Source organism: Arvicanthis niloticus, chromosome 12, assembly GCF_011762505.2.
Source record: "Arvicanthis niloticus isolate mArvNil1 chromosome 12, mArvNil1.pat.X, whole genome shotgun sequence".
Taxonomy (NCBI): domain Eukaryota; kingdom Metazoa; phylum Chordata; class Mammalia; order Rodentia; family Muridae; genus Arvicanthis; species Arvicanthis niloticus.
This window is the reverse complement of record NC_047669.1, coordinates 10,190,155-10,260,914: the sequence shown is the minus strand read 5'-3', so window position 1 is coordinate 10,260,914 and position 70,760 is coordinate 10,190,155. Positions and strand designations below refer to the sequence as shown.

Genomic DNA, 70,760 nt, shown 5'->3' with positions numbered 1-70,760 from the left:
TTTATTTTTTAGTAATTTGAACTTGCATGGGAGTGTGCAACTATGTACAGGCACCGACGGAGAGCAGAAGGCATTGAAACTAAGTTACAGACAGTTGCAAACCAGGCCCTTTGCAAAATTTCCTCTTCACATGCTGTTAACTGCTGAGCTACATTTCCAGCCCCTAAGCACTTGGGTGCTAAGGACAGATCCTGACTGAAGGCTTCACTTTCACCTAGTTCTGGATGTAACGTCAGCTATGGATAACCACTGAAGGACAACACAGAATGCCTCATTATTTTTGAATTCAACATTATTTCTGTTTTTTTTTTTTTTTTTTAATGTAGACAAAGCAATTGCTGCACTTGATTTTGAAAGACTTCTGTTTCTACAGGGGAAACACTACTGAATGGAACCGAGTGCTGAACAAAAATCTACAGCTAGAGCGTGCTACAAACGTTTTGGATGGGCGTTGAAGGTAGAAGACAAGAATCCAGTAAAATGCTTTACATTTGGAAAGTCTTTGCCCCACTGTCTCACTGAATGATCACAGCCATTTTGGAGACAATGTGGGAGTACCCAGGGAGACGCGTGCTCAGGTATAAATAACCAGTTCTCACCCTTTATGTGTTTGTTGGAAGACTAAAGGACAGAACCCACGAACCATGCTTAGTGGCATGTCTGGAGTAAGCTAGTGAGCAATGGCTGTCACTTATGACTGCACTGATGTAGGGCAAGGAGCTGGGGCTGCTGAGAGCTTGAGTGATAATCCAGATCCAACAGGAAATGGAGCCCTGGCCTGATAGCAGACTCTGACACAGACCAGGAAGAGAAAAGTACGCACATACCCTGCCTTTTAGTACCCCTCCCCATGGGGAGGTCGTGAGAGACCAGAAGACTGTCAATCAAATTACCTGGCTTCCCAACCCTCTCCTCCTCATTCTGCCCCCATCTGCCTCCCTGGCCTTATGATCTTTGCCTAGAAATGTGATGTCACCATATTATCATATCTTATAAACTTACAAAATACTGTATGTGTTCGTGAGAGAAGGGAAGCCAACAAATATTAATGCATCATCCACTGTGGAGAGCTGTTGAGTTTCACTTCACCCACATGGCCTTTAATCCCAGCATGAGGGATGCAGAGGCAAGCCAATTGCTGTGAGTTTGAGGCTAGCCTGGTCTACTGAGTTCAGCACAGCCAGGGCACTTTTATCTGTCACACAGAGAAACCCTGTCTCAAAATTTAAAAATAAATAAATAAACAAAGACATAAATAAATGTTGTCTGATGACCCACACTGGCCTTCCTAGCAAGTGGCACAGGAGTTATGCAGAGGGAAGGCTGCAGTGTTCCAGGAACACAGCATAGTGAAGTAGATGTGAAACTCCACTTTGACCCGTTGGCATCTCAATAGCAACATCAGAATCTTGTGAAATTTGAGACTGGGGTTTCCTCTGGGACTGGCAGAAATTAGTTTACAAGGAGAGAAGAGGTCAGTGAAATATGGTCTCAATATGCCTGGCTAGTAAAGACCACAAAGCACAGAGAAATGCCACAGCCAAAAGCAACTCCAGGACCCTCCTATCCTTGCTTGTAGAAGCAGAAAGGCTGAGTGCATTTCCTACACCCTCATGGAAGCGCTCTGTGTGCTGGAAGCCTGGATTGTCAGTTGTTTTCACCTTCATGAGACTCCAAGGAGAGAACAAGAAGGGAGGAAGCTGAGATACAGAAAGATGAACCTCAAGAAATTTCCAGCTTACAAACCAGTGTGGCCTGCAGCTGCCTCTAAGATTACCCTCAGAGCTTGGGCCCAGCATCCTAACCTGCTCAGTGGGGTCGTGTGAGATGAGGAACTGGAGAACATTTCTGATGTATAACAATTCTGTGGAGTAGCATTTGCATAAGATACTTCTTTTTTTTTTTTTTTTGTTTTATGAGATGGAAACACACACACACACAGAGAGAGAGAGAGAGAGAGAGAGAGAGAGAGAGAGAGAGAGAGAACCTCCTGACTGCCCTGGAACTCTTTGTAGGCCACGCTGGCCTTGAACTCATAGAGACCCACCTGCCTCTGCCTCCTGAGTGCTGAGGTTAATAAAGGTGTGCCCCAGCACAAAGCACGTTTAGGTTTTATCTCATTTAGCGTGTCTTTAGCCTTGTTTCTTGCTGCAATATACAGGAGAAGCTGAGACCTGAGGAGGCCAAGATGCTATTCTTTTTTTAAGATTTATTTATTTTAAATGCGTGAGTATACTGTCACCATCTTCAGAACACATCAGAAAAAGACATCAGATCCCCTTGGTGATTGTGAGCCACTGGGTGGTTGCTGGGAATTGAACTCAGGACCTTTGGAAGAGCAGTCAGTGCTATTAACCACTGAGTCATCTCTCCAGCCTCTGAAGTAGCCCAAGGGTAGAGCTCAGTGGTGGAGTGTTGTCTAGTGTGTATGAAACCCTAAGTTCAATCCTCAGTGACACACAAAAAGCAAACAAATAAAAAGTAAGTTGATATTCACAATTTCACAATGGCACAACTCAATCATAAATGGCAGTTCCAGGAGCTCAGGCACCTCTATCTAACTCCTAAGATTATCCAGAGGGTGTCAATCAGCCTTTGGAGAGCTGTTAGCAGTCTCATGTCCATTATATATGTATACACACACTTGTATACTCTCAAGAAACTGGCAAAGCAGTGCATCCCTCCATGGAGTTTGTAGGATGAATTCATGATCAAAACCTTTGCTTTCCAAAAGATACCGACTCCTGACTTCGGCCGAGTGCATTAGGGCTACTGGCCCTCTGGGTTGATGTGTAGCTAGAATGTTTGTCTCTGTAACCTCCTTGGAAAATGAGGGCTACGGGAGATGCGTTTCCCAGGCAAGGATGACAGCCTGAATCAATCCCTGGATCCCACATAAAAAGCAAGATTCGGTGGTGGTCACAGCACCCCTGAGACTGACGGTGGGTGAAGACGGGAGAATCGTCCCAAAGCTTCAGGACCAGGCAGTGCACAGAGTGGAAGAAACAAGAGAGAACCCCTCAAATAAGGAAAGAAGGGAGGAATGACTCCCAAAAGTTACCCTCTCACCTCCGTGTGCCTGCTGTAGAATGAGCGTGTCTGCTCACATTAGACTCTTTCGTGTAAATGCACACACACACACACACACACCATTTGCAAGTGCTCTGCTGATGAGTGCTTTCTTGTGAAAGCATGAGGACCTGAATTAGATCCCCTCCAGAACTCATGTAAAAAGCAGTCACCTTTAGCCCTGACACTGGGGTAGGGGATGCCAGAGACAAGAATGTCTCCAGAGGCCGGGCAGTGGTGGCGCACGCCTTTAATCCCAGCACTTGGGAGGCAGAGGCAGGCGGATTTCTGAGTTCGAGGCCAGCCTAGTCTACACAGAGAAACCCTGTCTCGAAAAACCAAAAAAAAAAAAAAAAAAAAAAAAAAAAAAAAACCAAAAAAAAAAAAGAATGTCTCCAGAGATCAATGACCTCAGTCTGGCCTCCTTTGTCAAGCTCCAGGTCCTGTGGGAGATCTTGTCTCAAAAAAATAAAGCAAAGATTAAGAAAGACACCTCATATGGAAAGATACCTCTGGCTTCCACATACACATGCATACAAATTCACACACACAAGACTAGAAGCAAGCCTGGTGTCTCTTAAGTTTCCTCAGGACACAGGGAGAGGGGCATCAAGGATTTCTCATTAAGCCTTGGGAACCAAACTGCTCGAAGAACCAAGCTGCACTCTTGTGCCCCTCTGGCCTGCTCGGTCTGCCCTCTTGCTTCCAGAATGACTCTGACCAAACTCTCTGCTCTCCTTTTTAATGAAGTCACGGGGAGTGAGTGAGATGGCTCTACTCTTGTAATGTGTGATTCAAAATCTATTCTCAGCACACATTTGGGAGCCAGCGAGGCAGGGGGATCTCTGTGAGTTCGGTAATAGTCTGATCTTTGTAAATTCCAAGCCAGTAAGGAATACGTAGTGAGACCCTGACTCAAAAACAAAATTTCTTCAGACCAAGGACTTACAAATCATGACACACAAGAGGCTGCCTTGACTTCCAAACCCCTCCCTCCCTCATCTCCTCTCCCACCAGGGTTCGGATTCTGTGTTCCGGAGCCATAGTTGGGTTTGACAAAGACCAAGCAGGTGCAGTGCCTCTGTCAGAAAATATCTTTCAGAATACAGCTTTCTGTCCAGATTGCCACTATTTTCCAGGTTCTGACCACTTTGTGTCACCCAATCTCCGCTCAAACATTCCCTAAAATGTCTCTATGCAGATAGATGTCCCCAACTCCTCAGACAACACCCATATTTTCTGTCCTGACAAAGTGTTCTACAGCGCATGCTCCGCGCATATCTGTTAAATAGAACGAAGTGATAGAGTCAGATCCTACAGTCTGAAGTCCAACCTCAACTGAGCTTCCTCAGGCTGCCTCTCTGCCTGCTTCTCCTGTCACTGTAACTCATAAAGCTGAGAAGCAATAGATCCCACTTTCTAACGGAGTCTCATCTGTGGATAGACCCTCCTACCTCACTAATTCTGGGTTCCTTTTGCAGTGGGCACCCCGCTGTCAAATGAACGGGGCAAACTTCAGGTTAGGCTCAAGCATGTGGACCGAAAGGTAATTGTTTCTTTTTTAGAGCTTTGAAGAATTAAAAAAATCCCCAAAGCTTATCTGCCCCAACCATGTATTCATGGTCTGAGATTTCTCTACATCTATCCTCGCACTACCGCAGAGAGGAAAATCTGAACACAACCCAGCTGGGATTGGGCGCCCATACCCTTCCAGCCAGGAGTGTAGTAGAATGGTTCTTACCTTTTGGTGTAGTCAGATCCACTCGCAATCACACAGACGGAGATGAGGAGAAAATGGCCAGGTCTCATGAGTCTGGTACTCATGGGGACAGGCAGACCCCACCTCACCATTAGCCAGCCAATCAGGACCAGTAGCCAATGAGTGGGCTCCTTGCCCCTGGCAACTGCCTTAAGACTCCTCCCTAGGGAACCTGGTTTAATCCAGCTTGACTCTGGGAAGCCAAGTAGAGCTTCTGTCAAGCCTTCCTGTACCCAGGCTTTAGCCATACTCTACCATAGCAACAGATGGGTCAAGGGTAAGGACAGTAATAAAAACAATATGCTTCTGAATGCAATGAAAAATATCGAGTGAAAATGAGTTGTTCAGGGGTCAGGAGACCTCCCTCTCCCATAAGTTTGTCCTGGAGAGTCAACGACACTAACTCTCACATGGTATTCTTTTTCTGTGTAACTAGATGTGAAGGTGTGTGGTTCAGACGTTAATACTTCAGAAGAATGAAGACGGGTTGCACTAGAATAAGAAATAGAGGGGCTGGAGAGATGGCTCCGTGGTTAAGAGCACTGGCTGTGCTTCCAGAGGTCCTGAGTTCAATTCCCAGCATCCACAGTAATCCCATGGGATCCGATGCCTTCTTCTGGCATGCAAATGTGCATGCAGCCAAAATACCTATGTACATAAACAAATCTTCAAGAAATAGAAGGTGTCCTCCACTTGCTAGTCTGGATCCCATACTGAGGAAAGACCATGTATATGAATTCTGAGAGCTGATGTACAGGAAGGTTCCTGGTGTGGTGTGAGGCAAGTTCAAGGCCCTTAGCAACACCAAATTCTAAAATCTATGGTCCCTACATAACTCAAGCCCAATGTCACAGAACACTTACCTTGACATTGGAGCACCATGTTTTAAGAGTTTTCTGGTTCTGAGTTTCAAACTAATGTTTTAAAAACTCATTTTCTGTGAATAGATAAACCCCGATTTCCAGACCCCTTAAGTATATACCTCTTCTGTCTTATTAGGAGCCCAGCTCTGGGCTGACAGCCAACTGCAACTAGCAGTCACCACCCCCTAAACTGCTCCTAAAAGGCTTGGAGTTGGAAAGGCCATACCTTGGGGACCTCCCAGTGAACTCACATCTTATTTTTGAAAGGTCACTGCTGATTCTTGGGAGCACAAAGCTGATGAATTAAACTGTGAATCCAGAAAGAGGTCTGGATGCCAGCTGCAGCTTCAATAAGACACTCAGAGACAGAATGCTCCCAGGCAAAGGCTGGGCAAGCGTCTGCTACCTCCAACTACCACCTTCCACTGGCCACACAGAGCCTAAGAGGCTCACTTTACTAGTGGGTAGGCCCAGCAGCGTCAAGCCCACCAAGGGAGGAGACAAAATCATATTTTGTCTTCCTATTAATGCACGGATGTTTCTAGAGAAATCACATTAGGCCATGAAGATTAAAGACGTGAGCTCATTTCCAAGAGCTGTTCGGTGTGACTATATGGCTCTGGAAGTTTCCCAGGCAAATCGTATGAAGCAGAGGAGAGAGAACTACAGTAACTCAAAGCTGTATTACCCTGTATCTTTACTTTAGCATTTTGGGTACTTACTGTATGTGTGCATGTGTTGTTGTTGTTACATTCTTACTTATTTTGTATGTGTGTTACTGTCTTTCCCTTCTTACTGAAATACAAACATGCTGGAGCAGGGGCTTTACCTATTTGAGGTTATGTTCCCAGCCCTTAGACTAAGTTAGTAACAACCAATGTTGAATCAAGGGATAAATGAATGACCATGTTCAGTCTTCCCATGGGGATAGCTATGGTTGTCTCCCAGTTAATGAAGAAGCCAGAATCCAATAAGAGTGACCCAAGGCAAGAAGCTGGATCTCTCTGACCACAAAGGGCATATGCTCTCTAATGCCTCATGGTCTTTACCTCTGCTCGTTTATAGCCTCTGGGGTAGCTCTGGATCCCTGTCCAATAGAGAACACTGCTGGTTTCAGCAGATTCTAACTATTGCACAAGGCGGAGTGACTTTCACCCCAAAACCACATCAATACTTTACTGGGTCTGGTAGACACCCAGGAACATTGTGAAAGCCTATCGTTTGGTGAGCCCTCAGGAGAATCCACCACTCACCACAGAGGGCATTGTGTGGAAAGACACACTTGCTTAGAGACCAGAAGTGAAAAACATTCAACCACACATCTTGAGGCTTGGTGTTTTGGTTTTTGCTGGGGTTTTTTTTGTTTTGTTTGTTTTATTTGTTTTTGAGTTTCTGTTTTGTTTTGTCTTTCTTTTTCTCTTTTCTCTTTCTTTTTTTTTTTTTTCTTTTTTTCTTTTTTGGTTTTTGGTTTTGGCCAAGACAGGTAGCTTGTTCAAAGTTACCTGAAACTTGCTCTGCAGACCAGGCTGTCTTCAAACTCCCACCTCTGCCTCCCAGGTGCTGGGATTAAAGGCATCTGCCTGCCACCAGCAAGACTGATTTTTACCAGGACAGATGTGTTAGTGCCCAGAATGAACCAGCCACAGAAATGTGATCATTTCCTTCAGGCACTCCTGTCCACAGCTCAACTCTGTCTACATGTAAAGTGAGATCCTTAAGCAAAAGGCCAGATTTTCCTAAGAGGCCTGAGTTCCTCTTAAGTGTGGTTAAATTTCACAGTATACTATTGCTTAGTCATGACTTTAAAAAGACAATTTACTGAAATCACTAAACATAAAATCATATTTTGAGACATAACACTAACTGTAGGAGATTAGTAAGAGAGCTAGGTTCTGTGTGGTTGATCTTTTTTTTTTTTTTTTTTTTTTTTTCATTGTTTTGAGAACCTTCCAGACTGATTTCCACTGAGACTGGACTAGTTTTCATTCCCACCAGCAGTGTATCAAGGGTTCCTATTTGTCTAAATTCTTGACAGAATTTATTTTTTATTTATTTATTTATTTATTTATTTATTTATTTATTTAAAGATTTATTTATTTTATATATGTGCGTACACTGCCACTGTCTTCAGACTCACCAGAAGAGGGCACCAGATCTCATTACAGATGGTTGTGAGCCACCGCGTGGTTGCTGGGAATTGAACTCAGGACCTCTGGAAGAACAATCAGTATTCATAATCCCTGAGCCATCTCTCCAGCCCCCTGTTTATTGTCTTATGAAAACATTGTTTTCTTATGACATTCTCACTGGGTAAAATGGGATTACAGTAAGGTTCTGATTTTCGATTCTCTGATGGCTCGTGTATCAGATAAGTCATTTGATATACTAATTGAGTAAATTGAGAAAATGCTCCCACCAGATTGCCCTGTGGGCAAGTATATGGGACATTTTCCTTGATAATTGAGGTGGGAAGGCCCAGCCCACTGTGGTGGTGTTACCACAGACAGGTACTCATGCATGGTATGAGAGAGCAGGCTAAGCAAGCCATGAGGAGCGATCCCCTGAACAGCACTCCCTCATGGTGTCCACCTTGGTTCTTGTTTCCTTCACTTCTGTCCTGGCTTCCTTCAGTGACCTGAGAGATACAGGCTGAAATAAATGTTTTCCTCTCCAAGTTGCTTTTGGTCACCGGGCTTTATCAAAACAGTAGAAACGTTAGCAAAACAAGCCACACAAAGACCACTCTAGGGATGGTGGGGAAGGCAGATAAAGAAACCAGAGAGTTCTGTGTATCTTTATGGTGTGTTTCTTCCCATATATTGCAGATGTCACGAGAGATAAAAACACACTTTTTGTTTGAGTTGTCCTATCATTGGAACTCTATTATAGCAGACTACTAATTTGCATGGCATATGACTTTGTACAAAGGAAAGAATTGTGTGTTCAAAGAGTTAGATAAACAGGGATTTTTTTAAAGGTAGAAGCGTTCTGGTAGAATTCAATGGTTGAGCTCTTGCCTTCTATCAGAGTCCATAGTTCTGGGAAAGTCCCTAGATGTACTAACCTTGCTTGTCAGCTTCTGTAGTTCTGCTTCTGGCTAACTGTTCTTGGTAACAGAAGTTTGTCAGCCCAGGATATGATTTTTCTGCTTGAAAGCTCACCCTGAAAAAGGCTCAGAACTGAAGTGGGGTCACGAACACCCAGTGATGTTGGTCACCGGAGGGCTTTCTATTGCCTTGAACCCACATCTGAGCAGTCTTCTCTGGAGGATATCACACAACAGGACAATCCTTTCAAACATTCTATTAGACTTTCATCCTATTTTCCTTTAAACAAGTGGAGAAATGGCAACACCTTTACTCACAGTCATCTTCTCATCTTACAAACTTCTTTAACAATGTACCACAACAGCAGTTCAGCAGACAACTGCTTTCTGAATAGCTATCATGCTCAAGACCCTGGAGACGAAGACACAGTGTCTAATGGACCACAATGGATGTGTCCCAGAGCACTTGGTGAAGCACCTGGGGACATCTAGCAATGGCCGGTGCTGGAAAGACTCCTCTAGTCACATACCTGTGACATGAGGCCATCAGAGACTCTGTCCACTCAGTTATATCAGGCACTGTGTCCTCTGCACGCATTATCAACCATGGACACGCTCACAGATTCAAGGAAAAGTTCGTGTCTAGAATACTCTGTATTGCATTTCTGTGTAAGCAACAGAGTGCTCGATGGTCAAAACAAATGATCCAGGCAGTAGTTCCTGAATCAAGTGCTTAGAATTCTGAAGATTATTCTCTTGGCTGAGCCTCTGACATTTTCACATAAAAATGGATAGATTGTGACCAACAGAATATGCAGATGGGCCATCTTACCTAAACCAGGCTGTTGTAACAAAACATTATAAACTGAGTAGCTTACAAAATACAAAACTGCATTACCTTCCTGAGGACTAGGAAGTCAAATGTCATGGTATCTGGTGAGGGACTGCTTTGTAAACTGCAAGTGGCAACTTCTTGCTGTGTCCTCACATAATGGAAGGTCCCAAAGGAGCCTTGGCCATCTACATGGACACGGTTCCCATCCTAAAACTTCACCTTACATGTTAGGGTCTCAGCTATGAACTCTGGAGCTATGCTAACGTTCGGAGCCTAAGAAAAGCCAAAAAAGACATTGTACCAAATAGGTCATTCCCCATGCCATCTCTCTGTCATTGTCACTGTCTCTGTCTCTGTCACTGTCTCTGTCTCTGTCTCTCTCTGTGTATGTGTGCATGTCTGCATGTCTGTCTCTGTGTCTCTCATATGCTGATACACCCACACATTGAGACAGACTGTAGAATATAGTATGAAATCTGTAACAACACACCATTATTGATTGTATGGACTACCTTCTTGACAGATATGGCCGTGTTAACATGGCAAACGACTCTGTAAGTTTGCCTGACCTGTTGAATTCTCAACCTGGGTTGGATCCTGTTAGATTGGGATTGGTGAAGGACTGACACCCAAGTTTAGCCTCTGACCTCTACACACATGCCATGGCCTGTTCATACTCCCACATATACATGTATACTCACATGCACAAAACAAATATTTAAATTGCATCTGAACATGTAGAGATGTGTCTTATTATCAAATGACGTCATCTAACAATTCCTTGCATATACATTGTTTTAGGTATTACATGTAATGTGAGGTACACAGAGAATGTATGCAGGATATACACAAATACTACTTTATACAAGGGACTTGAGTATCTGTTGTCCAGCTGAGTGGGGGTGGGGAAGGCAAGGATAAGGGTCCCATCTCAGAGCAGCAATGGTGAATGCCCCAGACAAGGCCACTGGGTGATGCTGCCCACTTGTCACTGGGATTCCCAGCAGGAGCCCCTAGTTGTGACCAGAACTCAGGACTGACCAGAAGAAGGTGCTGGACACCATGCAGAACTCAGCTTCCTGATCTGGCCAGGTGTTAATGGGGGAGAATCCTGGAGACAAGGGAAGGAGCTGAGGAGACAGGAGCAGCTGATGGATGACCATGAGGGAGGGCATGGGGGAGACAAGAGGAAGTTACACTCAGTGCTCTTCTCCTGCCCACAGTTTCTGCTTCTCCCACAGCTCCAAGAATTCCCATGGGGACACGCTCCCTGATGAAGCAGCCTTGGGGAGTCAGGTGGAGGATGAAGGTCCCTGTGCATTGGTCCCTGACAGGAGCAGGAATGGCTGTCAGTGCTCTCTCAGGACTCCTGTTCCCCAAGGCCACCTACTGTCACTTAGACTTAGAGATGGGAGGAGTCTGTGGTCTCCAGGTAACCTTTCCAGCTCTAAAATGCTATGGGTGGAGAGACTTTGAACTCAGTTTTCATAGTCCTGCCTCCCTGGTCATCAAAAAAATCCACCACTGCCCTTGGGCTTGGCCTTCATGCCTTTTCCCCACCCTCCTCCCTCTCTCTTCTCACTAATCTTCCTTGCTCACCTCTCTCCTGTCTTCTGTCAAGTGTTGCAGCTCCTACGTTGGGAAGTTGTAGGAGCAATTAAGCACATCCAGCCTTTCACGCCAATGATTTGATTAATTAATCTATCGGTGATTTTCTAGTCCACAGGAACCTATCATAGCCCTGGGACTGTGTCAGGATTAGCACCCATCAGTAGAGACTCTCTTCTGTACTGTGTGGAAGCATCACCTGTCAATAAAACGATGACAGCCAGTAAACTGAGGCAGCATTAGAAGGAGGAAGATGTGGCAAAGACATTGGAACTCTGGGAGATAGTCAGAGGCAAGAGATTTGCCTGGACTTGGAGGAACTCAGACATAAAAACCGAGGAGGCAACTAACCATGTGGAAGACGTAGAATAGTTTAAAGGATTCTGTTACATGCTAGTCAGGGAACAAGCCAAAACTTACGGCCTAGGCATTTATTATCAAATAGATAAGCCTCTGATTTGTAATTTGGGAACCGGGGAACAGGTGGAAAATCCTGTGGTTACACAACATCAAATACTGAGCAGTGGTTAAGAGAGAGCACTGTGTAAGTTCAGTGCCCACACGAGAGGCATCCAGCTGTCTCTAAGTCCAGCTTCAGGGGATCCAAGGCCCTCTTCCAGCTCTGTGCTCACATGTACTTGCCCACACACATATACACATAATCTAAAATAAAATAGATTCTTTAATGAAAAGTACTCCAGAAAGGCATCCCAGGGCTGAAGTCAGCAGAGTAAGGACCTCTAAAGGAGAAATCCAAAGGGAGGCCTCTGTTAGGAATGAGCCAGGGCTTGGGAGAGCCCTGATGAGTGGGTAAGGCTGGAAAGAGAAGCATTCTGAGCAAAGGAATGACTGGAGGGCGGGCACTGAGCAGAAAAGGCCTCATGTTGGTAGCAGAGACACAGTCACCTCACCCAGCAGACAAGAGGCTGTGGAGGATTCTCACTGCTGCCTAGAGGACCCACACACCATTCTGAGGTGAGGGCTTGCCCAGTACAGGTTGGGGGCGGGGAAGTAACTTAGGGCACAGCACACAGCACCTCCTCGAAATCCCACCAGATGTGGGAGGCTTTGAGGGCCACTGGACAGAGTCTGTAGAATTGAGCAGCATGGTTGGAGTCCTCATCCTGGAATGTAGTAAGGGTGAGAACATCTGGCTCAGGCCTCACCTCTGCCCTCCAGCTGTGGCTACTGGAAACACCAGGAAGTTTCTCATTAGATCACTCAGGCCCTGCTTTCCCTTACAGCAGCAGGTGCTGAGGATAAGGTGGGGCTGACAGTCTTTCCACTGTGAGGGAGAGGTGGAGGGGTGGAGAGGAATGGACCATATCCCCAGGGTCAGTAGCTCAGTATCCCAGATGCTGCCAGGGACCACAGAGCTACCACGTGCAACACTCCTCCATGAAAATGATTTTGTTTTACAGGAAACAAAACTGACTCACCAGAGTCCAACAGCCAATCAGGGAAATTCACCATGCAGGGATGAGCATAGTTGAGACTTTTCCCAGAAGGTCAGAAGACTGTTCTCATCCCTAAGGCGAGGACAACTGTATTTGTGACAGGCACCTCACAAGAGCTAGGAGAGGAGAGCAGCCCCTGCCGATGCTGTTAGCAGTGCTGAGAGCCTAGCATCCTTTGAGCATCACTAAGTATGCTGCTTCTACCATCTGGGGGAGATCTAACTGCCAAAGTCTTCATTCTGGGAAGCACCGTGACTCTCACAGACACTAAGGAGATGGTCTTAGAAGTCAAAACATGGTTGGTCACATGCATACAAACCTTAACAGATATTCACCTCGGGTACACAAAGATTTTAAGAGTTTTGTGGGAGGGGTGGTTTGGGTTTGGTTTGGTGTTGAGGGGTTTGGGTTTTTGAAACAGGGTTTCTCTGTGCAGCCCTGGCTGTCCTGGAACTCATTCTGTAGACCAGGCTGGCCTTGAACTCAGAGATCCACCTGCCTGTGCCTTCAGAGTGCTGGGATTAAAGGGGTGCATCACTGTCACTCTGTAAGGATTTGCAATCTGTAAGTGGAACTGTCTTCACAAACTGTTTATGATTTTGCTCAGCGTGCTGGGGAAGACATGACCCTCAAGCTCTTCAGGCTATTTCTAGTCTAGGTGCTGAGATAAATGTGAGGAGTTCGGAGAAGAGGTGCACTAGGTTGTCCCTTCTGTCCCCTTTTCCTGACTGTGGATGCAGTCTGACCAGCCGCCTCACACTCTGGCCACCATGACTCCCCACGGTGATGGACTACACCTTCAAACTTAGAAGTGAATAAACCCTTCCTGGGGGGTGAGGGGGAAAGCAGGAGGATCAAGGAGAGGATTCAGCAGGAGAGTTCAGGAGGTGAGAACTTGAGAGGCTCTCACTCTACCTTCTTTATGCTCTGTAGCTCCAATGGACAAGTCTTTTGGAAAACTTGGTTTGGGAGCCTGGGGTTTAGAATATTGAATTGATGTTTTCTTTGGAAACGTCAGCTAGTCATCTCATGCGTAGGCTTGGTAAAGGTGTAACCACCCTAATCAGAAAGCACTTGGTAAATGACAATGACAGTGAAATCATGACAAATCTAGTTGCTGTGGTCTGATTTTTCTCTTCTTGCCCACTAGGTGGCACAATGAAGCCACGATAGAAAATACTTGCCAGTCTCCCAAGTTCAAAGCGGCCAAACTATGGGTTTTTCTTTTTTTAATTCCTTCTTGTATCTAGTGGGAAAGAAAGGTAAAGGGTCATACATACTAATACAGAGCCCTTTTCTAATGTATAAATGAGACATACTGACTGAACTAGCTTTAGCTGCCTTAGAGATCCTTCTCATTGTAGCATAGACTCTGCGGCAGGAGGTGATTACAACACTAACCTGGGCTAAACAACACATTGAAGTCCAGCTTCAAAACCATGGCTAAAGAGAAGCCTGCACCCTCTCAGTCCTCGTCTGTCTGAGCCTCAGCCAGGGCGGTATCCCTGGAGGACACTGATGATTGAGCTAACCCAGGTGAAACTTCCTTTGAACACAGTACCATGCTTACATCTCCAGCGCACCTCATCTTTCCAGAGACACAAGGTACTTTCACTTTCCTGTTGTTAGGAGAAATTTAGAATTCAGGGTATGGATCAGTGAATGAGCAGGTACCTAGTGTGTATGAAGTCTTTATTAAATATCCCATACACAAAGAAAGAGGAGGGGAATAAAGAGTAGGAGTAAAGAGAAGAGAGGGAGAAAGAGAAGGAGGGAGGGAGGGAAGGATGGAGGAAGGGAAGGAGGGAGGGAGAGAAGGAGGGAGGGAGAGGAGAGAGGGAGAGAAGGAGGGAGGGAGAGAAGGAGAGAGAGAGGGAGAAAGGGAAGGAAGAGGAGGAGGACTAATTTAAAATACAATGTTTCAAAATAGCTTACCCAAAAAGACAGAGCTGAGCTTGAACCTGGAGGTATAGGGTGTCACTCACTATTTTGTTCACTGTGTATTGGTGCCACCGCCACCACTGCTGCTATCACTGTCACTGCCACAGTCACTGATTTCCTCATCTCCCACTTCTGCCTGTTAAACACACTGGGCTAGGAACCTTGGGATTGATACATTCCTAAACTGGATCTAAGTCTTTTACAGTTTTGTTCTGTGAACCAAAACTTACACCTGTACATTACACATCTTGAAGTGTGTGAGTCTGAGTTAAATAATCACTTGGAGGGAATTGGAATACTTACCATAAACATTAAAAATACTCGTAGCCAGGCATTGTCGTGTACGTCTTTAATCCCAGCACTCAAGAGACTGAAGCTGGCAGATCTCTGTGAATTTGAGGCCAGCCTAGTCTACATAGAGAGTTCCAGTACAGCCAGAGTTACATAAAACAGCCCATGTCCCAAAAACCAAGTTAATCAGTAGATAAATAAATAACTTTGTAATAAGCTAAGAAAATCAATTTTCTGCCTGCTATCTCACTAGACATGGGGGGGGGGGGGTTATCTTTTCTTTCTGCCAAGCCATCCAGACTGTGGAAGCCCCAGAGACTCTTGGACCACATGAACCATAGGCCACAGTCACAAGGCAAGCACCCATCACCACGAGAGAGCAACTTCAACAAATAGCATCCAGACAACTTTGGGAAAATTGGTATGAGGCATTACCACTTAAAGAAGAACCAGAGCGTCTGCCCAACTGTCAACCGGGATAGATTGGGGACATTGGTCAATGAGCAGACACGGGTTAATGCTGAAGACACACACACACACACACACACACACACACACACACACACACAGACTGGAGCTGCTCCCATCATTGATGCTGTGTGTTAAAGGGCCCCTCCAAAGTTCTGGGAACAGTCTCTAAACAGTCTGTCAGTGAAGGCCAAATTCTTCAGCAGAAGAGATGAAGATTACAGGTATTGGAGCTGCCTATGTTCCAGGGACTTGAAGCCACCCAGGAAGGGTCACTAAATGCTAACATTTTTCATTAAAAAAAAAAGGGGGGGTAGGAAATCAGTTACAACATGAACACCTAAAGCATTTGCTGGGGACTGGAAAGGGGGTTCAGAGGGTACAACACTGGCTGTTGTCCCAGTGAACCTGGGTTTGTTTCAGTAGACCCAGGTGACAACTCACGACTGTCTATAACTCCAGTGCCAGGGGATCCGATGCTCTCTTCTGGCCTCCACAGGCACCAGGGGGCACCCAAGTGATGCACAAGACATACATGCAGGCAAAACAATAAAATAAACATTTTAAAACAAACCTTTGAAAAATGTATTTCACTGTTTCTTTTAAACAATCATATTTACTCAAGCCAGCAATTTTACATGCTTTATACAGGTTTATTTTACTCAGAAAGGAAAAGGCATCATTCATCTTTGAGGCTAATTTTAATTTATTTTACCCATACACATCAACAGTATTAGATGAACCTGGCTGCCACATGTATAAATATACTATAGCCATGTATTTAAAGGTATGTATTTGAGTTCTCTCTCTAACCCTTTTTCTGTGTTTTTTATTCAGAAAAACACTCTGTAGTCCCTGGCTCACAATCTTTGTCCATCTACCCCTCATCCTGAATACTCCAAATTATATTAATTATTTATCTTATTACAGCTATTGAACTCAGAGGCCACTGTTGTTCATTGGCTAGTACAACATAAAGGTAATATCTAGCAATTACAGCTTTCTTAAAGTTGTTAATATTCTACTTGGAAAATAATAAAGAGTTCACAGCAGGCACCAGAACTCCGAGACTAAGGGACTATGTTCTGAACTACACACCTCAACTCCACCTCACCAATTCCACTTCAACAGAGCAGACACAACTGATTTATAAAATCTTGAGGAAAGAAATAACACTAGAGGGCTGGAGAGATGGCTCAGTGGTTAAGAGCACTGACTGCTATTCCAGAGGTCCCGAGTTCAATTCCAGCAACCACATGGTGGCTCACAACCATCTGTAACGGGATCTGATGCCCTCTCTTCTGGTATGTCTGAAGATAGTCACAGTGTACTCATATAAATAAAATAAAATAAAAAACACTAGATGTATAAGTCCCAATGCAGTAATCTAAGTAATAAAAAAAGACAAGAAAACAGAACTCCTCCAAAACTTACAGATGCTACAATAATGGCATGTAGAGAGTGAGTTAAATGACACCTCAGACAGAGAACTCAAAAGAATGATTATAAGTATATTCAAAGAATTAAAGAGGAAAAGAAGCTGATGAATGGAGAAAGAAACAAACAGCTGAATGAAATAAGGAGGACAATTCCAGAAATGGGAGAGGAATTCAAAAAGATATACAAATATCAAAGAGAAAGAAGTCTAAAAAACAAAACCCAATAAGTCAAATAAAAATCTCGGTGGGGTGTTTCACCAGTGGACTGTGTCAAGAGGAGACCGCCCAAGCTTGAAGAAAAGGTGAACGAGCTGGAGCAAACAAGCAAAGACAAGTATAGACTGACAAGAAGGTAGCAGCGGAAATACTAAGATGTCCAGGACACTCTTACAGAACCAAATCTACAGGTTACAGGCATAAAAAACAAACTTATTCTAAATGAATAGACAATGTTTTTTAAAGAATCTAAATATAGCCGGGCGGTGGTGGCGCACGCCTTTAATCCCAGCACTTGGGAGGCAGAGGCAGGCAGATTTCTGAGTTCGAGGCTAGCCTGGCCTGAGTTCCAGGACAGCCAGGGCTACACAGAGAAACCCTGTCTCAAAAAAAAAAAAAAAAAAAAAGAATCTAAATATAAAATTCCCAGAGCTAGGAAAAGAGATGTCAGTCCAGAGACAAGAGGCCTTTTGAACAGTAAACAGAAACATCATTTCCTCATCCTATGTCTTAGTCAGGGTTTCTATTCCTGCACAAACATCATGACCAAGAAGCAAGTTGGGGAGGAAAAGATTTATTCAGCTTACACTTCCACACTGCTGTTCATCACCAAAGGAAGTCAGGACTGGAACTCAAGCAGGTCAGGGAATGGGAGCTGATGCAGAGGCCATGGAGGGATGTCACTTACAGGCTTGCTTCCCCTGGCTTGCTCAGCTTGCTTTCTTATAGAACCCAGGACTACCAGCCCAGGGATGGCACCAACCGCAATGGGCCCTCCCATCCTTGATTACTAATTGAGAAAATGCCTTACAGCTGGATCTCATGGAGGTATTCCCTCAAGGGAGGCTCCTTTCTCTGTGATAACTTTGGCTTGTGTCAGGTTGACACACAAACCAGCCAGTACATTGTATCATAATCACGACACTAAATATGTAAAGCAAGAAAAGTATATTGGAAGCAGCAAGAAAAAACAGCAAGTCTCATATAAAGGAAGGTCCTGGAGGCGAGAGAGATGGCTCAGTGGTTAAGAGAACTTGTTACTTTTGCACAGGATCCTGCTTCAATCACCAGAACCCACAAATGGCTCGCAACCATCCACAACCCCAGCTCCAAGGGAGCCAACAGCCATCTCCATCATATGCATACATTCATAAACATAAGATAATAAAAGCATTCATATTTTAGCAATAAAATAAGCAATAAGATTTTATTATCTTATGTTTATGAAGGCAAAGCATTAATAAACATAATAAAAACGCTAAAAAAAAAAAAAAAAAAAAAAAAGGTTTGTAAGGCAAGTCCATCAGACTAAAGGCAAATTAATTTGAGCATTAGATTAAACTCGAATTTTAAAGGCCAGAAGGTCTTGGAATGATGTATTTCAAATTCTGACTTAAACACTTTTAAAGAAATTTAAGGGAAAATTGATGGAACTGGAAAATATTATACTAAAGGCTCTGGGCAAGAAAGATAAATGCCTCATGCTTCCTCTTATATGTGAATCTTAGCTGCAATTCTTTAGATGTGTGTGTTTAACCTAGAGTGCCTTTAAAGGTCAGGTAACAGAAAGGGCACATGAACTTGAGGAGGGGAAAACCCTTAAAGGGAGGAGGAGGAAGTATAACATGTGATCGGAAACGGGGAGGGGGGGATGCTGGGAGTTAAAGGTGTAAGCATGGATAGGACAAGAGGCGGAGAGGAGCTGAGGTGGTTAAGCAAAACTAAGAATATATCCAACGTCTTCATGAAAAGCACTAATTTTAAAATATAATTAAAAAGCTGGTCAGTGGTGGTGCACACCTTTAATCCCAGTACTCTGGAGAAAGACTCAGGTGAATTTCTGTGAGTTTGAAGCCAGCCTAGTCTACAGAACTAGTTCTAGGACAGCCAAGGCTACACAAAGAAACCCTGTCTCAAATACATATTAAAAATAAAGAGTTTAAAACAGGTTCCCTTACTGGGTAGACAACGCTTTCCTTAGAAGAAATGAGCTATTAAATGGAAAATCTCTGCATCTGCATAAGATATCCCTCTCCGAGTTATTGACCAGGAAGTCACCAGAAGTCCCCCAAACATCATAAACTATTGCCATTGCTCTTGTCTTCCCACCGTAGCCAGATGGCAAAACCTTATTGCTGAAGACAAACACACTTTGGTTGTAGATCACAGAGAAATGAAGCGGGACCTGACATGAAAACTTCCTGCCTGCTGACTGTCTTTCCTGGTGCTGGAAATAGGCCACTGGAGAGGAAAAATGGTCAATGAATTCACCCAGCAGTGGACAATGAATGAGACAGTGTCAACCTGCCAGACAAGATACATCTGCTGTGCAAATGTGGCATGACTGTCTGGGAGGTAAGGCCTGCTCAGAGAAGGAAATGATGCCAGGTATTGTAAACCTAGTCCAGAGTGCATGCTTCAGGAATTTATAAGGCCTAGATGGGATCCTACTACTGTTCTGCAGTCACTGCTATTAAATGTATGTGTTTTCAAACTGCCTTCCAAATCATTGTTTCCTTAGACTAGCGCTGACTTCAGCCGCTGTCACAGGAGCTGCTTCCTGCAGTGAGTAGCAGTCAATACAGACTTGGAATTGGTCAAAATCCTGAGAATAAGTTAACTGTTGAGTCTTCAATCCTAAATGGAACAGTATACCAACATCCCACAAAACCCGAAGTTCACAGAACCTTGCAGAAGAAGGCGGAGGGCATATAGGAGGTGGAGACAAGTGCTGAGCAGTGTTTTCTGGATGACACAGCCATTGAGGTCACTGTCACAGCAGCTGTGGTCACCCTGCACAAGGCCAGAACAAGATCGAGCTGGGCAACATTCGAGCACTGATGGGAAGCTCGTGAACCTTCAACCTTCTCTCAGGGACTCTTTGTAATTGACGGGAATTCATCTTGCTTTAGTATGGCCTGAAGGTTGTCATATGTTCATAGGTTCCCCATGTAAAGGTGAATATGTGTTAGACTCAATGACATTTAAAAAAAAGAAAAGGAAGGAAGGAAGGAAGGAAGAAAGGAAAGGAGAGAAGGTGGGAGGAGTTAAGTATTGTAAGTAAGCAAGTCTGGGGTATGAGAGAGGACTAAGTGTAAGCATGTTCAAAACTGTCAAAGAATCAATTAAAAATATTCAAAAATGAAAGCTCCATATGGAAACCTATTACTTTGTAAGCCACTTGAAAAATAAAAATTTAAATTTAAAAACTAAAATTAACATTAAAAATATCAAAATAGCAGAAACAAAGATAAAAGTTAAAATTTTTTAAAAAATAAAAATACTAGAATAACAGAAATAAGGTGAACAATAAAATGAAATAGCATGGGTTGTGCTCTCAGGCAATGCTTCCTCCTGGCTGGGGAGGTCCCATCTTCTATCTACTTTAGCTATCAGTCAGGATAATGCTGCCAGCTCCATCACACACTTCCTGTGGTCACAGTCATCACTAACTGTGCTTAATGGCAGCTCTATGGTCTTCAAAGTTTCCTGGGATCATCTGATTATCCTCGGGATTGGTACCTGATCATCTGATTATTCGTGGGATTGGTACGCTTTGAACAGCTGCTACAGTCGGGATATGCTGATCGATTTCTGCCTGCCTTGGGGCCTTGCCTTGAATCCCACCTTGGCTGCTGCCCCTACACACTTGCCCATTCTCAGGGTCTTTCCTCATAACCACTCACTACCCTCTCCTCACAGGTGGTTATGTCACAAGTGAAGATACTGTCCTATAGTGCCCACCATCTTCCTTAACTTCCTGCATAACTTCCTATATCCCAAACATCAGTTCTCCCATGCCCAAATCCCAGCAGAGTATCTCTGAATACAAAGCTTTCTTTTCCTGGGCTGTTTCTTAGAGGCCCTGCTACTTTTAAAATTTAATTAGATAGATAGATAGATAGATAGATAGATAGATAGATAGATAGATAGATAGATAGATAGATAGATGATTTTGAGAATTCCTGAGTGCACCCTCCCACCCCACACACACTGGAGCACACCCACATGCTTGACGTTGGGAGGGAGGGATATGTCCCATGGGCATCAGAGGACAACTTTGTTGAGTTAGTTTTCTCCTTCCACCTTTACATGGGTATCAGAGATTGAACTCACCTTTAATCAATGAGCCACCTCACTGACCCTTTCTACGGTCTTTCTTATCTATGGGCCTGAGGTCTTTATATAGGAATGCCCAATATAGAGTAATTATGCCAATAATCCCCACAGCTGAAAAGTAGACCGGGCCGGGGATGGTGGTGTAAAAATGAACTGAGTGATGCTCCTGTGTTAGAACTTCAAAAAGTGCTAGACAGATTTAGGTTGTTGCTATTCCTGACATTCTGGACGCTAATACATTGGGGATCGCCATCTCTCGGTTCCCTGGATGTCCTTAAGTCTACATTCTGCCCTGTGTCTCATCTCGTCCCAGGGGCCAGCCTGGCTACTGACATTCACAGTCATGTGACCATCTCAGATTCCTATCGTCCTGTTTGCTCCTGGTGACATTTCTCAACTGGCTGGAGCTGCCAAGTATGAAACCAATCCCTGCATAGACAGACAGACAGGCAGGCAGACAGACAGACAGAGATAGCTAGATCGATCAATCTGTAAAAAGGGCTGCCACATCCTTTTGGGGTCATACATCCTGCATATCAGATATGTACAACTCATAACTGTAACAAAATTACTGTTATGAAATAGCAACAAAGTGATTTTATGGTTGGGGGTCACCCTATATGAGGAACTGTATCAAGGGTCACACCATTAGGAAAGTTAACCACTGGCCTAGAGCATAATGCCAGCATCACATGGGCCTCTTATACGTGTGGCTTTTGTATTTGTTCATAAGCAGTGGGTTTTTCCTAATAACATGGTGTGGGGACATTATCTAAGAATGAAGTCGTGAGAATTCTGTGTTGCTTGTGAGAACACTCCAAGAAAAGACACATTTTCGGTCCTCAGTTTCTTCAAGACACAGAACTGTTCTTGAAATGCATGTCCATGCCCCTTCTAGGTATGCTGGAGTGAGTTTATTTCAGATTATTCATCACAACTGGTTATTGCTTTATGCCTCTATTGAAAAAACATGTTTTTGCCAGGCATGGCTTATTCTTAATGATTGTACACTTTTCTCCTGTGACCTTTTTAAAAGATTTATTTAATGTATATGAGTACACTGTTGCTGTCTTCAGACACACCAGAAGAGGGCATTGATCTCATTACAGATAGTTGTGTTCCACCACGTGGTTGCTGGGAATTGAACTCAGGACCTCTGGAAGAGCAGTCAGTGCTCTTAACTGCTGAGCCATCTCTCTAGCACCTCCTGTGATTTTTAACCCTCAGGTTACAAATTCTCTGGTGCTCTGAATAAAGTTAGTTATTGCATGAGACTAGTCCACCTCATCTTTAGACTCTATTCTCCCAGGTCCCACGACCTTTACAGTGGTAAACATGGAATTTTTTTTTTTCAGTTTGGATATTTCTGTATAGTTTGCATTCTCATCCCCATTCACAATAACTGGGCTATTTTCTGGAAGAAATTCAGTTAGATAACAAATAGTGTAGTGAAAAGCAATGCATTCTGTCTTGTGCTGGGTGATTTATAATGTGTATGCTTCGCTCAGGGCTTGTTTGCTGGTCCTGGAACTCTCTCTGTACATGAAGCTGGCCTCGAACTCAGATCATCTATCTGCCTCTACTTCATCCTTCAGGTGCTGTAATTAAAGGCACATGCCACCACTGCCCAGCTATGCTTAGTTTTTTTTTTTTTTAAAGACTTAGTTTATAAATATGGGTACACTGTAGTTCATCTTTAGACTGTAGCTGTCTTCAGACACAGCAGAAAAGGGTATCAGATTTCATTACAGATGGTTGTGATCCACCAAGTGGTTTCTGAGAATTGAACTCAGGACCTCTGGAAGAGCTGTCAATGCTCTTAACTGCTGAGCCATCTCTTCAGCCCCTATACTGGAATCCCAGTTCTTAAACCTGGGAAGTTTAAGCTTAAGTTGGCACTGTCTGGTGAGGATCTCTTGCAGAACCATCTCAAGGGGGAACGAAAACTGAAAAGAACAAATTCTTTTATTATAGCATGAATCCTGGAATTACTGACAACATTGGGAATCAGTTACATTGGGGTTTTCCGATTGAGTTTTGGAGGAAGCAAAAACATAATGTCCACTAACCAAAAACCTTATATGACAAATAGATATTCCCAGACACCACAGAGATTCTGACCTTGCAGGTCTGTTTTTGGACTGAAAGTGTGCTTCTGCCAAACCCTACACAGGCTTCTGATGAAAGCCAGCCTTTGAGAGTTTTGGTTATAGAAAATGAGCATAATTAGGGCAAATTCTATTTCTGATGGAAACAATGACATTTCTTCCACTGGAGGGCATAGGTTAGTTGATCCCCCTGAGAGATGGTATGCCCAGGAAAAGTGATGATTATTGTTCATTCCTGTGGGTGGTATGTTCAGCTCCTAGCAATTCAGTTACTAGAGCAGTTGTTGCTGTTGGTCTCCTGTGGTGACCATCTCTGCTAACATCTATGAACTTACTGTGCTAACATGAGGACATTTAAGGCCAGAGGCTGGCTAAGAACTGAAAGGCTCATTTGGACTAGTAATTCCTTCACAGAACAAGCTGTCTGCTGACAGTTAGCATATAAAAGATATCCACATTCTTTCTCTTTTGTTTGGTCCACCCAAACACTTTGGGCCAGCAAAGACCCGAAGGAGTCGTTGGATCCCCTGACCTGGAGTGACCAGTTGTGAGCCACCAGATGACTATCAAATCCCAGGTATCAAATCGTGGTCCTCCACAAATTAGTCATCTCTCAGATGCCACACTTCTGAAAGCAGTTTGCCCCGTGCCCTTGCATATCGGGGGGCGAGACAGTAGTCCGCAGGGTGTGCCCTTCCGGCGAAGAGTCGAGAGAGCGTGTCCCGCCCCGACCTTAGGGCTGACTGACGGTGGCAGCAAACCCAATAAACTGCTTAATTTTAATTAAAGCCTCTCCCAGCGTGGGCCCGCCCAAGGCCCGGTCCTTCGAGCCTTTCTCCGCAGGCCGCGCCTGTGGTCCCGTCGTCCCCACCGCACTCTGCAGTGACTGCTGAGCTGACGTCTGGCCGCTGAGACTGCACAGGATTACTTCAACGAAGCACCCCAGCCGCAGCCAGGAACAGCACTTACACACGCCGAACCAAGGAGGCGCGCGTCACCTTGACCCGCGCGCCGGAAGTGACGTTATTGCGTGGCGCGCTCCCGCCATGCCTTTCGTCGCCGTCCTGTGGCGGGAACCGCGGCACCGGGGACGGCGACAGCTGTAAGTGATGGGTCTGAGTCTTCTCAGCCTTTACAGGCTGGAGGGGACCGGGATGTATCCTCTGCCTTCGCCCAAGGCACAAGGTCAGGGGGCCTCTCAAAGGGAACTGCCCCATAACGGTTTCTTTTTTTCTTACGCCCAGGAGAAAAAACCATGCAGGCATTTCTGAAAGGCACATCTGTCAGTACAAAACCACAATTGACCAAGGACCGGGGGACACCTGCCACTGCAGGAAGCAGTGGAGAAACCAAGAAAGTCAAACCAGTTCCTTGGGTGGAAAAATAGTAAGAACTGCTTGCACTTTGGATGAAATAACTAATACGTTCTAGTCTCTTTTTTCAATGTAAGGGGGACTTTGCTGTACTTAGATCATACCTTTGGGGGCGGGGGAGGGGCGTATATCACCCAATGATAAGTCTTAGGTCCTTGGAGTGATACAGTAGTTGAATTTAATTCTCTTATTTTATAGATGACCTAAGATTTTTATAAAGTGTACAGTTTTAGAGTCCTACAGAAATGAAGGAAGCAACGTTTCTGTGACCTGGCTATAAACAGTTCTATTGAAACCTAGATTTTATCCTTTTATTATTATATGGTGAAATTTGTTGGGATTTTTTTGTTGCTTTAGTAGTGAAGTGCCACTACGTTGTCATTTGCTAGATGATACTAGAAGTATCCATAACCGCTAGCTAGATGCAGCCTCTGTGATTACCAAGGATTTTTAGGTTATTTACAAGCCAAACAAGGCCCTCATGTGTTATTTTGTTGTTTCAATTTTGAGAAGTTCAAATATGAGTACTTAATCTATATTACCCCCTTCCTACCCCCAACTCATCCCATAGTGTCCCCCCCACAAAGCAAGTGGTTACATTTATTCCATTGATCAGATTCAGATCATCAGGCTTTGAAAGCTTGCACTTACCTGTCGGGCCATCTCCCTGACCCTAATCTAGGGTTTTGATTTACTTTTTATTAGTGAACTGGCTATTCTACTTGCTGGGTAAGCACTCTACCACTGTTTTATTCTCCAGCCCATAAATCTACAGGTTTCATATTTTTAAAATGTGTTGAGGAAGGAGGGTGCATGCCATAACAAGCATGCTTTGACTCACAAGTGGAGGCTAGGGCAGCTTACAGGAGTAAGTTCTCAGCCACCCTGTGTATTCAGTGTGTCAAACTTGGGTCATCAGACTTGGCAATAAGTACCTTTGCCTACTGAGCCATCTCACCACCCCAAAACTAGTTTAAAAAAAAAAATGAATAAGGACGTGGGGAAGGGAGGATCATGGGGAATCCATAGATTTTCAGCTTCTCCAATCAGACAGCTCCGGCTATAAGCTCTCACTTGTGCTCAGACTTCTATACTCCTTCTCCTTTGGAGACGCTTTACATCACCTTGTATCTGTTGTACATCCTTGGATGTCTTCGTTGTTATTTGTCTAATCCTTGCAGACCTTTATAGCACACACAATGATTCTTGCCCAGTATCAACCTGGTTCATTATGAAATTGTGGGTCAAAGGATTTAGGGCCAGTGAAAGGGTTCAGTGGGTAAAAACACTTGCTGTGGAAACCTCACAACATGAGTTTGATCCCTGAACATCTCGGTGGAAGGAGAGAAGTGACTTCTGAAATTTGTTCCCTTTATATCATCTGCATGTGTGACACACACACACACACACAACAAATAAAAAAATTTAAATTTTTTTTAGTTCCTGTTGAGTGTTTGCATATATAATCTGTGCACCATATATGTACCTAGTGGCCATAGAGGCTAGAAAAGGGCACCAGATACCATAGGACTAGAGTTATAGATGGTTTTGAGCTACCATGTGGGCTCTGGGAATTGAGCCCAGGTCCTCTGGAAGAGCAGCAGGTGTTCTTATCCATGGAGCCATGTCTGTAGCCCCCATGAAATGTTCCCAAAATAAAAGGATGTCTTATTAATTTACTAAGTAGAAATCCCAGTCATAAATTTTGGAAAAACAACTTTGTCAGTTTTCTCTTAAAATTAGTAAATATTGGCTGATGGCTCATACCTTTAGTTGCAACACTGGAGAGGGAGAGGCAAGCATATGTCTGTGGTCCAGATAGGGAGTTCCAAGCTAGCCAGAGGTGCATAGTGAGACATTGTCTCAAAAAATAAAAATTACTAAGTGACTTAAGATCAAAATTATTAGCTGGTCATGGCGGCACATATCTTTAATCCTATCTCAGAACAGATTTCTGAGTTTAAGGCCAGCCTTGTCTACAGAGCACATTTCAGAACAACCAGGGCTACACAGAAATCCTGTCTCGAAGAGGGAAAATGGTATTGACCATTTAATGTATTAGCTGAGAAAGAGTGTGTTATTTACTCATTTTAAATTATTTACTTATTTTTAGTTGCCAGTTGTTATGTTATTAAATAGTCCTTTACAACTCAGCTTCATGAGCTTCTCAAGAGATATTTTGTAGGGAAGTGTTCATTTTATTTATTTATTTATTTTTTTTTTTTGGTTTTGTTTTGAGATAAAGTCTTACTGTATAGCCCCAACTGTCCTGGAATACACTAAGTAGACCAGGCTGGCCTCAAATTTGGAGAATTATTTACCTCTGTCTTCCCCTTGGTGGGATTAAGGAGGTAAGTCTCCACATGCAGGTCACTTTAATTCTAAGTTTGTTCTTTATGATATATGAAATTTTGCTTAATATTTTATCGTGCAGTACAAGTAGAAGGCAAAAATAATTTCCTTCCAGTAGTATGTATTTGCTCAAGGTAAATACAAATGGAGTTTCTGCCTCCTTCCATTTCATAAGTAACATGTGAGCTCTGCCTTAGCAGTGGGGACACTTGAGACCTTTCTGTGGCTCCCACCGTGTGCTCCATAACCTCCTTCCCTCCGTCCCCAGCCGTCCGAAGTGTGTGGATGAAGTTGCTTTCCAGGAAGAGGTGGTTGCAGTGCTGAAAAAGTCTCTAGAAGGAGCTGATGTAAGTAGACGGTGTTTGATGCATCTGAAAATGTAAGAGGTCATCACCTTTTTCTTTGTTAGCCTTCTGTTCATAGGAAATACATGTATGAGTCTTTGATGTTATTTTTAAAACTAAATAGTTTGCCAAATCATCTTCTACGTGGCATTATTATGTAGTATTGAAGTAAAGATCACTGACTAAGATAGGTCAGGACCCTTTCTCCATGAGCCTTTATTTTAGAGAGGACAGAGACTAAACAAGTAAACCATATAAGCATGTTACAGTTACAGATGTGTGCTGTCAAAACACGTCTGATTTTAAAGTGTGTGTGTGTGTCTGTGTGGAGTGTCATGGGGTTTTAATTCCAACATCTGGGGGCAGAGGCCAGCCTGGTCTACATAGTAAATCCCAGGCCAGCCACATTGAGACCCCGTCTGAAACATGCATATGTGTGGGCACCTGTTCTCTTTAACCTAACTTTATCTTTGAAAATGAAGCATTTAATTGTTAGAGCACTACATTTCCTGCCATACATAGGATAAGTATCCTTAGTAACTTGTGTTTTAAAGTATTAGAGACAACCTAAACCCACTTGAAGGATTAACAGTTTGGTTTGCTTTAGTACTTTGATACTGGGGTTTTTTTGTTTGTTTTTGCTTTTTTTTTTTTTTTTTTTTTAATTTATTTTATTTATATGAGTACACTGTAGCTGTCTTCAGACACACCAGAAGAGGGCATCAGATTTCATTACAGATGGTTGTGAGCCACCATGTGGTTGCTGGGAATTGAACTCAGGACCTCTGGAAGATCAGACAGTGCCCTTAACTCTCTCCAGCCCCCAAACTGGGTTTTATGTGCCCTAAGTAGCCTTGAATTCCCAGCATAGCTGAGGATAGCCTCATATTTCACATCTTCCTATCGATACTTCCCAGATGATATGATTGGCAGACAAGTGCCCCGACAGCTAGCTGAGTCAGCAGGTTTCAATTCTGTGTCAAGAAGTGTCCCTGTGCCGAGTGAGCTTAGTAAAGAAAGGGAGTATGAAGTGAGCATGGGCAGTAGGCTTTCCCTTACATCTCGTTTCCTAGCCCTGGCTGCCTTTGGGGAGTTTTGGTCTGGGCTACCATTATTTATTACTGAAGTTACCATACAGGTTGAGGAATATTGCTTTTCCATAATGATTGAAAGTAAAGGTTTTGGATTTTAGATTGTGTGTTTTCAGATTTTGGAATATTTTCTAGGTTAGGCAACTTTGTATCTTTTTGACAAAATGTCTGATACATACAGCTTAAATGGGAACATTTGTTTTGGCTTATAGTTCAGAAGTTTTCTTACCCTTAGTACCACAGGCTCATAAGCCATAATATACAGACAGGCTTTTAGGAAACATTTAAAACCCAAGCCATAACATTTACATAGATCCAAATTCAGTATATTTGAAATGAGACCCCCCCCCTCCAAATTAGCACAGAATTCATTTGTGTTTCATACCTTAGACCCATGCCCTGAATTTTATACAGTAGCATATGAACTGAAAATTTTGTATCATCAAAAACAAAGCTGGACCGGCTCGTGCAGGTAGTTGTAGGTTAGTATCAAGTTGTTGCTGGCCTCTCCCCCCAGTCCCCAACTTCTTTTTTTGTTTGTTTCTTTGTTTTTTTTTTTTGTTTGACTTTTTGTGTCAGGGTCTTTCTATGTAGGCCTGACCATCCTGGAACTCAGTATATAGACCAGCCTGGCCTCAAACTCAGAGGTCTGCCTGCCTCTTTTTAGTGTTGGGGTTAAAGGATAATATAGTGAAAAAAAAAAAATATGTTCAGGGTAAGCATAAATTTTTGGCATCACACTAGTGTTCAAAATATTTTGGATTTGGGGATTCTAGTTAGGGATGCTCAATCTGTACGATATTATGCATTGAGGAAAAAAATCAAATTAAAAAAAAATTTAAAAGCCTTTTCAGTATTCATTTTTATTGATCCAAATCACCACTTAATTTTTAATGTTACAGTAGTGTCAATTTTAATTGGCAGTAACAGATTACAAAACCTAATTAACAATTCTGGACAAATATAAGACTATCACCTAATACAATGTTTATTAACCTCTTTTTATTTAGCTTGATCTGTTGGTGTCTGTATACCCTTGGCTATTCAGGGAGTTGAGGCAGGAGGATTGTAAATTCAAGGCCAGTCTGGACAATTTAGCCAACTCTGCCTCAAAATAAAATAAAGAGAGGGATGGGGACCTTTACTGGTAGTTTGGTTTTGATTGGTTGGTTGGTTTTGTTTTGTTTTGTGTTTTGAGACAAAGTTTCTCTTTAGTCTTGGAACTCACTCTTTAGACCAGGATGGCCTCAACTCAGAGATCTGTCTTTTATGCAATACCACTACCCTGGCCTAATAGTAGATATTTAAATATCCTGTAGAAACTTTATTTAAATAGCATGTAGAGGCCTTAAGTTTACTCCCCAGTGCTGCAGAAGAAAGAAAAGGTCTTGTTTGATATTTTCTACATCATTTCTGACTAAATTTGTAAAGTGATTTTTTTTCCTAAAGAATTAAAGTCCTTCCAGATATTTTAAAGTTGAACTACAATAGTTTTTTGTTTGTTTGTTTGATTTCTGAGATCAGTTTATATCGTATAAGACTGAGTAATCTGAAGAGAGGGTAGCTGTTTAGATTGTATCCAGAGGCAGGAAAAGGAGGAGGTGCTCTAGTGCACCTCTTCCCTTGACACTCCTTACGTTTATGTCAGCACCTAGACTAGAAATAGCCTGGAGCAATTGAGGGGGTCCCTGAGACACTGAGGAAAATCATAAATAAAACTGTTACACTTAAAAAAATTACAAACCTTCCACATGGTGATGGTGCATGCCTTTAATCCTAGGAGACAAAGGCAGGTGGATTTCTGTGAGTTTTAAGAGTAGCCTGCTCTACAGAGCTAGTTCCAGGACATCCAGGGCTACACAGAGAAACCCTGACTCTTGAAAGAAAAGCTAATGAGGCTAAAAATATGATATATACACACACATATAAAAACCCATTTTCTTATGTATAACTAATAAATGTGAATTAGAAACATTTTTTAAAATGACTTTTACTCCTGCCTTAAAGAGTTGAAATGTATTATAGTTACTTGGGTTAATCATTACAAATACTGAGTCATGTACAGATCAAAATAATTATTATCTCTAAAACTATGAGACCTGGTATAGTATTTTGTACATTGCTGAGACAAAATACAACTTAGGATTTATGCTGGCTCACAGTACAAGATAGAGAAGGTATGGCAGCAGGAACTTGAGGCAGCTGGTCACACTGCAGTTATACTCAAGAAACAGATGGCCCAGTGGTTAACAGCACTGGCTGCTCTTCCTAGGTTCAATTCCCAGCACCCACATGGCAGCTCACACCATCTGTAACTCTAGTTCCAGGGCTTCTGACACCCGCACACAGACAAACATGCAGGCAAAACACCAATGAACATAAAAATGAATTTTAAAAAAAAGAAGAGGCAGAGATGTGGATGCCAGTGTTCAACCCCCTGGCTCCCTGCTCTGAAGCTTATCTCATGTCAAATATATGATTAGTGCTATCATCACAAGTGTCTCCCTTGTCTTAAAACTATGGCATTCTAATCTTTGTCCCCCTAGGCTGATGGCTGACTCATAATGCAAAAGTTATTCAAAACAATTTCAAAAATTGTCAGTCTTTAACAGTGGTAAAACTGTTTAAGTGTATAAGGGCAGAGGTTCTTCTGAGACTCAGTCTCTAAATTGTGAGTCCCTTAAAGTCAAAGCCAAGTTTCATAATAATATACGGTTGCACAGAGTGAACATCCCTATCTGCAAAGGGAAGAAAGGTCATAGTAAGGAAAGAGTAGACGAATATCTTAAACCAAATAGGATAGATATCTAGGCTTACACTGAGGCCCTAGAACAGAGGACTTAACCTTATTCCTCCAGCTCTACCGCCTGCAGCACACAGTCTTTGTCTTGGACCAGCTCCTCAGCAGACATTCCACCATCTTGGCATCTCCCAAACCTCAAGAGTCTCCTTTGCAACTTGTGCCTCACTTTTACGATAGCTTCATTCAGTGACCTCAGCTGCATTCTGAACCTTGACATAAGCACTGTGACTTTGTTCTTACAGTTTTAAAAAGATTTATTTATTCATGTATATGAGTGCTCTGTCTTTGTGCACACCAAAAGAGGGCATCAGACCCCATTACGGATAGTTGTGAGCCACCATGTAATTGCTGGGAATTGAACTCAGGACCTCTGGAAGAACACTCAGTCAAGTGCTCTTAACCTTTGAGCCATCTCTCCAGCCTTCCTGTTCTTGCATCTTTCATGTCTATAAAATTAATACCATTTAGATGATGCTAAGTTTTGCTTCCAGTTTAACATGTAGCCTCACTTGCCTGGACCACAGCTGCATGGACCTCTGTGTGTCTTCTGGGCTGACCCTGAGGAAACACTTCCCTAGAAGTTTTCCTCAACGGCATGTCCACAGGTTGGTGAACCTAGAACCTGTCAAGTTATTAGTATCACATAAGGTGTCTTGATTTTTATTTGAAAGTAGGGTCTCAGTGTTATCTTAAACTATATGTTAATGTTAAAGTAGTCACCTGTCTTCCTTCCTTCCTTCCTTCCTTTCTTTTTCAAGACAGGGTTTCTCTGTGTAGCCCTGGCTGTCCTACATCAAACTCTGCCTGTCTCTGCCTCCCGAGTGCTAATTAAAGCATGTGCCATTACTCCCAGCTGTAAAAATGTTTTTCACCTTTTTAAGTGATCTCGTGAGGTAATCATGTCTTTTGTAATGAAACTTAACTGTTAGACACTTAATAACTGCTAATTAAAACAAGTGCAGCAAAAATAGTGAATAAAAGCAGAGCCACTTTAGAGTGGATGCTACATAAGGCTCCAGCTTGCAATGTGTCATCTTGAAATGACATGAAGAATGGAGTCAGAGTCCAGACTGAGAAGTACAGACATTCAGAGGGGAAAGTTCTTTCTTATCAGAAGTCACTGTAAGTGCTTGAGGTTTGTTACTGTTTCCCAAGTGGAATATGAAGCAAATGAAAGCTTTGAAGTAGCAGCCAGAGTGGCCCTGCTTAAATGAGCCATGGATAAAGTGTGAATGAACAAGAAGGGCAACATTTGACAAAAGTCAAACCGTTGGCTACATTCTTACCTTTAGAGTTCGCTGGCCTGAATTGGAACTCAATGTGGTTTTTTTTTTTTTTTGGTTTTTGAGACAGGATTTCTCTGTGTAGTCCTGGCTGTCCTGGAACTCACTCTGTAGTCCAGGCTGGCCTCGAACTCAGAAATCCGCCTGCCTCTGCCTCCCAAGTGCTGGGATTAAAAGGAACTTAATGTGTTATCAGGGAGTAGTGGCCTGAAACTCTTTAAGTGGACATAGGAGGTCAGGAGTTTAGGGTCACTTACAATTACATAGCACGTTCAAGAGCATGTTTAGAATTTTAAATACTGTGATACCACTTATATTAAAAAACTCTTTAAACATGTGTATTTGTTAGAAAAGTTACCATATCATTTGACAGATGGTTAGATATTGTCAGTTTCATCTATTTGTGACAGTATATAATCTACAAACATTAAAATTTAATTTCTGCAGCTTCCTAATCTCTTGTTCTATGGGCCACCTGGAACTGGCAAAACATCCACCATCTTGGCAGCAGCTAGAGAGCTCTTTGGGTAAGTTGATGTTGGTAGATGTCTTAGTCATTATTCTATTTCTGAGAATATGACCGAGGCAACAATTATAAAAGAAAGCATTTACCTGGGACTGGCTTACAGTTTCAGAGGGTTATCATTCATGGTGGGGAGCATGGCAGCATGCAGGCAGAATGTGCTTTTGAAATCTCAAAGCCCATCCCAGTGACACACTTCCTCCAAGAAGGCCACACCTCCTAATTCTTTTCCAATAATGCCATTCTCTGGTGACTAATATTCAAATAAATGAGCCTGTGGGGGCCCATTTCTATTCAAACCACCACTGTTGGTCAACTTCTTTTTTAAAGAGTATATACCAGAGGCTGAGGAGATGGCTTAGGGCTTAAGAGAGCTTTCTTATTTTCCAGAGGACCAGAATTTGGGTCCCAGTACCTACATCCAGTGACTCACAAATACATGTAACTCCAACCCCAGGGTGCCAGACACCATCTTACCTCTGAGAATACACGTAGCATGCACTCACATAGAAACATACATAAGTAAAAAGAAATCTTTAGAAGAATGAAAAAGAGTTTAAGACATGATGTTAGAATCAATGGTTAAGACTATTAACCAGATGTAGTGTTAAGAGGGCTTTCTGACCTTCCAGAGGACCCAAGTTCAGTTCCCAGCACCCATGCTGAGCAACCATGCTATAACTCCAACTAATGCCGTATCTCTTCCTCCCCTTCCCCCCCCCCTTCCCTTCGTGGATACCTGCATTCAGGTATATACAAACACTCACAAAGCACAAAACATGTTGGTGCTGTTTCCTGCTACCCTCTTTCTCTCTGTGGGGTGCTTGTTGGCTTTATTGCGGTTTTTGTTTGTTGCCATGGATCTGTCGTGGGCACACACCTTTAATCCCAGCAGAAGCAGGAGGATTTAGTCCAAGGCTAGCCAGGTCTACAGAGGGTGTTCCAGGATAAGGATAGCCAAGGCTACACGGAGAAACCTTACCTTGAAAAAAAAAATTAGTTAGATCTCCACAGTCCCATTTTACTCTTCCCTGAGTGAATCCTACCTTTTATGAGCATTCTGAACCTTGTTCACATGCTGAGAGTACTATAATAGAGAAACTTGTGATTTCATTACTTTAATTACGGGACCCAGAAGACCAATTATATCCTCTGAATGATTCACATATGGCTTTGTGTAGTGCCTGCCAGCCTGCCCTGCTATGTACCTCCTCAACCCTGCCGTTAGTGGCCAGGCCACATTCCTTGTCCTCAGGCTTCCTGAGCGTGAGCACAGTTGAGTAGTAATTGAGTGTAGTTTTAGGTACATTAGAAAGCCTTCTGTGATCTTGCTTAGATTCCTCTTCCCGTGTTTACTGCCTTGACTACTGTAACTGTTGTAGATTTTGAATTGTACAATTCCTAAATGCAGTTTCTTTTAAGAATTTGTAACAATTTGAAAGGGGAAAAGCTATTTCAAGCCTGATACTTTTGTGTAAGAGAGCAATCTTTGCTTCTCAGAGCTTTTATTCCATGACTCACAGATTCAAGCTGAACTAACCTTAGTGGTATAATTTTAACAAAATTCAGTGGCATATTTATTTTGGAAAGGGTCACAGATCTACTTTATGTATCTTCTTACTGTCTCATCGCCAGTCATTATGCATACTTGTAACATTCGGGAGGCTAAGGCAGGCAGGATCATGAGTTCAAGATCAACTTGGGTCACAAGACAACATTTTCCAAAGTCTGTTATTCCTTTTGTTTGTTTGTTTGTTTGTTTTGTTTTTTTAGACAGAGGTTTTTTTTGTGTAGCCCTGGCTGTCCTGGAACTCACTGTATAGACCAGGTTGGCCTCAAACTCAAAGAGATTCGCTTGCCTTTGTCCCCCAAGTGCTGGGATTAATGGCATTGCACCACCACACGCCCAGCAGTGATATTCTTAAAGAATTTACTTTATGAATCTTTAATTGTAAATGACACACTTAGTTACACATTTGACTTAAAGTAAATAATAAAATAAACCATTGACTTAGAGAGATAGCTCGGCTTTATCAAAGGTATCAAAGGACCAGAGTTCAGATCCTAGATCCCAGCACTCACATCAGGTAGTTCATGTCAGCTCTGGGGATGTACAACAACTTCTGGCATCCTTGGGCTCAGACAGACACACACACACACACACACACACACGCGCCTATGAACCAGGCATGGTAGAACACTCCTATAATCCCATCAAAATAATTTCATGTTTGAGGCCAAGGCCAATTTGGGCTTCATAAGCAAAAGCATTTCCAAATGAAAAGGTGGATGAGCTAGAGAGAATTTTGAAACAATAGTTTTCTTGAGCATAATTTTATTTTTTTTATTTCTCAGATCTGTATTGTGCCATATTACTTTACATATTCATTTAAAAATTATTTATATGCCAAGTTTGATTGATGTCACATACCTATAAATCCTGCACAAAAAATGGAAACAAGAGAATTGTAAGTTTGAGCCACCATGCTCTACATAGAGGGTTTTAATCTAGCTTGGCTATGAGAACCCTTCTTTAAAAAAAATAGTTCCTATTTAGGGATGAGGTATAGCTCAGCAGTACGTAGAACATTCATCTAACACGTAAGGCCCTGAGTCGGAACCCTTGTCATGTACAACTGACCTATTCATGTTTGAATCTAGCAGTGTTCCTTATAGCAAGCTATTCTATGGGAATAATCAAAATATATTAAATTATAACATTTAAAACTTGATAGATGTCTAACAATTGAATAAGTAAATTATCTAAGGAATATGTTACTATTGTTTTAATAGAAAAAGCTTATTACACAAAACTGAGAAATTATATGTTTGCTAGATATAGTATTTGTTGTTGTTGTTGTTATTTGTTTGTTTTTTAGACAGGGTCTCACTATATATAGACTAGACTGGCCTTGAAGTCACAGAGATCCCAGATCTGCTTGTCTTTGCTTCCCAAGTGCTGGGGATTAAAGATGTTGGCCATGGTGCCTGGCCTCTAAGGTTTTAGCCAAAATGTTAAATGCATAGCTCCGCAAAGAAAGAACGAGTGAGTGCCTTCTGTCTTGCTCACCAGGTGGTTTCCGAACTCCTACACAGCATCAGCACCTAGGTTACATAGTGCTCTGTAATATTTCATAATACTTTTCATTTTGAAATAGGCCGGAACTCTTTCGATTAAGAGTCCTTGAGTTAAATGCATCTGATGAACGTGGAATACAAGTAGTCCGAGAGAAGGTGAAAAATTTTGCTCAGTTAACTGTGTCAGGAAGTCGTTCAGAGTAAGTAACTTGCCTTTCCCTCTCCATAATATAGTTGATTATGTTTGCTTTAAATATAGGCTGTGGTTTTAATTTGGCCTTCAGTCAAGTATTGGAAATTTAATTCCCAAATTCACATGTGAATGGTATTTAGAGGCCAGACATTCGGGTGGGATAACTTGATTAGAAGTTAGGAAGGAAAGCCCCTCTGGTGTCTTTATCAGAAGATGACAGACCCTGCTTACCACAACTGGGCATATGGTTTCTTTCAGAGTGGTTTCACTAGAAAATCCTCAACAGATAAGATTTCACAATCTTGGGATTCCTGATATCTAGAACAGAGAAATTAATTAACGTTTCTTTAAATTACCAGTCTCAGATTCCATGTTTAACACAAACCAGAGTAAGACAGATTCTGCATTGGCGGTAGAAGCCGGTATACTAGAGTGGGGAGGGTGGGAAGTGGAAGGGCAGCAATTGAGTCACTGTTGTTCATGCAGCCAGGCCCTGCCTACAAGGTCCTACTGCTACTGCAGTCTGGATCTTCCTTTTATGAGAGCCAACTCCTGCTGCATCTGCTGCTCCCTGGGATGGGTACTTAGTGGCATGGCCCCTCCCTCTCTTTGTTGTTACATTGAAGCTCCATGCAGTGATATCATACATCAGTAACAGCCTAGCAGCATGAAGACTGGGAAGCATTGAAATGCCTCTAGTAGTTTACTGAATGATCCTGGACTGACTAAATGAACAGTAGAAGCCAAAAACAAAATTCAGCTTTGTTAAAAAACATGATACAAGGAATAAAAATGAAGCATAACCTATGTTCAGAAAATAAGAACCCACAAAACCGCAATAAATGTTTGCAAATCATGTATCTGGAAAATGTCAAGAATTAAAACTCAGTAAAAATACAACTACAAAAAGGGCAAAGGTCACAGATGTTTCTCAACCATTACCATCACTAAATTAACAACAACAGAAAATAACAAGCACTTGTTAACGAAAAACACTGTAAATGTCACATTGATCACTGGGATATAAAATAGAACAATCGGGAAAGCTTGTCAGCTCCTCTAAAGATTAAGCAGAACTTAAGTAAGGTAGCCAACAGTGAAGGAGCCAGCCTCACAGACCTGCAGCCTGAGTCCATCCCATAAGGTGGGGAAAAAATGTCTTTTCACCTCACCTGAACACTGTATACACATTTCCATTCCTAGTATGCATGCCTAAAAGATGAAAATGTGGTTGCCTAAAATATACATGCAATATTCATAATTGTTCCTAGTAGTTAATACACCAAAAACATACCAAACTCGTTAGTGGGTGAATAAAATATGAAATAACCATCTTACCTGCTTAGCAGAAAAAAAAGAAAGAAAAAAAAAAGCCCTAAAACTAAAAAGCCAGCTATAGACGATGAATTTCCACAACAGGCAAAGCTTAGGAGACAGGAAGTAGCCTGGTGATTGGACCAGGGTGTCTTGAAGGGACTCCTGCTAAACAGCTGGTTTTGAGGGAGTCTACAACTAGAACTCGGTAGTGGCTTTTACAGTTCTTGCATACTGTAGACTCCTGCTCACCCTATTTTCTATACTTTCAGTTACCTATGGCTGACTGTGGTCTAAGAATTTTAAAGGCATCTGTTTTAGATTGCACACCAGTCTTTTGAGTAGCTTGGAGCTAAATAGGACATAAATCACTTGTTTGTCTGGTGTCCACTTGAACTGTTACAGTATTAAACATGCTACAGTTACTCCCCTTTCTCTTCCTAACCTTAAAGCACAAGAATAGTAATGTTATAGTTGTTAAATCTCATTGTATATTCTTACTGTATCATTTTATAAATTAAACAATATAAATTTAGAGATGATTCAGAGGGGAAATTACTTGCCATGCAAGCCTGACAACCGAGATTGTTATCCAGAACCCATGTAATGGTGGGAAGAGAGAGCCAACTGGAGTTTTACAGTTATCTCCAGGAGTGCTGTGGAATGCATGTACCCAGCCATACACATACCATAAGTAGAGTTCTAAAGTATGAATTACCACATACTGAAAGATAAACTAAGTATTATGTCTCAACAAAGATGCTTATCGAGGTTCAAATCCTTTGTTCTGATTTAGTGGGAAGCCATGTCCTCCCTTTAAGATTGTAATTCTGGATGAAGCAGATTCTATGACTTCAGCTGCTCAGGCTGCTTTAAGACGTACCATGGAAAAGGAGTCTAAGACAACCAGATTCTGCCTCATCTGTAACTATGTCAGTCGGTATGTATATACAACCTGAAGACATGCTAAAAACAGCCTTTTAAAAACTGGACATAGTATTGTTATGTAGTTATGGGACACCAGTTGACATATCTATACATAATCAAAGTAACTTCATCTTTCAGCTTGGATTTGTAGTGAGAACCACCGGAGTCCTCTATACTTTGAAATATATCATGGTTCTTTCAATCTTTTTCAGAATAATTGAACCCCTCACTTCTAGATGTTCAAAATTCCGCTTCAAGCCTCTGTCAGATAAAATTCAACAGAAGCGATTACTGGATATTGCTGAGAAAGAAAATGTCAAAATTGGCAATGAGGTAATTACTAATTATTACCTGGTTAGTTTTATACTAATCCCTTTTATGAATGTACATCTTAGAGAGGTCTTGAAAATAATGCTCAAATCTTGAAGTGAGCAACAGTTGAAACACATGCATTATGAATCCTATTTGATTTACATGACACTTTTAGTATCTTTACATGATTTTATGTAGGTTAGAGGTTTACTCCTTACACTGAATTCTGGGAATTTAACTCATTTGTGTGGCAAGCACCTTTACCCAATTTTCTTGCGAATTCTCTCCTTAGGAAATAGCATATCTTGTTAAAGTATCAGAAGGAGATTTACGGAAAGCCATTACATTTCTTCAAAGTGCTACTCGACTAACAGGTGGAAAGGAAGTTTCTGAAGATGTGATCACAGACATTGCTGGGGCAAGTACACTTATTTAACTCTTCTGGCTTCTAGAGTCCAAGCTAGAGAGACCTTGTCCTGATTTTTAATGCTCATTTCAGGTAATACCAGCTGCAACTGTTGATGGAATATTCACTGCATGTCACAGTGGTTCTTTTGACAAACTAGAAGCTGTGGTAAAGGTAATCATTTTACAATGGGAGTCCCAGCAGAGGCCAGGGGAACCTGGGGCAAAACTGTCGTGGATGAGTCATTGCGCCCATCAACTCAGCATCTTGATCCCACCCCTAGGTGGTTAACTGAAGTGTTAACTTTCTGTTGCAGAACCTAATCGATGAGGGACATGCAGCTACTCAGCTTGTCAATCAACTTCATGATGCAATCATAGAAAATGAAAATCTATCTGATAAACAGAAGTCTGTTATTACAGAGAAACTTGCTGTAAGTAATACATCAATTTGTCTTGTAAATTCCCAAGCCTTTTTTTGGCTTGCCTGCCTTGGTAATTAATCTATTTCCTCTGCAGGAAGTGGATAAATGCTTAGCAGACGGTGCAGATGAGCACCTGCAGTTGATGAGCCTCTGTGCAACTGTGATGCAGCAACTCACTCACAATTGTTAAAGATGCTATTCTTTGTATGATGCCAACAAATAAAAATGACCGAACCACCTATAAAGTGAATATACAATTTTATTTTTTTTAACATTCAAACTTCATTAAGACATGTGCAATATGGCAATTTTAATGGGGGGTTAACCCTACCTAGGATGATTGCTTGCTGAGGCTTAGCAACAGGGTCCAGTTCACACTTAGCACTAATTAAATACTTTATTGAATAAATACAATACCAACAAAATGCATTCAAATTTTTTCTAAAAAAAAAATCACTTTTAAAGGCCGGTCTAGTTAGGCTAATGACAAACACAGTAAAGGCAGATATGCTAGTTTAACATAATTGGCTGATTTTATACAGCACTTATATCTTTTAGTCCACAAGTATATTATTAAATGATAGAGAACATCTAATACAACCATTTCTACATAACTAGTAAATGAATTTCTAAGAAAAAAAGATTTTACAGACCCCATCTTTTATACCCACCCCCAACAGTCTAACTCTAAAGAGGATAAAGCCAATGCCTTTCCTCACAAGAGCTCAGGACTAAAGTCGCTTTGCTATCAGAATCTGTATTTGTGATCCGTTATGAGCATTGAGACAAGATTCAAATATTCTCAAAGAAGCACAATGCACGTTGTGATCGCCTATTCAGCAACAGCGAGCACCGCATTCAAAACTATCTCATCCCAGGAGTTAAATTAGGTCAGCCACATTCATGGGCATTTCCTCCACTGTAGTATTGTAGAAAGTCTCAATGTCACGAAGAATCCTCTTGTCTTCTTCAGTAACAAAGTTTATAGCCACACCTTTCCTCCCAAATCGACCCCCTCTGCCAATTCTGTGTAAGAGAAAGAAACCAGCAGTCAGCAAGTTGCTTAAGTGCTACTTAAAACTACTGAATATGACGATCCACTTGTTAACCATCAGCTGCTGTTTGTTTACTTATCAGGATTATAGTTCGTGCTTCTAAGTGGAGCACTAGCTGATAAAACCAATATCCAGAGGTGGAAAAACATCTTCCTTTGTAGATAGTGCCAAAAGAATTCAAGGCTTGTCTGGCTGCAAAATGAGATAGGCGCCTTGAGCATTACAATAAAGCAGATGACAGTATTGTGTTTGGGGTGAAATTAAAGCCCATACCAAAGTGGGCCAGCCAGGAGCAGTTGTCAGCCTGGGACAAATAAATGTAAGCACCAGGAATAAAAGAAAACAGTTATACAATCCATTTCGACGCACTTCTGGAACTGTAAATACAAATGCTGCAAGGTTAACTATTTTCTAAAACTTACTTTTTTCCAGTGTGAAAACATTTGGTATGGTAACCCAAACTTATCACTGCTTTTTGCTCAGCTTCTTTTCACACGTTATACTCAAATTACTCAAACGTGTTACCTCCAAAACAGCTCTCTACCTTCTACAAAGTACCAGACAATACACACCACCTAATGCTCCCTATCAGAAATACTAACATACAAAATGCCTTGGGCTGGAACAACTTAAAATATCAAATAATCATGACAAAAGAAAATCAAATATAAATACCGACTCGCTCTTTATTCAAACAGTGTGCTGTTTCGCTTATGATTCCACGTCCTAAATTACGTCAACGCCGTTTCTGAGTGCCATCTCGTCATCAACTGCCGCTATCGACTCCTGTATTTTTTAAAAAGTCTTTTTTTACATCATATAACAAAGTACAATTCAATTTATTTAGGGATAAAAGCCACTATAACTAAACCAGGGAATCACTCAAAATGCTACCAGCGACACCAAGAAAATCCCAACTGTATAGAATCACCAAGAAAAAAGCACATGGACACAAAGAAAATCACTAATAAGGCTCAAACATAAACTAAGACCAAAAAAAATCTAAAGCAACCTCATCTGCATGTGTACACAACCTTGGCCACATTACAAGTTTTCCCACTTTGTTCTGACCAATCTTCCCAAATGCAATTTTAGACCTTAGTAAATTACTATGCCTATGCCTTTACTGCAATCTATTCCCTGATTTGCCAGTACCTTGAATACAAACACCGTAGAAAAATGTTTGAATTTTTTTCTCCAATACAAATACTGGAGATGCCTTCTTCTCACCTGTGAATATAGTTTTCACGATTGGTAGGAAGATCATAGTTTATAACCAAGGACACTTGTTGCACGTCAATCCCACGAGCCTGAAATACAGAGAACAGAGAGAGATTGTTCAATATCCTAATTAAAAAACCTAGACATCCCTGCAGTCAATGTAGGCCACAATATAGTAATGAACCATACTAAGTGGTACAGCCCACTGTGGAGTGTGGTCTTAATTCATTCTGCCAATAGCCTGAATTGGTTAAGGTTATTTAATAAAACCTTCCCCACAAATCTAGCTTTGGTACTAAAAAAAAAAAAAAAAAAAAAAAAAAAAAAAAAAAAAAACCACACACACAAAAAGCACTCACCAACAAGTCAGTAGTGATCAGAACACGGCTTGACCCTGATCGGAATTCTCTCATGATGACATCTCTTTCCTTCTGGTCCATGTCACCATGCTGCAAATGCAACAACTCAATTCAAGAATCTCTATTCAGGTATACATTTAATTTCTATCAATGTATGAGACCAAGCGTCCCTGGCTGCTACAGGTGGATAGCAGACAGGTATAGTAAGAAACAAATTGTTCTGAGCAGGGGGAACGACAACAAAGCACTGAGCAGCCATATTGTAGTTAAATCCTGCTTTAATGGCTATTAGCATTATTAAATCCAACTCTTACCAGAGCAGAAACTGTGAAGTCTCTTGCATGCATTTTCTCCGTGAGCCAGTCTACCTTGCGCCTTGTATTTAGAAAAATAACTGCTTGTGTGATAGTCAAAGTTTCATACAAGTCACAAAGAGTGTCCAGCTTCCACTCCTAAAGTAAAACAAAATTCATTATTTTTAACAAAACTAAAGCAGTGGTAATCAACAATTAATGCTGCATTCCTCTAATACAGTTCCCTACCATAAATGTATCACTCATCCATAAATGAGCCATAATGTAAATCTGATGCCATCCCCCAAAAGGTCATCATCTCCAAGTGAGAATTGCTGGTCCAAAGACTTATTGCACCGAATCTCATGACAAAGGACACTGGACATTAAGAAAGAGGTCCACCCCAGTCTTTGGAACCCGGTGCTGTAAGTTGCTTTTCTTCTTGTGTGTACTCTGCTAGCATTATTACAGAAACCAAGATATAATCCTAGCTCCTGCAATTTTAGCACAGTGCTTATACAAGAAGGTGAAGAAAGTTGTATTTAATTAATAGTAAGACAAAAATAAATTACCTCTCGCTCAACATTAATATAAAACTGTTTAATTCCTTCAAGGGTCAGTTCCTCCTTCTTTACCAGAATTCGAATTGGATCTCTCATGAACTTCTTGGTTACTTCTAGCACATCAGTTGGCATTGTGGCAGAAAGCAACACAACCTTTAAAAAAGAAATGCTTGTCTTTATCTGTTTAGTTTGTTTAATCTTTCAGCAAAACAGGGAAAAATGTTTGAAACCAAGCGTCTCTGCCTTACTATGGTAGAGCTAGGCAGAGATAGTAATGTATCAAATGCTTTAAGCAGGGGGAACGACAATAGAACACTTCAGTTTTATTGTAACTGTGCCTGCATGAAACCAAACCCAAATGAGTAGAAATAAGACTTTACCTGAATGCTTGTATTTAATTTTTGGAAAATCTCATAGATCTGATCCTTAAACCCTCGGCTCAACATTTCATCTGCTTCATCCAAAACAAACATTTTGATCCATTTTGGAGCTGTTGATAAGAAAGTCATACTTCATCTCAAGTGTTCTCATAACCTTTCGATGTTAAGAAAGGACCTTTAAAAGTCACTACTTACAAAGGTATCTTCTGTTTAGCATATCAAACACTCTTCCTGGAGTACCAACAACAATATGAGGGGCTTCAGCCTGCAACTTCTGCATTTCATTTCGAACATTTGTTCCTCCAATGCAAGCATGACAAGTTGCTCCCATATAATCTCCAAGAGCCAAAATTACCTTTTGGATCTAAAAGCCAAAATTTTTAGTTATCATTCTGTAAAACCAAGGTCTAAAACTACAATTAAAGGCATAATTGCACTATCACATATGCCAACAATAGCTTTTATGCATGCATAGCACAACTTACTAATTTCAAGTTTAAAACTCACTCCTGAACTACTTAAATGCTCCCTCTTGTCTTTTTAAAGTTGGGACCCTGTTGCCTCCAACAACTAAGAACGTAAGTAAAAAATTTCTACATTCTCCACTGTGTAGTGAAATGTTCTTTCTGTAAGGGCGAATGTTGGTATTTTTCCCATAAGGCCCTGAGCCTTATACTCTTGACCTGAATAAAGCTTGCAGCTTCATCAGGAAGTGTTACTTCAAAGCCAATATAGCAGTGCTTTGAAAACATAGCATGCAACAGATGCATCACAAACTACTGAGACAGTCAAATGTTTAACATGTCACTGCAGTTTTCATGTTGCACAACTGCATTCCAAACTTTGAAATGGGTATAGATCTAATCCACCCTCTGAGAAACCTATGGGTTCACCTGCTGAGGTAACAATCAGGCCCTATAAGTCATACCTACAGTACCCATTTACTACTTAGCTTTCAACAAAAACTCCCTGCATGCATGGACAATTAAAATGGGGGCTCTCATAGGACTAGGACAATTTATACGTTTTAATTTTAAAGTCTTCACAGTTGTGAAACCTGAAATCTATGCAACACGCAAGCAGTTTTTTGAACTACACTATCAATACCTGTTGAGCCAGTTCTCTGGTGGGGGCCAATACTAGTGCTTGGGTCTCCTTGAACTCAATCTCCAACTGTTGCAGGATGGAAATAGCAAATGTGGCTGTCTTGCCAGTACCTGACTGAGCTTGAGCAATCACATCATACCCTAAAAAAAGTAGGATACATATTTACCGATCCCACATCAAATCGTTACTTCTACTATACACCATGTATTCCAGTTGGAACATAAGTTATGCCCATGTTAAGTGATCAGCAGAGAGTATTCTCTTCATTTCAGGTCAGTCCCGAAAGATGATTTGCCATCATTTCACTTTAAGGAATACAAACAGGTGCTAGTACTTCCCCAAAAGGTTACTTTCCCTTTTATGGTGCATGTATGTGCAGAACACTCATCCTAAATGTCAGTGGAACTTTACCTTTAATACAAGGGATAATAGCTCTCTGCTGAATAGCGGAAGGCTTCTCAAAACCATAAGCATAGATGCCTCGTAGAAGGGACTCCTTTAAATTCATATCATCAAAGTTATCAACAATTTCATTCCAGTTGCTCTGTAAGTTAATAATAAAACTATGAGTAAGATGGAAAAAATGTACCTTCCCAAACCTTTGTCGTCCACACCCACTTCTTACCTCGATGACACCATCGGGGTCCATTCCCTCTGGGCCGCCATGTTCTCTGCTGACAAGCACACTGCAGTTAGACATACATACTCTTTCCAAGCCCTCAGACCCTTAAAAAGCTCCTTCCACCCGTGCCTCATTACCCTCCTCGCACGTGCGCCCTACTGAAAATGCCTCAAGAACCACCGTATTGTATGTAAGCACCACTCATTCTCCAAGGGCTGAGGATCTGGTCTCCAAGTGTAGACGCCCCTCCGGTGCCCTAGGACCAGGCCCTCCCGTTTGGGAAGGGAAGCTCTCGCGAGTGCTCCGCGCGCCGAGCTCCGCCCCTAACTCTGCGCAAGCCGGCGTGATTGACGCTGAGAGGCCCAGGCAGGACCATGCCAACGGCTCGTCTCCCCGTTTACGGTCCAGGGTCCAGGGTGATCGTGCCCTGGCTGTCCAATCTACCACCTCGACAGAACCCTAAGAACCCCAGCTCGCGCCACTGGCCGCAAATAAACCTTCGGGACCCGGTTTACCCTGCCCTATGCAGACTGCGCCACGGCTCTGCTTGCCAAGTCCCCGCATGGGGAGGGGCAGCGGCCAAGATGTCACAATGTGTCCTAAGGAAAGGAATCCTTAATACTCCGTTCTCGTATCCGTTCTGTTTCCCCAACATCTGGAGTCCTACCGTCATGGAAGCGTCTCGAAGGACACAAGGAGACTATGTGTCCTAAGAAAAAGCCCGCACACCTGCAGTATGGCCGCCAAGCCACCCACCTCAACCGCGGGTCCTAGTGACCTTCACTACAGGCCACCGGCCGCCCCAGGAGCGCCATACCTGTTGTAATCCGCGGAGCCACCAGACATGATCCGAAAACCCGCTCAGCGCCCGACTGAAAAGACAGCCGGACGGCGCCGCCCGTTTTTTATAGGCTCGCGGCCGGAACCCGTTTCTCGCGGAGGAATTTTCTTATCTTCCTTCGGTAGCCACAAAATTGTGCTCCTGGAGTTTGTTACCGGAGGTGAAGCCCCAAGGAAGTCGATGATAAAATCCACATTTCACTATTACTTGTTATTACAGCGTTCCTGGAGATCCATGAATCAGGAGTGGGTCTGGGACTCTTTGCTTTCGGCGGAAGAATATTGCAGCAGCGCGACCGCGCGCCGCGCTCCTCGGCCGCCCTGCTCCTACGGGGTTTCCGCGGCCCTGCCGCAGAGGCCGGCGGAGCCGGGGGCGCCTAGGGCGGAAGCCGGTGGCGCTGTTCGCTGGCGGGCGGCGTCTCCAGGACGCAGCTCCGGGCTGCCCTGCGCGTCAGCGTGCCCTTGGGCCGAGCCGCCGCGTTCCGCGCCGGAACGGAATCGGGTTACCCCGCCCGTTTTCACTGCTGTTTAATGTGACAGTAAAGGGCTACCTGGCATTTCGCCCAGCTGTTTAATATCCATTCAGATCTGGAACGAGTGAAACCCCTGCCACGGAAAATGTCGCCCACCCAGCACTTCCTAGGAAATCCGGTTTGCAGTTATGTTTTCTAAGATGAGGAGCATAAAGTGCAGTATCATTAACAGATGCCCCTAGGGTGGGGATTCCAGTTCCTTGTCTTTCTGGTCGGTCGTCTTTAGCTCTGGTTTAAAAACGAATGCTAATAATTTCAACCTAACAGGTGTGAGAAATGATTGACGCAAACTTTTGCGAAGGACCTGTCATTCTTTGTAACACAGAAATGTAAATGGGGACTTCTGGCAGGCTCAGAACTGAATGTCTTCTGGTAAAACAAAACATAAAAACGATTTTAATCGTCTAATTGCCTTACTGAAACGGAGACCATACAGTTCATATTGCCCATAATAAACTTGCATGGCTGAGTAAGTCTAGAGGTTCCAGTCAGCCACAGCTCGAGCCCCTTGCTAAAAATATAAGAAGATATTTAATCATTGAATTTTAAAATATATTAAGAAAGCATCGTGAACACTCAAGTTTTTCCTCATTAATTCAGAAGACCAAGACCGAAGGCTGATTTACCAGAGGAGGAAAAGGCTCAGTTTGCTACTTTCCCAAAAAATATGCTCTGAAAAGATTACGTTGTATTTATTTATTTATTGAGTGTGCACCTCAGCGCCTGTGGAAGTCAGTGGAAAACTCTTAGGGTCTGATTCTTCTCCTACCACCTGGATCCCACAAGAGGGTCCTGGGGATGGAATTCAGATCAGCAGGCCCTAAAGCCAGCACTGAGTCCTCTTGCCAGCCCCAGATAAGCCATCCTTATTCAAAAATAAAACCTTTACTTATTTGGAAGTTATTGTGTCAGAAACTGTTACAAAATTATGACAAAATAGAGACAGGGTGTGGTGACAGGGACTTTTAACCCCAGCTCTCAGGAAGCAGAGGCTTGTGGATCCTGCCAGTGTTAGAGGGTCCAGGCCAGCAAGGGCTATGTAATGAGACCTTGCCTCAAGGGATGAGTGTGAGTGCAACAAAGTGGAGTGGCCATCATGTGTAGGGCCTCATTCAAAGTCGCTATAAAAATAAATAATACTGCCCAATCTAAGCAACTCAACAAAGTAACTGCTGTTTCACTGAGGGAGAAAGAGGTCCACACACTTGCCCGTTAGATGTTTTCTTTAGGGTTAGTAATGTCATTACATGCCCGGAGGATTTTCTAAGTCCCTTAAGAGGAAATATTTAAGAGCTACCCTTTAGACTACAACTGTGGACACCATTTTGTATTTAAAAAGTATAATCTGAGTATGGTCACACATATCTTTAATCCCAGCACTCACAGAGGCAGATGGATCTCTGAGAGTTTCAAGACCAGCCTGGTCTACATAGTGGACAGTCAGAGGTACATACTGAAACCCAGTCTGGAAAAAAAATGACAATATTGATGATGATGACGACGACGATGACGACGACGACGATGATGATGATGATAATAATAATAATAAATTAAAAGATAATTATTCAAAGTCTCTGTCACCCTACCATGTGTTTCCAATAAATGCTGTGCTTATTCGGTTCTCACCACAAACATAGCATCAAGTAACATGAGAGCTAAAAATAAAGCAAAGATGTTAAGGTTTTGTAAATCTGCATAGACAGAGTTGACAATTCAGTTTAAGGGTACTCAGCTATCATCTGAAAGCAGCCTTCTCACAGTTAGCTATAAATACTCCTAAGTAGCCAGGTGGCAGTGGTGCAAGCCTTTAACCAGCCTTTAACCGCAGCACTTGTGAGGCAGGGGTGGAGGCAGAGATCAAGGCAGAGACAGAAAGGCAGAGGCAGTGGGATCTCTGAGTTTGCCTGGTCTACAGAGCGAATTCCAGAACAGCCAGGGCTACACAGAGAAACCCTGTCTCAAAAATAAACAAATAAATAAATAAGCTCCTTAAAAATCTTGGAATGTGTGAGACCAGTTATACTACAAATGATAACTTTTTTTTTTTTAATCTTAACCACAGGCCTGTGGTTTCACCTATTCAGGAGGCAGTGCCAGGAGAATCACAAGTTCAAGGTGTACCTGGGCTATAGCGTAGGTTAGAGCCCTCCTGAGCTACATAAATACTGTTTAAAAACAAAACAAACAAACAAACAAAAACCAAAAATTAAATAGAGCCTTTCGTAGCACATGCCTTTAATCCCAGCACTCAGGAGACAGAAGCAGATGAAACTCTATGAGGTGGAAGCCAGCCTGGTCTAAAATAACATGTTCCAAGCCAGCCACTGTTGAATACCCATACACATAAAATAAAATAAGGTTAAAACAACAAAAATGAAGCAGCAGTTCATAATCAATTGAGCCACAAAATTTTCTTTATGTATATTTTAAGACCTATTCAATACTTGTGAAAGTTTATTATTTAATAAGTTCAGAGCCCATACTAGCTGGTTTTGTGGATCAACTTGACACAAGCTAAAGTTATCAGAGAGGAAGGCGCCTCATTTGAGAAAATGTCTCCATGAGACACATGTATAAGGCATTTTCTCAAGTTGTGATCAGTGAAGGAGGGCCAGACCGTTGTGAGTGGGGCCATCCCTGTGCTGGTGGTCCTGGGTTCTATAAGAAAGCAGACTGAGCAAGCCATGAGGAACAAGCCAGTAAGCAGCACCCCTCTAGGGCCTCTGCTTCAGCTCCTGCCTCCAGGTTCTGGAGTTTGAGGTTGGAACTGTTTGAGTTCCTGTCCTGACTTCCTCCAATGATGTGGAAAATATAAGCCAGATAAACCCCTTCCTCCCCAACTTGCTTTTAGTCCTGGTGTTTCGTGAAGCAGTGAAACCCTAAGACACATCCTGCTGCTCTCTTAATTCTCTTACCCACGCAGGGTAAGAATGGGTAGGCTACTGCTGCTGTCTACCTTTTTGTATTATTCAGTTGCTGGGGCAAATTAGAGAACAGATTGCATGGGGGTGGGGGGCAATGTTTCCCGGAGTCATCTAGAAGACAGCATTTATTCTCATTTTCTTCACAATAACTTCTAAGCATTTGTGAACCAACAAGATGGCTCAGTGGGTTAAGGAGCTTGCTGCCAACCAAGCCTGATGACCTGAATTTAATTTCCTTCTGCAGCCCAGGAGGATCCTGAAGTAGTGATCATTCTGATTCTGCCTCCTGAGTACCAGGATTATAGGTATTCACCATCATAACCCATATAGTCTTAAAACAAAGATATTTTCATAGTAAAAATTTTGTCGCACATACGTCATTCTCTTACTGCCCACCCCACAAAACCAAAGTAACCAACCAGCTTTTTGAATTGTATGTTTTCACCTGCTTTGCTACTGTAGTCAGATCACATCACAGAGAACAATTCTAAACTGCAGGAGATAATGAACCCTTGTCACATAGTTAGAATTTTAGGTCCCGGGATGGTAGGGAAGACTGAGCAGTCAGTGACTTAGTGTTGGTTAACGATGGGGGGCAGAGGGGTGGGGAGAGGGACAAGAGCTGGCTCAGCTGGTAGCACAAGTCTATGACCTGAGTTCTAATTGTCAGAACCCACTTAAGAAGTTGGATATGATGAGCTGGCCTTCCTCCAGCCCTGGAGTACACAGCCAGGCAGAAACAGGAAGAGACCCCCGCCCCAACAAGGTGGAAGGCACTCCTGAAGTGGAGCTTTCAAGGACTCCTGAAAGGTGTCTTCTGACATCCACACTCACACCCATGTGCACACAAAGTAAGTACATTTCAAATGGTTTGGATAAATAAATAAAACAATTGGTTTACATTTAACCTTTATGTATTTGGGGAGGGAGGACCAGGTGGCCACACTCCATGCATAAAGGTGGGAGAAAAACTTACAGGAGTTGCTTTCATTTCACCAAATGGACCCAGGAGACGGCCTTCCGTCCCTGGGTCTGACTCCAGGCATCTTTCTCATCAGGGCCTGATAGCTTTTAAATGACTTTCTAAAATGTTAAATAGGACAAAAGCAAAGCCAGACGTGGTGATGCATGACTTTAATCCCAGCACTCAGGAGGCAGAGACAAGATCTCTGTGATTTCAAAACTAGACTGGTCTACATAGCTAGTTCAGGCTAGTAAGGGCCATAAAGTAGTGAGACCTTGGCTCAATTTTTAAAAAGGAAAAAAAGAAAGAAAGAAAGAAAGAAAGAACAAAAAAGGAGAAGAGAAACTATTACGGCTAAATTTGGGGGAAAGGTTTGGTTTTGTTTCTGTTTATAGTGTTTGCTATCTTCTTTTAAAAAAAAAAAAAATTGAAATTCACTGAACCAGAAACAACAAACCAGGACATTTTTTAGAGGAAGAAGAAAACAGTTGAAGAAAGCTGGGTGGTGGTGGCACATGCCTTTTATCCCAGTATTCAGGAGGCAGAGGCAGGTGGATCTCTGAGTTCAAGGCCAGCCTGGTCTAATGAGTGAATTCTAGAACAATTAGGGTTACACAAAGAAACCCTGTCTCAAACAAACAAACAAATAAATGAATAAATAAGCAAATAAAATTCAAAATGGAACAGACTTGTTTATTTTTACATAGAGAGTTGTCTTGACTGAATTTTTGATATCTTAGGATACAGAACATTTCAGAATTTTCACAGTTAATCAGTATTTGATTTTATAACATCATTTCTCATGGTTTGTTTTTATAAAAATATAGTATCAGATATCAGAGATGTGTTTACAGTCATTTCAGAAAGTATTGGCAAAACTCATAGCATGAGTATTAGGAGAAGAATTAGGCTCTCAAACAGAGATGTGACCTGGTAACAACTATATTAAAACAAGCAAAGGGCCGGGCAGTGGTGGCGCACACCTTTAATCCTTTAATTCTTTAATCCTTAATTCTCTTACACAGAGAAACCCTGTCTCAAAAAAACAAAACAAACAAACAACAAGCAAAGAAAACTCTTGAGTATATAAAATAATTCTGACACTGCTGTGTTGGTCTCTCCCCCCCCCCCCCCAAGATAGGGTTTCTCTGTGTAGCCCTGGCTGTCCTGGAACTCTGTAGACCAGGCTGGCCTCGAACTCAGAAATCCACCTGCCTCTGCCTCCCAAGTGCTGGGATTAAAGGCATGTGCCACCACTGCCCTGCCGGTCTTTTTTTTTTTTTTTTTTTTTTAAATCCCATCTGCCTAAGGGGCCAGACTTGCAGTGAGTTTGAGGCTAATCTGTTCTACACAGAGAGATCTAGTGTATTTAAAAAAAAATTTTTTTTTTTTTTGGCCGGGCGGTGGTGGCGCACGCCTTTAATCCCAGCACTTGGGAGGCAGAGACAGGCGGATTTCTGAGTTCAAGGCCAGCCTGGTCTACAGAGTGAGTTCCAGGACAGCCAGGGCTACACAGAGAAACCCTGTCTCAGAAAAACAAAACAAAACAAAAATTAATGAAAAGAAAAGGGTTTTCTTTGTTCTGTTTTCTTGTTTTGCTTTTCTGAGTTATTTGTTCATTCCTCAGTCAGTGTATTAGAACGACTGCAGCTCTGAGTCAGTCTCTCTCCTGTAATCCCAGCACTTGGGAAACTGAGGCAGGATTTGAGCTAAACTGTGTGTGCTGGTCGGGGAGGGGCTACTAACTAGGATCGGATCCTCAAAGTTCAAGTTCTTTGCTTCTCCCTTTCCATTTATTCCCCAGCACACTCCAACCCGAAGGCAGGAAGATTGTACTGCCCCACAACTGGGACACACAGAGACCTCACCACTGTAGTATGTGTGGTGGCCGGTGACCCTGGGAACAGCTGATGGTGCTGGTTGTGCCAGATAAATGCACTATAGGCAAGCTGTCCCATATGTGCAAGGCCCAGACTCCTGCTTGTTCGCGTCTGCATGGAAGTCGGAAGAAGGCAAGGAGTTGGGGCCAACAGGCTGAGTGCTGAGCCAGAAGACTCCCAAGAAGCAAGTTTTCTGTTTGGTATCTTCCATCACAGGCTTCAACTGGGGGAGGTGGGGGGGGGGGGGCACAACCAGGCTAAAATGGCCTAAAGGATTGTGACTGTAACCGAGGCATCTCAAACTGCTGTGAATTGCTAGGATCAGAGGCTGCCCATATGGCCCACAGCAAGATGGGAAAGTGAGAAGCCCCAGGGTCCCTGTAGGGAGTCTTGCTCCAGCTCCCCACTAAGACAGTCCCTGAGCAGGACTCCGATTAAGAGCTCTTGGGGTGGGAACATCTGTGTGACCAGGTCACCTGCTGGGAGTATCCTGGGCTGGTGTCTCTGGTGCTCCTGGGTTGCAGAGGTGGGTCCCCTGAGAAGCCTCCGCAGCTGCAAGCTTCACTCTCTGAGTTGCGGGGTGGGGGTGGGGGTGGGGTTGAGGGGGCGTAGAATGTGGGAGGGGGAGGGGGCGGTTCAGCCTTCAAATTTGTCCCTGGTGTCCTCTGGTCATATCTTCTCTCCAGCGCCTTTCTCCTATTCCGTGTCCTCCATTGGAGTCCACGTCCTGCTTCTCCCAGGGCACCTGCTCCCCCACCCCCACAGGGTGGCTCCGGAGGAGGCACAGTCCCTGCCAGATCCCACCAGGACCCACCGTCCAGCCTGCAGCCGCAGCTTAGCCGCCTGTTGGAAATACCGTGCTTTTGCAAGATTCTGCTAAAATAAGGATAAAAGAACAAGCTACACGGGAGGAAATCCTTGCAAACCAACCGCACTTGTATCTAAAATACATCAAAAGTCTTCAATAAGGCAAAAGGGAATGCTAAAACACACCCAAAAGCCATTATTGTGAAAAGGATGCAAAGCTATGATGCTCTGCGCCCCTGAGTTGTGAGATTCGACCCAAAAGTGTAAAAGTGACGTTTTGCATCCTTTATTCCCAGGTCAAATAGACCTGCAGGTTTGCTGCCAGCTCTCTTCTTGTGCACCAGTCACTCCGTGAAAGCATTGGAATGAGTAGGAACAGACGGAGGGCTGTTTCCTCCAGCTCCAGCGATCTGGAGTGTCAAAACTCTTCATTTATTTTACAGAGTATTTGATTGTTACCCCTTCTGTTCATAGTTAGAATGTGGGATATGAACTTTGTTCATAGTTAGAATGTGGGTCACTGAGAGGGCAAGCGAAAGTGCTTGCCACCAAGCTGGATAACCTGAGTTCAATGCCCAGGTCCCACGGGGAGGAGAAAACTAACTCCTACAATAGTCCTCTGATTTCCATATTCACACACACACACACACACACACACACACACACACACACACACACACACACACACACACACACCACCCTCATCCCTGCCTCCCCCAACCCTACCCTCACACCCAAGCATAAAAGCCCTTTTAACAACGAATGTTTCAAATTCTCTGGATCAGAAACTGTTTATCAACTGCAGTTCATTTTACTTGAATTTTTGAAAAAGAAAATCTTGTTTTATTATGCAAATTATACTTTTAAGCCACAAATAGGCCAGGCACAGGGATGGTGAGACACAACCAGTCTTTTTATTTTTATTTTATTTATTTATTTTTTGTTTTGTTTTGTTTTTCGAGACACTGTATAGCTCTGGCTGTCCTGGAACTCACTGTAGACCAGAACTTAGAAATCCACTTGCCTCTGCCTCCCAAGTGCTGGGATTAAAGGCGTGCGCCATCACTGCCAGTCTTCTACAACCAGTCTTCTGTTTATTTGTTTGTATTATGAGACAGGGCTTCTTTATGTATCACTGTCTGTCCCAAAACACACACTGTAGACCAGGCTGGCCTCAAATTCAGAGATCCATCTGCCTCTGCCTTCCAAGTGCTAGGATTAAAGGTATGTAACACCATCAGTCTTACACTTAAACAGTGATTCTTAAAAATGAAATAAAATACTGGGCAGTGGTAGCACACGCCTTTTATCCGGAGGCAGAGGCAAGTAGATGTCTGAGTTCAAGTCCAGCCTGGTCCACACAGTGAGTTCCAGGACAGTCAGAGAAACCCTGCCTCCAAAACCAACCAACCAAAACCAAAAAATTCACAGCCACAAAAACAAGCAAACAAACAAAAACAACCAAACAAAGAAACTTAAAAATGTTTGTGTACCCGAGATGAATATTTGTATGCATGTGACCAACCATGTTTTGACTTCTAAGACCATCTCCTTAGTGTCTGTGAGAGTGACGGTGCTTCCCAGGATGAAGACATTGGCAGTTAGATCTCCCCCAGATGGTAGAAGCAGCATACTTAGTGATACTCAGAGGATGCTAGGCTCTCAGCACTGCTAACAGCATCGGCAGGGGCTGCTCTCCTCTCCTAACTCTTGTGAGGTGCCTGTCACAAATACAGTTGTCCTTGCCTTAGGGATGAGAACAGTCTTCTGACCTTCTGGGAAAAGTCTCAACTATGCTCATCCCTGCATGGTGAATTTCCCTGATTGGCTTTTGGACTCTGTGGGGTGGTGGGCTGTGAGAATCAGCTGGGTGCTTGGTCGAGTATAGGCCTGGAACCCAGGACCCTTATTGGACAGCAGATGTTTGGCTCTGCTCCTGGGCCCTGGTTCTTTTCATTTAGCTTCAACCCATCACAGCCCCTCCCACAGAGAGGCCTATGGCCATCAGTCATGAGGACCAGTGCCTCAGGCTCTCCCACATGCAGATGAGGGATCTCCAAGCTCTCAGACCAAGCCAATAGGCATTATCTGCTGCCAGACCCTAACCCACCCTGAAACTGTATATAAGGGCTCTATTCAGGGGAAGTAAAATGCTCAAGAATCATCCTGGTGTCCGAGAGTTTCTGTCATGAGAGCTGTAACACTTGGGTAGAGATCTGCTCTCCAGGAACTTGCCTGGGACACCAAGCTGCCTCCTTGCCAGCTAGCGGGCTTCTTATCCATCTAGGCCGGCCCAATGCACTCGGAGAGACAGGTGCAGCACCTGGGAGTGACTGGAGACTCTAGCAGAGGCAGCAGCAGGGACAGGCAATCTCCCCTCCCTGCTCGCACTCTGTGCCCTTTGGCCTGGATCTCCCACACCAGGCCGGGCTGGAGACTGACAAACAGTGGAGACACTGGGGGAAGCAGCAGCAGAGACAGTAGCAGACCCTCCATGCTCTCACCCTGTCCCTAGCCAGGAGATCGTTGTGGTATGCCCTCCGGAACAAGGGACCCACAGGACTCTAGTGAGTCAGTTTCCTTTCCTGCAAAACAAAATCATTTTCATGGAGGAGTGTTGCACGTGGTAGCTCTGTGGTCCCTGGCAGCATCTGGGATACTGAGCTACTGACCCTGGGGATATGGTCCATTCCTCTCCACCCCTCCACCTCTCCCTCACAGTGGAAAGACTGTCACCCCCACCTTATCCTCAGCACCCGCTGCTGTAAGGGAAAGCAGGGCCTGAGTGATCTAATGAGAAACTTCCTGGTGTTTCCAGTAGCCACAGCTGGAGGGCAGAGGTGAGGCCTGAGCCAGATGTTCTCACCCTTACTACATTCCAGGATGAGGACTCCAACCATGCTGCTCAATTCTACAGACTCTGTCCAGTGGCCCTCAGAGCCTCCCACATCTGGTGGGATTTCCAGGAGGCGCTGTGTGCTGTGCCCTATGTTACTTCCCCGCCCCCAACCTGTACTGGGCAAGCCCTCACCTCAGAATGGTGTGTGGGTCCTCTAGGCAGCAGTGAGAATCCTCCACAGCCTCTTGTCTGCTGGGTGAGGTGACTGTGCCTCTGCTACCAACATGAGGCCTTTTCTGCTCAGTGCCCACCCTCCAGTCATTCCTTTGCTCAGAATGCTTCTCTTTTCAGCCTTACCCACTCATCAGGGCTCTCCCAAGCCCTGGCTCATTCCTAACAGAGTCCTCCCTTTGGATTTCCCTTTTAGAGGTCCTTACTCTGCTGACTTCAGTCCTGGGATGCCTTTCTGGAGTACTTTTCATTAAAGAGTCTTGGATCCCCTGAAGCTGGACTTAGAGACAGCTGGAGGCCTCTCGTGTGGACACTGAACTTGCACAGTGCTCCCTCTTAACCACTGCTCAGTATTTGATGTTGTGTAACCACAGGATTTTCCACCTGTTCCCCGGTTCCCAAATAACAAATCAGAGGCTTATTTATTTGATAATAAATGCCTAGGTCGTAAGTTTTGGCTTGTTCCCTGACTAGCATGTAACAGAACCCTTTAAACTATTCTACGTCTTCTACATGGTTAGTTGCCTCCTCAGTTTTTATGTCTGAGTTCCTCCAAGTCCAGGCAAATCTCTTGCCTCTGACTATCTCCCAGAGTTCCAATGTCTTTGCCACATCTTCCTCCTTCTAATGCTGCCTCAGTTTACTGGCTGTCATCGTTTTATTGACAGGTGATGCTTCCACACAGTACAGAAGAGAGTCTCTACTGATGGGTGCTAATCCTGACACAATCCCAGGGCTATGATAGGTTCCTGTGCACTAGAAATTCACCGATAGATTAATTAATCAAATCATTGGCGTGAAAGGCTGGATGTGCTTAATTGCTCCTACAACTTCCCAACGTAGGAGCTGCAACACTTGACAGAAGACAGGAGAGAGGTGAGCAAGGAAGATTAGTGAGAAGAGAGAGGGAGGAGGGTGGGGAAAAGGGATGAAGGCCAAGCCCAAGGGCAGTGGTGGATTTCTTGGATGACCAGGGAGGCAGGACTATGAAAACTGAGTTCAAAGTCTCTCCACCCATAGCATTTTAGAGCTGGAAAGGTTGCCTGGAGACCACAGACTCCTCCCATCTCTAAATCTAAGTGACAGTAGGTGGCCTTGGGGAACAAGAGTCCTGAGAGAGCACTGACAGCCATTCCTGCTCCTGTCAGGGACCAATGCACAGGGACCTTCATCCTCCACCTGACTCCCCAAGGCTGCTTCAGCAGGGAGTGTGTCCCCATGGGAACTCCTGGAGCTGTGGGAGAAGCAGAAACTGTGGGCAGGAGAAAAGCACTGAGTGCAACTTCCTCTTGTCTCCCCCATGCCCTCCCTCATGGCCATCCTTCAGCTGCTCCTGTCTCCTCAGCTCCTTCCCCTGTCTCCAGAATTCTCCCCCATTAACACCTGGCCAGACCAGGAAGCTGAGTTCTGCATGGTGTCCAGCACCTTCTTCTGGTCAGTCCTGGGTTCTGGTCACAACTAGGGGCTCCTGCTGGGAATCCCAGTGACAAGTGGGCAGCATCACCCAGTGGCCTTGTCTAGGGCATTCCCCATTGCTGCTCTGAGATGGGACCCTTGTCCTTGCCTCCCCCACCCCCACTCAGCTGGACAACAGATACTCAAGTCCCTTGTATAAAGTAGTATTTGTGTATGTCCGGTATACATTCTGCGTGTGCTCAATCTGACATCACATGTAATACCTAACAATGTAAATGGGAGTAGTTGTTAGATGACGTCATTTGATAATAATAAGACAAATCTGTACAGATGCAATTTAAATATCTATTCGTTTTGTGCATGTGAATGTGAGAGTATGAACAGGCCATGGCATGTATGTAGACGTCAGAGGCCAAGCTTGGGTGTCAGTCCTCAACTTCCATTTTATTTGAGGCAGGGTATTTCTTGTCTATCTCTGTTCTGAACACTCTAGGCCACGTCATCCAGAATGTTCTGGAAGCTTCTATGTATCCACATTCAATCCCCCTGTAGGGTGCATGGGCTTCACATGGGTTCTGGGATCTGAACTGAGGCTGTCACGTTTTCACGGCAAGTGCTGTTCCTAATCACCATCTCCCTAGCCTTAAAAGGCAAGTTAAAAATGGTTCGTATTTACAGTCGGTCGACTCCTTAGATACAGAGCCCATGGGTGTAGACATCCAATTGTACCCTGCTAGTGAGTGTCTAATAACTGGTGGACATACCGTGCTGCATGTGCTTATGTATGTACTACAAAACTCTGTTACTTAGATACTGGAGAAATAAAAAGGCAAATGAACAAAGAGAAGGCATTGGAGTACCATGAAGATTGCAACTAGGAGAAGTAGCTATCATCCTAAAAAGAAAAAAAGAATGAAGAAGTTGGAAAGGAACCATGAGCAGAGATTGGAATAGTCAAGACCCAGAGCTGTAAGGGTGTGGTCCAGAGGAGGAGGAGGAGGAGGAACAGGAGGAGGAGGAGGAGGAGGAGGAGGAGGAGGAGGAGGAGGAGGAGGAAAAACAAGAGGAGGAGGAAGAAGAGGAGGAGGAGGAAGAGGAGGAAGAGGAAGAGGAAGAGGAGGAGGAGCTACCTCTGGCTTGGGTGACTCAGAGACTGTGCTGTGTGGAAGCTGTGTGCACTCCTGAGGAGTGCAGCTAGTGTATGCAAGTGCTTTCTGAGGAGCTGACGAGTTTGGTTCTGGGAGTATTGAAAGAGTACTGGAATGACCAGAGCCCCCACTGATGCAAGGGCCTGCTGTACCTCTCAGGAGAGCGTTCCTAAGTAAAGGCTGATGGGACCCAGAGGCCCATGTCCCTCCCTCCCTCAGCTCCAACCAGTCTAGAGAAGAGAGAAAGAAAGGTGGGCTGGATGTGGTAAAGACAAGCTGGCTAGCCAGTGACATAGGCTTTGCAGAGAGTTTGTTTTCTACATTAGCTAAGTAAGTAAGTGAGTGCAGTGATGGAGTCCCACATAGTCCAGGTTGACCTCAAACTCCACTATGTGGTCAGTCATGGCCTTGAGCTTCTGATCCTTTTGACTTCACCTCCCAAGTGCTAGGACTACAGGTATGGGACACCACATCCAGTTTCCTCCAGAGGCAGAAAACAGGAAATGCTAGACAAACACTCTGGCAGCTGAGCTGTGTCCCCAGGCCCTGGAGTTAGTTTCACAGTTGATTTTGAATTTGTTTCATTTGAAATCATTAGGTGAGTTATGTTTCTTTTTTTTTCCTAAATGTGGCAACTGGCTCATTCTTCAGTCTCCTGACAAGTTTCTAGATTGGAGCGGGCCAGCAATAACCTGGCAGGAGTCTCAAGAAAGCCACTATAGGGGTAAGTCAAGAAAACAAGGTTGGCGTGTTGGCTCACACTCACAATCCCAGCAGAAGGCTCACCAGTTAGATCATCCGGGTCATATAGAGAGATCGTTGTCTTGACAAACAAACTCTAAAACTAAATTCCCCCAGAACCATCACCACTAAGAAAACAAAAAGTGGTTCACTTCACTCATAAACATGCTTTGACTATGTGATAGTCTTAGGGTCACTACTGCTGCGATCAAACACCATTACCAAAAGGCCACTTGGAGAGGAAAGTGTTTATTTGGCTTATACGTCTAAATCACTATTCATTGTTGAAGGAAGTCAGGACAGGAACTCAAACAGAGAACCTGGAGGCAGGAGCTGATGCAGCAGCCATGGAGGCTGCAGCTTGTTGACTTGCTCCAAGTGGATTGCTGTTTAGCTCAGGTTAGTGTTGTAGTAACCATCCTCCTGCCTCAGACTCTTACATGATACAGTTATAAGTGCACGCCACCTATAACCATGAGAAGGGTCTTTAAAGTACCCCCGGCTAACTCATTTATACACTAGAAAAGGCCCTGTGTTTGTATGTATGGCCTTTTACTTTTCTTTCCCACTAAATAAAAGAAGGAACCAAACCCTAACCATTAATTGGGAGACTTGGGGGCTGGAGAGATGGGTCAGCAATTAAGAGCATTGACTGTCCTTCTGGTGGTCCTGAGTTCAATTCCCAGCAACCGTATGGTAGCTCATGACCATCATCTATAATGTAATCTGATGCCCTCTTCCGACCTGCAGCTGTACATGCAGATAGAGCACTCATGTACATAAAATAAGTAAATAAGAGAAACTTTGCCAGGCAGTGGTGGCGCACGCCTTTAAGCCCAGCACTTGGGAGGCAGAGGCAGGCGGATTTCTGAGTTCGAGGCCAGCCTGGTCTACAGAATGAGTTCCAGGACATCCAGGGCTACACAGAGAAACCCTGTCTCAGAAAAACAAAACAAAACAACAACAAAAAAAGAGAAATCTTTAAAGGGGCTGGAGAGATGGCTTAGCAGTTAAGAACACTAACTACTCTTCTACAGGTCCAGAGTTCAATTCCCAACAACCACATGGTGGCTCACAACCATCTGAAATGAGATCCAATGTCCTTTTCTGGTGTTTCTGAAGACAGCTACATATACATATACTCATATACATAAAATAAATAAATCTTTAAAGAAAAAACAAAAAAACTGGGAGATTGACAAATGTCCTCTTATTGTGGCTCCATTCTGCCATCTAGTGGGCAAGAAGAGAAAAAATAGAAGAGAAAAATCAGACCAGAGCAAAATTAATTTGTCACAATTTTGCTGTCATTGCCATTTCTTTTGTTGTTGTTTTTTGTTTGTTTTGGGTTTTTTTTGTTTTTGTTTTTTCTAGACAGGGTTTCTCTGTGTAGCCCTGGCTGTCCTGGAACTCACTTTGTAGACCAGGCTGGCCTCGAACTCAGAAATCCGCCTGCCTCTGCCTCCCAAATGCTGGGACTAAAGGCGTGCTCCACCACTGCCCGGCCTGTCATTTCTTTCTTTCTCTCTTTCTTCTTCTTCTTTTTTTTAAAAAAGATTTATTTATTTATTTTATGAGTACACTGTTGCTCTCCTCAGACACACCATAAGAGGGTATTGGATCCCATTACAGATAGTTGTGAGCCACCATGTGGTTGCTGGGAATTGAACTCAAGACCTGTAGAAGAGCAGTTAGTGTTCTTAACTGCTAAGCCATCTCTCCAGCCACTACAAGTGCTGATTAGTGTGGTTACACTTTTACCAAGCCTACTCATGGGATGACTAGCTGACATTAAAAAAAAAAAAAACAACCAAAAAAAACAAAACATCAATTCAATATTCTAAACCCCAGGCTCCCAAACCAAGTTTTCCAAAAGACTTGTCCATTGGAGCTACAGAGCATAAAGACTGTAGAGTGAGAGCCTCTGAAGTTCTCACCCCCTGAACTCTCCTGCCTAATCCTCTCCTTGATCCTCCTGCTCTCCCCCCCCCCCCCCCCAGGAAGAGTTTATTCACTTCTAAGTTTGAAGGTGTAGTCCATCACCGTGGGGGGTCATGGTGGCCAGAGTGTGAGGTGGCTGGTCAGATTGCATCCACAGTCAGGAAAAGGGGACAGAAGGGACAACCTAGTGCACCTCTTCCCCGAACTCCTCACATTTATCTCAGCACCTAGACTAGAAATAGCCTGAAGAGGGTCAGGTCTTCCCCAACACACTGAGCAAAATCATAAATAAAAACTGTTGTACTTACAAATTGCAAATCCAAAACCAGAAAAGTCACAAATCCTTTCCGGGTGGTGGTGTCACACACCTTTATTCCCGGCACTCGGGAGGCAGAGGAGGTGGATCTCTGAGTTCAAGGTCAGTCTGGTCTACAGAGAGAAGCAGAGAAACTTTGTCTCAAAACCCCTAAACAAACAAATAAATAATAAACAAGCTGAAACAAAACCAAACCTGTCTAAAAAAATAAATCAAGTTAAAAACAAAACCTCCAACAACAGCAACAAAACAACACACCCACAGTAAAAACTTAATTAATAGAATTTTGGAGCTGAGGGTCTGTCTATCTCAGACTGCTTCTGTGTAAGGCACTGGGTTCTATCCCTGGAAACACACACACACGCGCACACACACACACACGCGCACACACACACACACACACACACACACTGATACACACACTCTCTCACTCCTGCTTTGAGGAACACAGCAGTGTGCCAGGAAGTCTCCTGCACTCCCCATCAGCAGCTCTGTCACCGTCATTTCTGCAGTTGGTGAGAGCCTTTTAAGGTGAACCTAGACAAAGCCGAAGCTGAGCCTGGACCAGGAGCTCAGCACTTTGGAGATCCAGCCACCCAGGCTGGAGTGCAGCAGCCGTGGACTTGAGGCACAGATTTGCACATTTCCTTGATATGAACCCAATCACTCCTCAGTCATTCAGTTTCCAGGCCACCTGACTCGTTCATTTGTCTTCTTCTTTTTAAAAACCTAGTCTTCTGCTGGCGAGGATGTGGAGCAAGAGGCACACCCCTCCATTGCTGGTGGGAGTGCAAACTTGTACAGCCCACTATGGAAATCAATATGGTGGTTCCTCAGAAAATTGGGAATCAATCTACCTCAAGACCCTGCTATACCACTTCTGGGCATATGGTCAAAGGATGCTCCATCCTACCAACAAGGACACTTGTTCAACTATGTTCATAGCAGCTTTATTCATAATAGCCAGAAACTAGAAACAACCTAGATGTCCCTCAATTGAAGAATGGATAAAGGAAATGTGGTACATTTACATGATGGAGTATTACCTAACTATTAAAAAACTGGGTGAAACTTGAAAAAAAATCATCTTGAGTAAGGTAACTAAGACACAGAAAGACAAACATGGTATGTAGTCACTTATAAATTGATATTAGCTGTAAAGTAAAGGATAATTATATTACAATCCACAGACCCAGACAGGCCAAGTAATAGGAAGTACTTTCAAGGTGACACATAGATCTCTCTGGGAAGGGGAAATAGAATAGATTTTGCAGCTGGACTAGGGGCAGGGAAGGGTGGGGATAGGAGGGATCAGGTTGCAGGAGTGGAAGGAGAGACTTTGGGGAGAGATGGCCGTTATTGCAGGCCATTTGGGGGGATAATGTGGAAACCTAGTGCAGTAGAAACTCAAGGACTCTACAAGGGTGACCTTAGCAAGGATTCCTAGTAATGGGAGAGCATAGATTCTGAACCAGCCAACTTCTGTAGTCAGGTAATTTCCAGTGGTGGGCCTGGGATACCAACACAGCCACAAAGCCTTCAACCTACAATCTGTCCTGCCTGCAAAATGTGCTGGGACAGTGGAGGCACAGGACTTTTGGAAATGGCCAACCAATGACTGCTCTAATTTGAGGCCCATACCATGAGAGGGAGCCCAGGCCCCACACTGACTGGATGACTGGAAGTAGAGGCTGGATAGCCTGGAGACCAAGGATGGAGGGAGGGGGACAGTAAAAGTTGTAATGATGTTCTGTTATACTCCCTAGCCCAGTCATCCCCAGGAAGGACTCCTCTGCCAGCTGATGGGAGCAGATACAGAGAAGCAGCCGAACTTCAGGTGGAGAGAAATCCCAAATTGGAGATATCCACTAAGTCCCTCCCCTTAGAGTGCAGGGAAACCTCGTGGAAGATTGGGAGAAAGAATTATAAGAGCCAGAGGGGTTGGGGACCCCAGGAGAACATGGCCCACAGAGTCAACTAAGCAGAGCTTGTAGGGGTTCACAGAGACTGAAGCAGCAATCACAGAGCCTACATGGGTCTGACCTAGGTCCTCTGAGTATATGCTGTAACTGTTATCTTGGTGTTTGTATGGAACTCCTGACGGTGGGTGCGGAGGGTCTCTCCGAGTCTTTCGGGTGCTCTTGGGACCCTTTTCCTTCATCACCCAGGCCTGATGTGAGGGTTTGAGCCTAGATTTATTGCATCTTGTTATGCCACGTTCAGCTACTATCCCTGGGAGGCCAGCTCTTTTTTGAAGGATGGATCTGGGGGAGAGGGGAAGTGGTGGTTGTGGGATGGGGTTTGGTGGAGGGAGGGGAAACTGTGGTTGGGACGTATTGTATGATGTAGTGGGAGATTTTATCACTACAATATGAGAGAATAATTTTTTTTGAAAGTTTAAATAAGAAAGTGTTAAAGTTTTTTTTTTTTTTTTTTTTTTTTTGTCTGACCTTCATATTCGTTCTATGGCATGTGGGTTCCTCTCCCCTATAGACAGAGATATAACCAAAATTAAAACAGGAAGCAAAACAAAACAAGGTCTTACTATGTAGACCAGGCTGAGTTGAACTCACAGGTGTCCACCTGTTTTTGTCTCTCAAGGACTGATATTAAAGGTATGAGATACCATACACAATTAATTATTCACGTTTTCTTAACAAGTATAATTATGAGCTATAATTTGCATTTACTTAGCTTTCAGGGAAACCATGTTTGTTTTTTTTTCCTTGTGTTTATTAAATGATTGTACAGAGGCTAGAGAGATGGTTCAGAGGTTAAGAGCACCTGTGATTCTGGAGGAGGGTCCAGGCTCAGTTTCCAATAGCCATATGGTGGCTTAGAGCTGTAAGGCCACCAGGAAGGGAGGACCTCACCCAAGCCTCAGGAATTCGAGGCCACCCAGTAACTTACAAGACACCAAACTCGATGCAATCAGCAAGAGGTATATTTCGATCAGCATGCTGAGGTCAAGACCTGACCTCAGGCTTTGGAGGCAGAGAAAATTTAAAGGAAAAAAACCACAACCCAGGGGGGAAACCATAACCCAGGGGGAGGAGGGGGGTCATTGGAAAGCACCTGTGGAAAGTACCAGCCCACTATTCAGTTTGTGACAGGGTTCAAGGAACAGTCATGGGGAACGTTTTGTATAGGCTAGTCTCAAGAGCCTATTCGTGTTCAACCATCTATCTTGTGGTCAGCCAAGTTCCTGAAACACAGAGCTCACGACCAAGCTGACCTGCACTCTTGGTTCTGTTCAGCCTGTTAGGAGTTTTTGAAAAATTTTAACCCTTTCAGAGCCATGCACAATTCTAGTTTTAGGGAGTCTGATTTCCTTTTCTGACTTCTGCAGGCACCAGACAGATATACAGTGCACATACATGTAAGTAAAACACCCATATGCATAAAATAATGTAAAATAAAACAAAATAAAAACCAGTTTCGGCTACTTGAACACTGGATGGTGATATCCAATGTCTACAATCTACTTGTTTGAGACACAGTGATACAGACTCTGTAGTCAGTAGTTAGACTACAAAACAGGCAGATACTGATTTTGAGCTCCAACTTAAACTTTGGGTTTGTGGGCTTGCTAAAGTCTATGACTAGCTAGATAAATCTTTTTCAGTTATTTTGGTTAAAAAATTATTGATTATAAAGTAGAATTGGTGCAAGCCTTTAATCCCAGACCTGCCTGGGGAGGCCGAGGCAGAAGTGGGTGGATCTCGGTGAATCCAAGGCCAGTCCAGTTTATATATCAAGTTCCAGGCCAACCAAGACCACACAGTGAGATCCTGTCTAAAATTATTTTTCTTGATTATGTCAATAAGATGTTAACAAAAAGAAAAAGAAAAAAGAAAAGAAAGGCTGGGCATGTTGGTGTATGGGCATGTTGGTGTGTGCCTATGTTGGGTTTCAAGCCTGGGACAAACAGCTGAGGTACCTTCTTAACATGTCATGGTGAACCAACTGCATAGCTTTCCATACGTCCCCCAGTCCCCTGTTACAGGGATCTCCAGGCTGGCTCACCCCACATCCTATCCTGAACTCTCCAGCCCAGGGGCTGGGCTGCCCTTCCCCCAGCTGCCCTTCCCTATGTAATCCAACCATTCTGGTTACCTGGCTTTGTCATCTACTCTCTTTGGACTTCCTGGATGCTGGACCTGGTTCCCTCTCTTCTTCCTTCCCCTCCTTCACTTTGGCCCAGCTTAGTCTGGTCATGTCCACCCTTGACTCTCCCAGATATTCCTGCCTCTGGCTCTGCTCTCCAATATATCTGTAATAAACTCTCCTCCACGATAGCTAGGACCAGACATGGCCTTTCCTTTTTATTTTATTTTTTTTATTCACCTATAATTCTAGTAGTTGAGAGACTGAGGCAAGATCTTGAGTTCTAGATCAATTTGGACTACCAAGTAAAACCCTGTTACCAGACAGACAGACAGACAGACAGACACACACACACACACACACACACACACACACACACACACACACACACACCAGAAAAAGAAATTTGGATAAGACAACAACAATGAGTGCCTGCCAGACTGTTAGACCAGCCACTTGGCATCTTTCTGGCTATGTCCACGGTGCTGTGTAACTCCTACGGTGTCTGAGAGCTCTGGAGAACTTGGAGTCTTCCCTGCAGGGAGAAGACACTCAAGGATGGCACCCTTTGCTGGAGGCACTAGCTTATAATTACAGCTACTTCAGAGGCTGAGGCAGGAGGATCACAGGTTCAAGGCCTGTCTAGGCTATAGAGACGATTCAAGGCCAGCCTGAGAAATTTAGCAAGACTCTGGAATAACACTAGGAAACGTGGGCTTCAGCAATGGCTCAGTGGGCAAACCACTTAGCTTGGTGACCTGAGTTTGATCCTGGAATCTAGGTAAAGGTGGAAAGAGAGAATGGGCTCCACAGGTTGTCTGGTGACCTCCATATGGATGATTTTTCTCTCTTTCCCTCCCTCCCTCCTTCCCTCTCTCTTATGCACAAGCACACATGTACACATTCAGAATACATAAAACCTTTTGAAAGGCATCTTTTAAAAATTAGACTCAACCTTTTAACCTAAACATAGAATCTGAGTTACAATAATGGCATTTTAACATGTTCTGGGACCAGAAAGCATATGCCAAGTATCCAAAATGTTCGGCTAGTCATTTTCCTCACAGATGCAGTATGGAAGGTAGTATCAGGCATGAGAGACCAGCCTAATGGGAAAAGAGTGACCTGTAAGGGCCAGTGTCTCTGTGTCTAAGACACACCAAGCTCCCTCCCCCCCATGTGCCCAGCTACATGGTTTTCCAGGCTACTTATTCAGTCTCTATTGCTGCAAGGCAAATATGACTTTCTGTTGTTCCTTGTGTTAATTGTGCCACAGGCCAGGGGGTGGGAAGCAGGAAGGTTTTGCTGCATAGGCTCCTTTCAAACTGTGCTCAAACAACGCCCCTGCCTTGGCCTGTGAAGAGTAGGGAGGGACGTTAGCTGTTTCTTTCATCTACAGACTATGTCTGCAGTAGAAAATGGATTTGCTCACCTAAATCCTAGAAAAACTTTAAAGTTTTATTTTTATTTTGTTTTATGCGTATGGGTGTTCTACCTGCATGCAGAAAAAAAAATCAAATAAAACAAAATATTCATAGACACAAAATTAATGATACAGAAAGGTTACAAAGCTAGCAGTACAAACTAGTTAATCACAGCACCTTGGAGGCTGAGGCAAAAATGGAATCTCCAAGTTCCTGGCAAGCCTGGGCTACAGAGTGAGATCCTGTCTCAGAAAACAAAACCAAAAAGGAAAAGAACTCAGGAAAATGCAAGTTCTGGTAGGATATATAGGCTTGTAATTAGCCTTGGGAAATGAAGGCAAGAGTATCAAAGAATATCAAGGTCATTCTCTGTTGGGCCTTGGAAGGGTATCCTGGTTCTTGGGTTGTGGGTTCGGCCACGCCCCCCAGAACCCAGGCTCCTGACACGAGGTTTAATCTCCATTCAACCTTCACCCTTCAGTCGAGTACACTGGTGGAGGGCGTGATAAACAGGCCCCAGAGAGATTTACATACTAATGAGGTACCTAAAGGCCAGAGGGCTTATTCAATTAAGCATTCCTCCCCAGCCCCTCTTCCCCTCCCTATTTAACTCAGGACTGCCCTGAGTTTTGGGGGCACACATCCAGATCTATCCACCATCCGCCATGCCAATAAACCCGTTTTGGAAACCCATGGACTTCCTCGTGTGTTGGGGCTGTGTTGTGAGGAACTGTGGAGAGGCAGCCGGGTCTAACATCCAGCTGGAGGAACCCAGGGTGTTTCCAGCCAACTACACCCAGCCTGGTGTGAGGAACCCTGGATTCCCCAGCCATTTTTACCTACAATTCTCTGCTACATATTGAGTAGATGGCTAGCCTGGGGTACTCAGGCTCAGATCTGGGTCTTTTGGAAGAGCAGCCGATACTCTTAGCCACAAGTGCTGGGATTTTTGCTATGATACTGGTGAGAGGGTTAGGATGATAGATGTGTGGGTTAGGATCCCCCTCCTCTTTCCCTCCCTCTCTTCATGCTCTCCCCCACCCCACCCCCCACCTTTCATGTTTCTCTCCATCCTGGTCTGGAGGATGCTTTGGGGGTACATCTTCACACATAGCTTCTAGGTGGCCCTGCTCATTGGGTTGCTATGGAAAAGAAGAAAGATAAGGAGAAAGCAGCAGCACACTCCTTGAGGGTAGAGGGATATGTGGAGGGAGGAAGATGGCCCAACAGATAAAAGCACTTGCCTGGCTCATGTTCTGAAGACCCCCATACTCGGGAGACCCTTCCTCAAGCCTCTGGAAATCACGACCACCCAAAGATCACAAGAAACCATACCTGGATGCAATCAGCAGAGGTTTATTAGGGGAGGAGCCGGCGGTCAAAACGACAAGCTCTTTAGCTCCAAGAGCAGGGTTTTGGCCCCGTGTGGTAGGTTAAAGGGTCTTTTATAGCATGGGGTGGGGGGAGGAAGGCATTTTCACGCGCTTACACATGATTGGTTGTTTTACAAATTTTGAACATAGCACTGGGAAGACCAAGGGAGGGGTAACCAAGAACAGTGGAACATTTCAGAGAATCTAGTCCAAATGATCTAGAGTCATGTGAGATCACTCTGCACACTCATTCTTCTCAAAAATGTGGTTTTCACCATGCTATTGTGCCCTATCCTGCCATTTCAGATTACTATCTTTACTTTTTCTGGCTATAGGGCTATGGCCCCACCTAGGTGGTAGCATCTTTATCTGTAGTCAGGAATGCTTTCCTGCCTTGGGCGAGGCTTGGGGAATGTAATCCAGCAAGTGTCCTTCACCTGGAATGTGAAGGCCTGAAATCTTATTTTCAGTTCCAAGTTCTGTAAGGAGAAAAATCTACACATATTTCATAAAATGGCCTTTATAATTTTTCACTCTACAGTTCTAGCCCAGAACCCACATGATGTTGGAAGGAGAGAGCCAAGTCCATATGTATTTCATGGGGCATGAATATGTACACTCACACATACAACAATAAAGTTTATATATAAGTATCTCTGACCTCTGGGCAGGCAGAGCTGGTTGTCGAGGACAAGTTTCTTTCTCATTTTCTCATCACTGGGTTTTGGACAAGGTGGTGCTACAAAGAGCTCAGTGGGCAAACTCTCCATTGAAAACCCCTATGGGAGACACAGGAAGCTCTCGGGCCCTCAGGACAGCTACTTGGAAGTACGGCAAGGCTGCAACAGGCTCACCAAGGCTGCCATGCTCACCAAAGTTGAGGGCTAGGATCAAAGCTGGAATGTTGTCCTCTGATCTCCACAGGCATGATAATGTGCTTTTCCCCGCCCCCCACATAAATGAATGTGTTTAAGCACAGTGCTATCCCTTGACTTTTGGCAGAGGATGTATCCGCTAGGACATTTCCTCATCTAAAAGTACAGTGGCTTCTCTCAGGAGGAAGTAAGCCCCCAGAACAGTAGGGTGTGACACTTACGAACTTCAGATAATAGCAGGGTCTATAGGAAGCATGAGAAAGGAAACTTCAGGATGGCTAAAACACACAAGAATTGGATGCCTAAGAATGTGACACTAAGATATCATACCCAAGAGACGATTGTGGAAGCAAGGCGGTGGGAAGGTGCTTCCCGGGTCTGTGTTTCTCTTTCCTCTGCTCTTTCATTTTCTCTGTTCTTTTTGCTTATTCATTTAAAATTTCTGTGAACATGGGAGAAGGGCAAAAGTCCATGTCTTAATTATGGTTCCTATGGCTGCAACAAAACACCACAACTCAAAGCAAATTGGGGAGGAAAGAGTTTATTTGGCTTAGGTTTCCAGATCATAGACCTTTATTGGAGGAAGTCAGGCCAGGGAACTCAAGCAGGGCAGGAACCTGGAGGCAGGAGATGATGCAGAGGCCATACATAGGGGCCGCTTACTGGTTTGCTCTTCTTGGCTTGCTCAGTCTGCTTTCTTATCAACCTCAGGACTGCCAGCCCAGGGATGGCACCACTTGATATGTTTTGATATGCAGTGACATGATGTGGCTGGAGGGGGTGCCGGTGCCTCATCAGGCCCATGCTGAGGCATCTCCTCCAGAAGTACCAGCCATAGGACAGGTCTAGTATAAAATAAAGTTTATTTAGCTTATTTGAGGGCATGAGAAGGGGATTGAGAAGGAGTAGAGGCAGAGAAAGAGAGGGGACAGAGAAGAACAGAGAAAGAAAGAGAGAGAGAGAGAGAGGGAGAGAGAGAGGAGAAGAGAGGAGGGTGGTGTTGGTTGTTATCTGCTGTTAAAAGGACACATTGAAAGCTGGAGGAACCAAGGCAAGGATGTGTAACAAGTGAATAGTGAATACAAGCAGTCACAGCTGCAGAGATATACAACAGTGAATGGGGGTTACCAGCAGTCTGCATCAGACCTGTAACTCACTG

General features: G+C 43.6%; 3 protein-coding genes and 5 non-coding genes across 13 annotated transcripts in view; 1 reads left to right on the top strand and 7 right to left on the bottom strand.

The window, feature by feature from the left end:
* Positions 1-4,965, bottom strand: part of Adipoq (adiponectin, C1Q and collagen domain containing) — an 11,240-nt gene extending 6,275 nt beyond the window's left edge. The window contains exon 1 of the mRNA XM_034515366.2: positions 4,811-4,965. The gene's annotated coding sequence lies outside the window, so the exon portion shown is untranslated. The remainder of the gene's footprint in view (positions 1-4,810) is intronic.
* Positions 4,966-24,222: 19,257 nt separating this feature from the next.
* Rfc4 (replication factor C subunit 4) lies at positions 24,223-39,938 on the top strand. The gene is made up of 11 exons (XM_034514837.2): positions 24,223-24,321; positions 24,464-24,605; positions 27,213-27,291; positions 32,913-32,992; positions 36,147-36,266; positions 38,370-38,513; positions 38,713-38,833; positions 39,105-39,230; positions 39,312-39,392; positions 39,535-39,651; positions 39,737-39,938. Exons 2-11 carry the CDS (start codon positions 24,475-24,477, stop codon positions 39,830-39,832), a joined length of 1,095 nt encoding a protein of 364 aa, XP_034370728.1. The 5' UTR covers positions 24,223-24,321; positions 24,464-24,474; the 3' UTR covers positions 39,833-39,938.
* On the bottom strand, positions 39,884-46,518 carry Eif4a2 (eukaryotic translation initiation factor 4A2). Of its 6 annotated transcripts, none has more exons than XR_004607958.2 (12): positions 46,060-46,201; positions 45,246-45,294; positions 45,032-45,164; positions 44,621-44,760; positions 43,709-43,877; positions 43,514-43,623; positions 43,143-43,286; positions 42,592-42,729; positions 42,278-42,367; positions 41,928-42,007; positions 41,373-41,483; positions 39,884-40,668 (listed from the first exon to the last, which is right to left on the bottom strand). XR_004607958.2 is itself a non-coding variant. In XM_034514833.1 (11 exons), the coding sequence occupies exons 1-11, from the start codon at positions 46,086-46,088 to the stop codon at positions 40,524-40,526; spliced, it is 1,227 nt and encodes a 408-aa protein (XP_034370724.1). In that variant the 5' UTR covers positions 46,089-46,518; the 3' UTR covers positions 39,884-40,523. The 6 variants fall into 6 exon arrangements, 4 of the variants coding, with proteins under 4 accessions (XP_034370724.1, XP_034370725.1, XP_034370726.1 ...); XR_004607959.2 differs by having other exon boundaries at positions 40,590-40,668; positions 41,377-41,483; XM_034514833.1 differs by lacking the exon at positions 41,373-41,483 and having other exon boundaries at positions 46,060-46,518.
* On the bottom strand, positions 42,076-42,214 carry LOC117718390 (small nucleolar RNA SNORA4). The gene has a single exon (XR_004608072.1). It is a non-coding gene; the product is annotated as a small nucleolar RNA SNORA4 (small nucleolar RNA).
* On the bottom strand, positions 42,428-42,556 carry LOC117718384 (small nucleolar RNA SNORA63). Its single transcript, XR_004608066.1, has one exon. It is a non-coding gene; the product is annotated as a small nucleolar RNA SNORA63 (small nucleolar RNA).
* Positions 42,917-43,098, bottom strand: LOC117718352 (small nucleolar RNA SNORA81). The gene has a single exon (XR_004608040.1). It is a non-coding gene; the product is annotated as a small nucleolar RNA SNORA81 (small nucleolar RNA).
* Positions 43,353-43,477, bottom strand: LOC117718385 (small nucleolar RNA SNORA63). The gene has a single exon (XR_004608067.1). It is a non-coding gene; the product is annotated as a small nucleolar RNA SNORA63 (small nucleolar RNA).
* On the bottom strand, positions 44,859-44,928 carry LOC117718353 (small nucleolar RNA SNORD2). The gene has a single exon (XR_004608041.1). It is a non-coding gene; the product is annotated as a small nucleolar RNA SNORD2 (small nucleolar RNA).
* Positions 46,519-70,760: the final 24,242 nt, after the last annotated feature.

Bases quoted from the DNA above. Each gene is read 5' to 3' on its own strand.
- Rfc4 (XM_034514837.2), top strand. From the start codon at position 24,475: ATGCAGGCATTTCTGAAAGGCACATCTGTCAGTACAAAACCACAATTG. The intron at 39,231-39,311 runs GCAAGTACACTT...TGCTCATTTCAG, and splicing joins TGATCACAGACATTGCTGGG to GTAATACCAGCTGCAACTGT. The intron at 39,652-39,736 runs GTAAGTAATACA...TTTCCTCTGCAG, and splicing joins TTATTACAGAGAAACTTGCT to GAAGTGGATAAATGCTTAGC.
- Eif4a2 (XM_034514833.1), bottom strand. From the start codon at position 46,088: ATGTCTGGTGGCTCCGCGGATTACAACAG. The intron at 45,165-45,245 runs GTAAGAAGTGGG...ATTAACTTACAG, and splicing joins ACCCCGATGGTGTCATCGAG to AGCAACTGGAATGAAATTGT. The intron at 43,624-43,708 runs GTAAGTAGTGAC...TCTTATCAACAG, and splicing joins GCTAAACAGAAGATACCTTT to CTCCAAAATGGATCAAAATG.